Genomic DNA, 72,089 nt, shown 5'->3' with positions numbered 1-72,089 from the left:
ATGGAACATGAGGAGTAATTTCAGCCCACTAGAGCAACCAGCAGCAAGGAATCACATATCTGCAAGCTGGACTAAGACACAAATAAAGCAAAACGTGGAACAGGAAAATCAAAACTTAGCTTGTCCTGAAGATAACAGACGCAGGGAGCAGAGGTAAAAAGACACGCTGATTACAATGATAGCCGGCGAGGAAATGACAAAAAAGCCAGGTTAAATAGGAAACTCCCATAACCTGATGGAACAGGTGGACACCAGAGACCGCAGAGAACACAAGTCACCCAGTACCATCAGTAACCACCAGAGGGAGCCCAAAAACAGAACTCACAACAGTACCCCCCCCTTGAGGAGGGGTCACCGAACCCTCACGAGAACCACCAGGGCGACCAGGATGAGCCCTATGAAAAGCACGGACCAAATCGGCAGCATGAACATCAGAGGCAATCACCCAAGAATTATCCTCCTGACCATAACCCTTCCACTTGACCAAATACTGGAGTTTCCGTCTGGAAACACGAGAATCCAAGATCTTCTCCACAACATACTCCAATTCACCCTCCACCAGCACCGGAGCAGGAGGCTCAAGCGAAGGAACAACAGGTACCTCATACTTCCGCAACAACGACCGATGGAACACATTATGAATAGCAAACGATGCCGGGAGATCCAAACGAAACGACACAGGGTTAAGAATTTCCAAGATCCTATAGGGACCGATGAACCGAGGCTTGAACTTAGGAGAAGAGACCTTCATAGGAACAAAACGAGAAGACAACCACACCAAGTCCCCAACAAGAAGTCGAGGACCCACGCGGCGACGGCGATTAGCAAACTGCTCAGCCCTCTCCTGGGACAACTTCAAATTGTCCACCACATGACTCCAAATCTGATGCAACCTATCCACCACCATGTCCACTCCAGGACAATCAGAAGGCTCCACCTGACCAGAGGAAAAACGAGGATGAAACCCCGAATTACAAAAGAAAGGAGAAACCAAGGTAGCAGAACTAGCCCAATTATTAAGGGCAAACTCGGCAAGCGGCAAAAAGGAAACCCAGTCATCTTGATCAGCAGAAACAAAACACCTTAAATAAGTTTCTAAAGTCTGATTAGTTCGTTCCGTCTGGCCATTCGTCTGAGGATGGAATGCAGACGAAAAGGACAAATCAATGCCCATCTTAGCACAGAACGTCCGCAAAAATCTAGACACAAACTGGGATCCCCTGTCAGAAACGATGTTCTCCGGAATGCCATGCAAACGGACCACGTTTTGAAAAAATAGAGGGACCAACTCAGAGGAGGAAGGTAACTTAGGCAAAGGTACCAGATGAACCATCTTAGAAAAGCGGTCACACACAACCCATATGACGGACATTTTTTGAGAGACAGGGAGATCCGAAATAAAGTCCATGGAAATGTGCGTCCAAGGCCTCTTCGGGATAGGCAAAGGTGACAACAATCCACTGGCCCGAGAACAGCAAGGCTTAGCCCGAGCGCAAACTCCACAAGACTGCACGAAAGAACGCACATCCCTCGACAAGGAAGGCCACCAAAAAGACCTGGCCACCAAGTCTCTAGTACCAAATATTCCAGGATGACCTGCCAACACAGAAGAATGGACCTCGGAGATGACTCTACTGGTCCAATTATCCGGAACAAACAGTCTTTCCGGCGGACAACGATCAGGTTTATCCGCCTGAAACTCCTGCAAAGCACGTCGCAAGTCTGGGGAGACAGCCGACAAAATCACCCCATCCCTAAGGATACCAGTGGGCTCAGAATTTCCAGGGGACTCAGGCACAAAACTCCTAGAAAGAGCATCCGCCTTCACATTCTTTGAACCTGGCAGGTATGAAACCACAAAATTGAAACGGGAGAAAAACAGTGACCAACGAGCCTGTCTAGGATTCAGACGCTTGGCAGACTCAAGGTACATCAGATTTTTGTGATCAGTCAAGACCACCACACGATGTCTAGCACCCTCAAGCCAATGACGCCACTCCTCAAATGCCCACTTCATGGCCAAAAGCTCCCGATTACCAACATCATAATTCCGTTCAGTGGGCGAAAATTTTCTAGAAAAGAACGCACATGGCTTCATCACTGAGCCATCGGAGCTTCTCTGTGACAAAACCGCCCCCGCTCCGATCTCGGAAGCATCAACCTCAACCTGAAAAGGAAGCGACGTATCTGGCTGACGCAACACAGGAGCAGAAGAAAACCGGCGCTTAAGTTCCTGAAAGGCCTCCACAGCCGCAGGAGACCAATCAGTAACATCAGCACCCTTCTTAGTCAAATCCGTCAAAGGCTTAACAACACTAGAAAAATTAGTTATGAAGCGACGATAAAAATTAGCAAAGCCCAAGAACTTCTGCAGACTCTTAAGAGATGTAGGCTGCGTCCAGTCACAAATAGCCTGAACCTTGACGGGATCCATCTCAATAGTAGAAGGGGAAAAAATATACCCCAAAAAAGAAATCTTCTGGACTCCAAAGAGACATTTAGAACCCTTTACAAACAAAGAATTGGCCCGCAGGACCTGAAACACCTTCCTGACCTGCTGAACATGAGACTCCCAGTCATCAGAAAAAAACAAAACATCATCCAAATACATGATAATAAATTTATCCAGATATTCACGGAAAATATCGTGCATAAAAGACTGGAAGACAGAAGGAGCATTAGAAAGTCCAAAAGGCATCAGCAAATACTCGAAATGGCCCTCAGGCGTATTAAATGCGGTTTTCCACTCATCACCCTGCCTTATCCGCACAAGATTATACGCACCCCGAAGATCAATCTTAGTGAACCATTTAGCCCCCTTAATGCGAGCGAACAAATCAGTCAACAATGGCAAAGGATACTGATATTTGACTGTAATCTTATTCAAAAGACGATAATCTATGCAAGGCCTCAAGGAACCATCTTTTTTGGCCACGAAAAAAAAACCTGCTCCCAAAGGGGACGAAGATGGACGGATATGTCCCTTTTCCAAAGACTCCTTAACATAATTCCGCATAGCAGTATGCTATGGCACTGACAGATTGAACAAACGACCTTTAGGGAATTTACTGCCAGGAATCAAATCTATAGCACAATCGCAATCCCTGTGAGGAGGAAGCGAACTGAGCTTAGGCTCCTCAAAAACCTCCCGATAATCAGACAAAAATACCGGAACCTCAGAAGGAGTAGATGAAGCGATAGAAATCGGAGATGCATCATCATGAACCCCCTGACATCCCCAGCTTAACACAGACATTGTTTTCCAGTCCAGGACTGGGTTATGAGTTTGTAACCATGGCAGACCAAGCACTAAGACATCATGTAAATTATACAGTACCAGGAAGCGAATCACCTCCTGATGAACGGGAGTCATACGCATGGTCACTTGTGTCCAGTACTGAGGTTTATTCATAGCCAAAGGTGTAGAGTCAATTCCTTTCAAAGGAATAGGAACTTCCAGAGGTTCCAGACTAAACCCACAGCGATTGGCAAATGACCAATCCATAAGACTCAGGGCAGCGCCTGAATCCACATAGGCATCGACGGAAATGGATGATAATGAACAAATCAGAGTCACAGACAGAATGAACTTAGACTGTAAAGTACCAATGGCAACAGACTTATCAACCTTTTTTGTGCGTTTAGAGCATGCTGATATAACATGAGCTGAATCATCACAATAAAAACACAATCCATTTTTCCGCCTATAATTTTGCCGTTCACTTCTGGACTGAATTCTATTACATTGCATTATCTCAGGTGCCTGTTCAGAAGACACCGCCAAATGGTGCACAGGTTTGCGCTCCCGTAAACGCCGATCAATCTGAATAGCCATAGTCATGGACTCATTCAGACCTGTAGGCGCCGGGAACCCCACCATAACATCTTTAATGGCCTCAGAAAGGCCATCTCTGAATTTTGCAGCCAGAGCGCACTCATTCCACTGAGTAAGCACCGACCATTTCCGAAATTTCTGACAATATATTTCTGCTTCATCTTGCCCCTGAGAGAGAGCCAATAAAGCTTTTTCAGCCTGAATCTCTAGGTTAGGTTCCTCATAGAGCAAACCCAATGCCAGAAAAAACGCATCCACATTGAGCAACGCAGGATCCCCTGGTGCCAATGCAAATGCCCAATTCTGAGGGTCACCCCGCAGGAAAGATAACAATCTTGACCTGCTGAGCAGGGTCTCCAGAGGAGCGAGATTTCAAGGAAAGAAACGACTTGCAATTGTTCCTAAAATTCAGAAAACTAGATCTATCTCCAGAAAAAAACTCTGGGATAGGAATTCTAGGTTCAGACATAGGCGTATGTACAACAAAATCTTGTATATTTTGAACCTTAGCAGCAAGATTATTCAGGCTGGAAACCAAACTCTGGACGTCCATGATAAACAGCTGAGGTCAGAGCCATTCAAGGATTAAGAGGAGGAAAGAAGCAGCCAAGCTGCAATTAAGGCTAGGCAGCAAACACTGAGGAGGGGAAAAAAAAAAAAAAACTTCCTCAGACTACTTTTCCTCCTACTTCAGCCAAAACGATGACCAATTTTTTCAGGCCGGCTATACTGTCATGATCCCAATGGCAGGGGATCACAAAAGGACAAGCACAAAAACAAAACAAGCTCTAGGTTGATGGAACCTGAGCTGACTGCGATCCTGAACCTAAACACACAACTAGCAGTAGCCGGGGAACGTGCCTACGATGATTCCTAGACGTCTCGCGCCAGCCGAAGGATTAACTTCCCCTATTAGAAGAAACACAGACCTCACTTGCCTCCAGAGAAACACCCCACAGAAATAGCAGCCCCCCACATGTAATAACGGTGAAATGAGAGGAAAGCACATATGTAGTTATGAAAATAGAATCAGCAAAAATGAGGCCCGCTAAAGCTAGATAGCAGAGGATACAAAAGTGAACTGCGCGGTCAGCGAAAAACCCTTCAAAAAACCATCCTGAAATTACTTGAACTCATGTGCCAACTCATGGAACATGAGGAGTAATTTCAGCCCACTAGAGCAACCAGCAGCAAGGAATCACATATCTGCAAGCTGGACTAAGACAAAAATAAAGCAAAACGTGGAACAGGAAAATCAAAACTTAGCTTGTCCTGAAGATAACAGACGCAGGGAGCAGAGGTAAAAAGACACGCTGATTACATTGATAGCCGGCGAGGAAATGACAAAAAAGCCAGGTTAAATAGGAAACTCCCATAACCTGATGGAACAGGTGGACACCAGAGACCGCAGAGAACACAAGTCACCCAGTACCATCAGTAACCACCAGAGGGAGCCCAAAAACAGAACTCACAACAGTCCTCTTCTTGTCTTCACGCTGCGGCTCCGACGCAGGTGTACTTTGTCTGTCCTGTTGAGGGCAGAGCAAAGTGCTGCAGTGCGCAGGCGCTGGGCCTCTCTGACCTTTCCCGGCGCCTGCGCACTGCAGTACTTTGCTCTGCCCTCAACAGGGCAGACAAAGTACGCCTGCGCCAGAGCCACAGCGTGAAGACAAGAAGAGGACGTCATCGTAAGAAGATGGGACCGCGGCGCCCACCACAGTGGGACCGTCCCTGGGTGAGTATAATCTAACCTCTTTTTCTCATCTTTTAGGATACTGTAGATAAGCCCCTGATGCTGATGGGCTTAGCTCACCTTCTATTTTGGAGGAGACAGGTTCCCTTTAACTTTTATTAAGATGAAAAAGTCATGGCTCTCCAATGATTTTTGTACCCTAGTCGCAGACTGGGCAGACTAGGCAATGTAGATTTTAGTATGACTCCAAATATGAAAAGTATTCCAGCTCCAGCAGATGGAAAAAATATGTCTTTATTAGAAAATTACACGTAAAAATATCCTTACACCAGGTAGACCAGACAGGTGATAGTGTGAGTGAGACGGCTACGCGTTTCGACCACTAGAGGTCTTACTCATGCCAGTGAAGTCTCAGGACTGAATGCCCTACATATAGTGAAGTCAAAAAAGACACACCCCTATGGGTCACATGATACAATTGTAAGGTCCTGAAGCTACACAAATAAAAATTGACAAATCGTACAAAGCACATTAAAATCATACATAATGATATAGAATTTCATTCCTCTTATTCATGCCTTTCGGAAAGCGAGTATTTAAATTGTACATCCAGAACGCCTCTCTGGTGAGCAAGCGTCTTTTTATGTCACCTCCGCGATATGACAAATGAATCTTTTCAATGCCGTGCACTCTCAGAGCCGCAATATCTCCATTATGCTGTGTATGAAAATGTCTCGATACCATAGATACATTTCTATTAACTATGTTTAAACAGGTAGCATCTCTAATATGCTCTGTTATTCGAGTTTTTAACTTACGTGTAGTACATCCTATATAGTATATTTGGCATATTGTGCAGTCTATCTTATAGATTACATTTTTCGTGTGGCAATTTATAAAGCTATTGATTTTATATTCTTTAGTGTGTTCCGAATTATAGAACATATTGCCTGGCTGTATATGTTAGATTTAAACATTAAAAAAGAGTAATGTGGTTAACCTGTCCTCCCAGCCTTTGTCGCCTGATCAACTGAACGTATTGGCGCTTGGTCTGAATTTTGTGCCAGATTCGAACTTTAATTTATTTATTACCATTTTGGATGTTAATAAGTTCATAAGAAATTTGACTATAAAAAAACATTTTTTTAATGATGAAGGTGCTGTTTCTGATCCGGGCACTGCTCCTGAGTTAAATGAGTTTGAAAATCTAGATTTTGGTGAACAGGTGGCACTCAACTGTCTCATCAAACTATCAAAGGAGCAGTGTGAGGAGGATAAAAATAACCTCCTTAGAACATCTGAGAAATTCAAAATAAAAAACCCATTTTTTTATCCGTTACAAACAAGAGTTGAGTGTATGGAAAAATTTCAAGAAGTGATCGAAAGGGATTTGAAAACACTTCAAGAAACACAAGAAAATAGATCTCATGGAAACTTATCATCTAAGCAGCGGAAAGCTTTAAATGAATTAAAATCAATGAAAAATATTGTTATTAAGAAAAGCGACAAGGGTGGTCTCATAGTAAGGCTAGGGTCACATTGCGTTAGTGCAATCCGTTTAGCGCTAGCGCTAGCGGGTTGCGCTAACGCAATGTTTTTAATGGGGCCTCGTCCCGGGGTCGCGGTAACGTCCCCGCTCTCGCAGATCCCCGATCTGCGAGAGCGGGGAACGGACCGCGGGCGCGCCTCGGCGGCGCGCTAGGAAACACAGGCGCGTCGCTAGCGCGTGCCGAACATGGCACGCGCTAGTGCTGCGCGTTCCCATTGCCGTGAATGGGCGCGCTAACGGACGCGTTGCATTTAATTTCGCCGTGCAACGCTGTCCGTTAGCGCTTTCCCATTAACGCAATGGGAACCAAGCCTAATAATGAACGAATGTGATTACAGGGCAAAAATGACTGAACTTTTATCTGACACAGCCACATACGAGAAACTAAAAAGAAATCCAACTAAAGAAATTAATGCTAATGTTGCTCGGCTGATTAGTGAGGGGGACAGTCTAGCGATATTTGATAGAAAACAAGCAGATTATCTCTATGTGGAGCCCCCCAAATTACCGATTATGTACGGTCTCCCAAAAGTCCACAAAGGGGATGGGTTTCCAGCGATGCGTCCAATCATCTCAGGAATTGGCTCTATGCTAGAACACTTATGCGAGTGGATGGACTCTTTGTTACAGCCTTTAGGTGCAAAGTTGCCAGGATATATCAGAGACTCTAAAGCAGTTCTGAAATTACTCTCGAAATGGCGATGGAAAAGGGAATATAGCTGGCTAAGCTGTGATGTCGTATCTTTATATACGAGTATCCCTCATGATGTAACAATCAAAGCTGTGGACTACCACTTAAAAGACTGTGGTCAATTTTCAGAGGACTTGATTAATTTTGCCTTACAGGTTTTACGCTTTCTTATGCAGAACAACATTTTCTCCTTTGATAATACCATGTATATCCAGAGGTCGGGCGTCCCTATGGGTGCTAAATATTCACCATCTCTGGCCAACCTCACCATGGCATATTGGGAACAAAGATATTTGTATTCTGCTGATAACCCTTATGTTGAACACATCTCCTGGTATGGCAGATACATTGATGACACCCTGATTATTTGGAGGGGTGATGTGTCTGCCATACCGGGATTTGTGGAATACATAAATTGTAACGATTGTGGCATCAAATTCACATTTGTGCATAACGCATCCAGCATATCTTTTTTGGATTTGGAGTTGTCGGGCTGTACTGGAGAATTTATCGCAAGTAAAACATTTGTCAAACCAATTAGTGGTAACACTATACTACATGCGGATAGCAGTCATCCTGCCCATACTATCAAATCTATACCTGTAGGGGAGTTTTTTAGGCATAAGCGCAACTGTAGTGGAGAGCAGGATAGATTGGAGGAATTTGGAGAACTAAGAGGAAGATTGAAGAATCGCAAATATCCGAATTGGACTATTGATAGGGCTATTAATATAGTAAATAGGAAACATAGAGATGATATGCTGGCATCCCCTAGTGTTAATAAATCGAGGAGAGAAACATATAATAGAAAGCCATATGTATGTTTGCAGTTCTCGTCCCAATTTAATCAGATCAGAGGGATCATTAATAAGAGGCTGCCTATTTTATATGAGGATAACACTCTATGTGACCTATTAAAGGACGGAGTAAATGTGGTAGCCAGGAGGGCTCAAACCATTGGTGACCTGATTGCCCCTAGTTCTGTTCTGCCTGTAATTAAATCTAACACCTGGCTGGAGTGCAAAGGCTTTTTTAGATGCGGCACCGCTGCTTGCAGCCCATGTGCACATATACAGCCAGGCAATATGTTCTATAATTAGGAACACACTAAAGAATATAAAATCAATAGCTTTATAAATTGCCACACGAAAAATGTAATCTATAAGATAGACTGCACAATATGCCAAATATCCTATATAGGATGTACTACACGTAAGTTAAAAACTCGAATAACAGAGCATATTAGAGATGCTACCTGTTTAAACATAGTTAATAGAAATGTATCTATGGTATCGAGACATTTTCATACACAGCATAATGGAGATATTGCGGCTCTGAGAGTGCACAGCATTGAAAAGATTCATTTGTCATATCGCGGAGGTGACATAAAAAGACGCTTGCTCACCAGAGAGGCGTTCTGGATGTACAATTTAAATACTCGCTTTCCGAAAGGCATGAATAAGAGGAATGAAATTCTATATCATTATGTATGATTTTAATGTGCTTTGTACGATTTGTCAATTTTTATTTGTGTAGCTTCCGGACCTTACAATTGTATCATGTGACCCATAGGGGTGTGTCTTTTTTGACTTCACTATATGTAGGGCATTCAGTCCTGAGACTTCACTGGCATGAGTAAGACCTCTAGTGGTCGAAACGCGTAGCCGTCTCACTCACACTATCACCTGTCTGGTCTACCTGGTGTAAGGATATTTTTACGTGTAATTTTCTAATAAAGACATATTTTTTATCCATCTGCTGGAGCTGGAATACTTTTCATATTTGGAGTCGTATCGTTGGACGTCTTGGTCTGGACGGATTCCGTGCCCCGCATCAGATGGTCTGGTTGGTGAGCTGGCTCTGGCTTTTGTAGCCAATTTTTTGCTATTTAGATTTTAGTATGCTGCATTGAGCTTGTGTTATTGCAGTCTCTGACACCTTTGTCTTGTCTTGTGTGCTTTCTGTTGCTACTGCTGCTGCTATTACTAATAATTTTTTGAAATGTGGAGACTCTAAGCTGTGTCTCCATCTGGTGGGTTGCCTGTAGGGGATCTTGTGCCTGAACCCCATTATACTATTTCTACTCTGGGGAAATTGATGCCACTTTAGTGGTGTCTGCCCTTAATGTTTGGAAATGTTTGAACTTCAAGTTGGGTCTCCTTCATTTATGTTGCCTGAATTTGGCAGGTCTCTCAGAGCATCAGGCCTACACCTGTCACTCATCCACCTGTTACTGATAAATGTGTAAACTAGAAATGCTTGTCCAAACCCTTTTCCATGCATCCATGTTGCGCAATTATACTATTTGTTCTTTGGGTCAGTTGGGCGGTTGAAGAGTTGTGATACAAGGGGAAACAAGGGTAACTATGGTGCCACCTCTTAGGACTGTACTATGTGTTATGTTAAGGTGGAGGAAGAGGAGAAGAGGCCACTTGATGCAACGCTTGCCATCCACTCAAGCACATGCTCTTTATTGCTGTCATCTACAAGGCATGCCACTGTACAGCTGCCAAAGAAAGGTAGTCGAGTATCCCTTCCAGTAACAGAAGTTGTCAGTTGTATTTGGAAAGGATGAGCCCGTGTTGTTCCGCCAAGCTTTCAGTAACATTACCACCTACCCCATGTACACCTCAAACACCAAGCTTATTCCCTCTTCCACCACAATCTCGCTTTTTCTCCACTCTTATTGGATGTACCTTTCCCCTTTTTTAACCAGCTGTTAGGCCCACACCGGTCATTCACCTGTCAGTAAACTAACAATCTGTATTTATTTATCGAGATAGTGTGGCTGGACCACAGAATTAGCACAACAGATTTAGATGTTGAAATGTGGACTCTAGGATGGACAACACAATTAGCATAAAAAAGATTTAGATGCTGAAATGTTTACTACTGGCTGGACCACAATATTAGCACAAACAGTTTAGATTAGGAAATGTGGCCTCCTGACTGTACCACAGTATTAGCCCAAATGATTTTGATAAGGAAATGTGGCCTCATGCTTGCACCACAATATTAGCCCAAACGATTTTGAATAGGAGATGTGGCCTCTGGCCTGCACTACAGTATTAGCCCAAACTATTTTGATTAGGAAATCTGGCCTACTGACTACACCACAATATTAGCACTAACGATTTAGATTGGGAAATCTCTAAATATAAAATCTGACACATAAGACTCACCATGTAAAATCTTTTAATTTCACAATTAAATAAAAATATTATAACAATGTCTTTAAAGATAGTTCAGAAGTGGATCTTGGGACCTGAAATATAAAAGGGGAGTATGAAAAATGCAACAACGTAACTGTAAACAACAATATACAATAGCATTAGTGCAAGGTTTGGAGCTGAAGTGCTGCATCCCATAACAGTAGAAAACTCTTGCTACAAATTTGAAATTAGAAACCCATCTCCGAACTGGGGAAGATGCAATATACCAACACTTTATCTAAATGGTAAAGTGTTCCAAGGTATAACACAGTAATAGAGGTGGTGGTATGCTCCCTTCTGTGAGCCGTGTCTGTTGGCTATAACTTTCTTAATCTGATTTCTTCCTCTGGAAGAAGTACCCTTTGGTTACTTTGACCACCTCACCAATTTTGATGTCTGGTAATGTAAGATGTTCTCTACAGAAACGTCAGCCACAATATTTTGGTAATGTTTCCTTTGCAAAGCAATGAATGATATGAATTAGACAAGGAACAGCTCACTTTATAGAATTATAGAAGACCAATTCAACAAACGCTGAAAACAATGTGGCTTACACTTAATTTTTGGCATCACAGAAATATAGAGTTTGTGAATCTGATTTCCTTCTCAGACTCAGGATCCATTGATCCTGTTACAAGTAGTTTAAAAAGGATTTTCATAAAAGAATATTGGATACGACAGTCGCATGTTGTCACAAAGGGTGACAGCTGACGGTTCCATGATGTTAAAGTCGGTGAAGATGTGATTCTCAAGAGTATATAAACTTCTCTTGTTCTTGTCTGGGTTTGGTGAATTTCATGGCAACGTTACCTGCCTGACTGCATTGTGCCAAATGTAAAACTTGGTGGAGGAGGCATATTACTACATGGTTGTTTTTCATCGGTTGGCCTAGGCCCCTTAGTTTTAGTGATGGGAAATCTTAAAACTTCAGTATATCAAGACTTTTATGACAATTTTATACTTCAAGCTTTTTTTCTGTTCTCTCATGACTGTGACCCAGCTCTCAAAGCAAAATCCATAAAGGCATGGTTGAATGAGTTAGGATTATAAATTGACTGATTGTTATGCACGTGTTGTGGAACCACTGTGCAGTGGTCCGGGGAGAGACTTGGAGAGTCGTAACTAAATGAGCACTTGGTTCTTCACTAGAGCCCATGATGGTGTGGTTAGACTTGAACCCAAGTGGAAACCAGGTGTTAATCAAGGACAGACAGACGGAGCTGCGGCAGCTGACCCCAAAGGGGACAGGGAAGTAGGACTAGCCAGACACTGGTTAGCAGGATGTATGCGACAGGTAGACAGATGCTGAATCAGGCACAAGTAAGACTGGTAGAGGAATAATGGATGCCTCAGGCATATGTTCATTGGTGCAGGCATAGGTGTATCTAGGTTTTCTGGCATCTGGGGCAATAATTAAGTATGGCACACCGCCCCAAGCAGGTATGCCATTTGCACAATTAGTCACATGCCGATGAGCTGCTTTTCCTAATTCTCTCAATGTTCAGTGAAAAACTGAAGGAAGCAGGAAGAGAAGCTAGTTGTCACATGACTTTAAGATTGAAAATTGCATATGAGTGAAATGGCCATGTGAAGACTGCTGGAACTAGCAAGGATAGCTGAATTCTGACAGTGAGTATATTACGCACTGTTAGGATTGGCATGCTAACGGGCTTCATTTTATAATTAAGGGGCTTGTCCAGGTTTGAGATGAAAGTCTGCAGTCAATCTATGTGATTGCAGGCTTCTGAATTCTCACAGCTCATGCACTGCACACTTTTAGGATTCTCCCTTGCACAAGTATGTGATTTGTATACTTCTGGCCACATTCCGATTAGACGTGTCCGGCCTCGCTCCATTTATTTTTATTGAGTGAGGCCACACATGTCTAGTCGGCATGTGACTGCATGTATGCAGATCGCAGATATTAGAGAATCCTAACAGTGTGCAGTGTGCACTATGAGAATTCAGAAGTCTGCAGTCTCATCACAAAGTTGGACAACCCCTTTAATACTCCTAACACAAATATAAGTATGAGAACTAGTCAGTATCCCAAAAAAATTACATTCAGATACTTGATTGATGGAGTCGTTATCTTTTTTTTCTTCTTCATCTTGTCCAGATTCCATGATGACTTTTCCCATCCACAACTCATCTCTGCAGACTTCCATCTTCTCCGATCTTCTGCAGCACATCCCCACACGGAAACCCTTAAAGATAGCAGTGTCATTATAATGCTTCTGAATAAAAATATCTGCCCTATGCTGAGCCACTGAATAAATAATTGCCCCTCACTATATGACCCCCACACTGTCCCTCTTATGGTACATGCCCCCCACACTGCCCTCTCCTTTTCATACAGGGTCCTCTCTTCACACTGTCCTCTCATACTGTGTCCCCTATAGGACCCAGTCTTTATACTGTGCCCCCTCACCATACTCCCCCTGTTTAGCATACTGTCACTTCCTAGCTCCCTTACACAGTCCACCCATGCCACTCCCCATTACTCAGTCTCTATTCTTTCCCCACTCACACTTCTCTTCCTCATACTGTCTTCTCACATGTTTCACCAATCCTATCACCCTCACTCCCCATACTGTGTCCGCATACATTTTCCACTCGCTCCTCATATTCTGTCCACGCACACCCCCTCACTCTTCATACTTTATCCATGCCCATTCCCCCACTCACCATACTGTGTCCACACTCATCACCCACTTACCATACTGTGTCTGCACCAACCACTCACTCACCATATTATGTCCGCACCCCCTTCATTATAATGTGTCCGCACTGATGCTCCCACTCAGCATACTGTGATCACACCCACCCCACTCATCATACTTTGTCCGCACCCATCTCCCCACTCACCATACTGTGTCTGCACTCTGCACCCATCCCCATAGACTGTTTCCTCATACATACTCTCCATCTCCCCTTTGCTCCTCACATTGAGTTCAAATTTCTCCTACTCCTTTTTTGTGTCTGCACGTGTCCCTCCATTTCTCCCCAAATTTGTGTCCTCAAATATTCCCCATTACACTAAATCTCCCCCACCCACACAGTAAATCTCCTTCATCCATACAGAAAATCTCCCCCCCCCCACAAACAGTGAATCTCCTCCACCACAGTAAATTTCCCCCACCCTAAATTTCCCTCTGTTACATTTAATTTTTGATATCTTCAGCTCCACTAGTGTGGAGCACTTACCACCAATGTTTTTCGCACTCACCAGTGAGTGACATCAGCAGCATTGTCATGTAGGGGAGAAGACAGGGCTGTGGATGCTGACAGGGCACTGGGTCCGGAACTGCTGGGGCCAAGCCTACTGTTGCAGGGGGGAAGGTGATTGATTATGGATCAGACCCTTGACCTGTGTAGAGGGGGCGTGGGGAGCCAGAGGAATATAAAAGGGTTTGTGCAGGAAAGGAGAGGGGATTCCCGCCAGAGAGAGGAGTCAGTAAGGACTGGTGCTGAGCTGTGGGTAGTGACAGGCCGCACTTCAGTGATAAAGACCGAGTGCAGCAAGGTCTCTCAGACCTCGTCAGGCATGCGGAGAAGCGCACGCCGAATGGAGAATAGCCATGGACGACTCTTGGCTGCACAGTAGCACAACTGACTAGTGGCTCAGCGGGTTAGACTGGTGACTGCCCGCTGCCGCCAGAAGGAGATTGACTTGTAAGGCAGGGAAGCCAGAAGAACTCAACATCGGCCTCAGCCGGCAGCCACCCAACCCAGGAGAAGAGACAGACACCCGAATCACGCTAAGTGAAATTGAGATATATATATAAACTGCCACCTTGAGTTACCCTTTTCCCTTTGTATCCCTCGTCATTCACCTGATTTATTCCCTGTTACCCCCTGCGAGGAGGTCTATCCCTGTAATAATTAAACCAGTAATTGTTTACCCCTCTTAACCCTTGCTCTGTGCCTCTGTGTCACTGCATCCAATTACCTGTGTTACAATTGCATGTCTAACAAATAGGCAACTGTTGTGAATTCTGTTGTCAAACTCCCTCCTGTGGTCGTGAACGGTACTTCGGCGAGTTCTGTCTATGGGCTCCCTCTGGTGGCTATGGGTGGAGCCGCTGCTTCTGAGGTTCCTTACACAGGTGACGTGGTTTATCCTTTGGTTGGCTGCTCTATTTAACTCCTCTCAGATCGTTACTCCATGCCAGCTGTCAATGTTTTTGCATTGGTTCAGTTCGCTCCTGGATCTCTCTGGTGACCTGCCTTCTCCTGCAGAAGCTAAGTTCCTGATAGTCATTATTTGTTCACTGTTTTCTTGTCCAGCTGGTTATCATGATTTTGTCTTGCTAGCTGGAAGCTCTGGGATGCAGAGTGGCCCCTCCGCACCGTGAGTCGGTGCGGAGGTCTTTTTTGCACACTCTGCGTGGTCTTTTGTAGGTTTTTGTGCTGATCGCAAAGTTACCTTTCCTATCCTCTGTCTATTTAGTAAGTCTGGCCTCCCTTTGCTGAAACCTGTTTCATTTCTGCGTTTGTGACTTTCATCTTTACTCACAGTCATTATATGTGGGGGGCTGCCTATTCCTTTGGGGAATTTCTCTGAGGCAAGGTAGGCTTTATTTTCTATCTCTAGGGCTAGCTAGTCCTTAGGCTGTGACGAGGCGCCTAGGGAGCGTCAGGAGCGCTCCACGGCTATTTTTAGTGTGTGCGATAGGATTAGGACTTGCGGTCAGCAGAGCTCCCACATCCCAGAGCTTGTCCTGTATGAGTTTAACTATCAGGTCGGGTGCTCCTAACCACCAGGTCATAACAGTACAGCTGGCCCAAAGTATTAATGCATCTCAATAGAGGGATAAGAGAACTTCTGAGACCATTTTTTTTTTCTTAGCACTGTGTTTTGTCTTTCTTTTCCCCTAGACCTTTGGGTGGTTCAGGACACAGGTGTAGATATGGACATTCAAGGTCTGTCCTCTTGTGTGAATCATCTCACTGCAAGGGTACAAAACATTCAAGATTTTGTGGTTCAGAATCCTATGTTAGAGCCTGGAATTCCTATTCCTGATTTATTTTCTGGGGATAGATCTAGGTTCTCGAATTTCAAAAATAATTGTAAACTGTTTCTAGCTTTCAAACCCCGCTCCTCTGGTGACCCCGTTCAACAAGTAAAAATCATAATTTCTTTGTTGCGGGGTGACCCTCAAGACTGGGCATTTTCCCTTGTGCCAGGAGATCCTGCATTGCGTGATGTTGATGCGTCTTTTCTGGCACTTGGATTGCTTTATGATGAGCCAAATTCAGTGGATCAGGCAGAGAAAATCTTGCTGGCTTTGTGTCAGGGTCAAGATGAAGCGGAGGTGTACTGTCAGAAGTTTAGAAAGTGGTCTGTGCTTACTCAGTGGAATGAATGTGCCCTGGCGGCAATTTTCAGAAAGGGTCTTTCTGGGACCCTTAAGGATGTCATGGTGGGATTTCACACGCCTGCTGGTCTGAATGAGTCTATGTCCTTGGCCATTCAGATCGATCGGCGCATGCGTGAGCACAAAGCTGTGCACCATCTGGCGGTATTCTCTGAGTATAGGCCTGAGCCTATGAAGTGTGATAGGACTTTGACCAGAGCTGAACGGCAAGAACACAGACGTCGGAATGGGCTGTGTTTTTACTGTGGTGATTCCACTCATGCTATCTCCGAATGTCCTAAGCGCACTAAGCGGTTCGCTAGATCTGCCACCATTGGTACGGTACAGTCTAAATTTCTTTTGTCCGTTACTCTCATTTGCTCTCTGTCATCCTATTCTGTAATGGCATTTGTGGATTCAGGCGCTGCCCTGAATTTGATGGACTTGGAGTTTGCCAGGCGCTGTGGTTTTTTCTTGGAGCCCTTGCAGTATCCTATTCCATTGAGAGGAATTGATGCTACGCCTTTGGCCAAGAATAAGCCGCAGTACTGGACTCAATTGACCATGTGCATGGCTCCTGCACATCAGGAGGATATTCGCTTTTTGGTGTTGCATAATCTGCATGATGTGGTCGTTTTGGGGTTGCCATGGCTACAGGTCCATAATCCAGTATTGGATTGGAAATCTATGTCTGTGTCCAGCTGGGGTTGTCAGGGGGTACATGTTGATGTTCCAATGCTGTCAATTTCGCCTTCCACTCCTTCTGAAGTCCCTGAGTTTTTGTCAGATTACCGGGATGTATTTGAAGAGCCCAAATCCGGTGCCCTACCTCCTCATAGGGATTGCGATTGTGCTATTAATTTGATTCCTGGTAGTAAGTTTCCTAAGGGCCGTCTGTTTAATTTATCTGTGCCAGAGCACGCCGCTATGCGGAGTTATATAAAGGAATCCTTGGAGAAGGATCATATTCGTCCGTCGTCGTCACCATTGGGAGCAGAGTTCTTTTTTGTGGCCAAGAAGGATGGTTCTTTGAGACCTTGTATTGATTACCGCCTTCTTAATAAGATCACAGTCAAATTTCAGTATCCTTTGCCGCTGCTGTCTGATTTATTTGCTCGGATTAAGGGGGCTAGTTGGTTCACCAAGATAGATCTTCGTGGTGCGTATAATCTTGTGCGAATTAAACAGGGTGATGAATGGAAAACGGCATTTAATACGCCTGAGGGCCATTTTGAATACCTGGTTATGCCATTCGGGCTTTCTAATGCTCCATCTGTGTTTCAGTGCTTTATGCATGACATCTTCCGAGAGTACCTGGATAGATTCATGATTGTATATTTGGATGACATTTTGGTCTTTTCGGATGATTGGGAGTCTCATGTGAAGCAGGTCAGAATGGTGTTCCAGGTCCTTCGTGCGAATTCCTTGTTTGTGAAGGGGTCAAAGTGTCTCTTTGGAGTTCAGAAGGTTTAATTTTTGGGTTTCATTTTTTCCTCTTCTACTATCGAGATGGACCCTGTTAAAGTTTAGGCCATTTACGATTGAACTCAACTGACATCTGTGAAGAGCTTGCAGAAGTTCCTGGGCTTTGCTAATTTTTATCGTCGCTTCATCGCTAATTTTTCCAGTATTGCTAAACCGTTGACTGATTTGACCAAGAAAGGTGCTGATGTGGTCAATTGGTCCTCTGCGGCTGTAGTGGCTTTTCAGGAGTTGAAGCGTCGTTTTGCTTCTGCCCCTGTGTTGTGCCAGCCAGATGTTTCGCTCCCTTTTCAGGTTGAGGTTGATGCTTCTGAAATTGGGGCAGGGGCTGTTTTGTCGCAAAGAAGTTCTGATGGCTCGGTGATGAAACCCTGTGCATTCTTTTCTAGAAAATTCTCGCCTGCTGAGCGCAATTATGATGTGGGCAATCGGGAGTTGTTGGCCATGAAGTGGGCATTCGAGGAGTGGCGACATTGGCTTGAGGGAGCTAAACATCGCGTGGTGGTCTTGACGGATCACAAGAATTTGACTTATCTCGAGTCTGCCAAACGGTTGAATCCTAGACAGGCTCGATGGTCGCTCTTTTTCTCCCGTTTTGATTTTGTGGTTTCATACCTTCTGGGATCTAAGAATGTGAAGGCTGACTCCCTGTCAAGGAGTTTTGTGCCTGACTCTCCGGGTGTTCCGGAGCCGGCGGGTATTCTTAAAGAAGGGGTAATTTTGTCTGCCATTTCCCCTGATTTGCGGCGTGTGCTGCAAAAGTTTCAGGCTGATAGACCTGACCGTTGTCCTACGGAGAAACTGTTTGTCCCTGATAGATGGACTAGTAGAATTATCTCTGAGATTCATTGTTCAGTGTTGGCTGGTCATCCTGGAATCTTTGGTACCAGAGATTTGGTGGCTAGATCCTTTTGGTGGCCTTCTTTGTCACGGGATGTGCATTCTTTTATGCAGTCCTGTGGGACTTGTGCTCGGGCTAAGCCCTGCTGTTCTCGTGCCAGTGGGTTGCTTTTGCCCTTGCCGATCCCGAAGAGGCCCTGGACGCATATTTTCATGGATTTAATTTCTGATCTCCCTGTTTCTCAAAATATGTCGGTCATTTGGGTGGTTTGTGATCGCTTCTCTAAGATGGTCCATTTGGTACCCTTATCTAAATTGCCTTCCTCCTCTGATTTGGTGCCATTGTTATTCCAGCATGTGGTTCGTTTGCATGGCATTCCAGAGAACATCGTCTCGGACAGAGGTTCCCAGTTTGTTTCGAGGTTTTGGCGGTCCTTTTGCGCTAAGATGGGCATTGATTTGTCTTTTTCTTCGGCTTTCCATCCTCAGACTAATGGCCAAACCGAACGAACTAATCAGACTTTGGAGACATATCTGAGATGCTTTGTTTCTGCTGATCAGGATGATTGGGTGTCCTTCTTGCCTTTGGCTGAGTTCGCCCTTAATAATCGGGCCAGCTCGGCTACTTTAGTTTCTCCTTTTTTCTGTAATTCTGGTTTCCATCCTCGTTTCTCTTCAGGGCAGGTTGAGCCTTCGGACTGTCCTGGTGTGGATGCGGTGGTGGACAGGTTGCAGCAGATTTGGACTCATGTGGTGGACAATTTGACATTGTCCCAGGAGAAGGCTCAACGTTTCGCTAACCGCCGGCGTTGTGTTGGTCCCCGACTTCGTGTTGGGGATTTGGTTTGGTTGTCATCTCGTCACGTTCCTATGAAGGTTTCCTCTCCTAAGTTTAAGCCTCGTTTCATTGGGCCATATAAGATTTCTGAAGTTCTTAATCCTGTGTCATTTCGTTTGGACCTTCCAGCTTCTTTTGCCATCCATAATGTGTTCCATAGATCGTTGTTGCGGAGATACGTGGCGCCTATGGTTCCCTCCGTTGATCCTCCTGCCCCGGTGTTGGTCGAGGGGGAGTTGGAGTATGTGGTGGAGAAGATTTTGGATTCTTGTGTTTCGAGACGGAAACTCCAGTACCTGGTCAAGTGGAAGGGTTATGGTCAGGAAGATAATTCCTGGGTTTTTGCCTCTGATGTTCATGCTGCCGATCTTGTTCTTGCCTTTCATTTGGCTCATCCTGATCCGCCTGGGGGCTCTGGTGAGGGTTCGGTGACCCCTCCTCAAGGGGGGGGTACTGTTGTGAATTCTGTTGTCGAACTTCCTCCTGTGGTCGTGAACGGTACTTCGGCGAGTTCTGTCTATGGGCTCCCTCTGGTGGCTATGGGTGGAGCCTCTGCTTCTGAGGTTCCTTACACAGGTGACATGGTTTATCCTTTGGTTGGCTGCTCTATTTAACTCCTCTCAGATCGTTACTCCATGCCAGCTGTCAATGTTTTTGCATTGGTTCAGTTCGCTCCTGGATCTCTCTGGTGACCTGCCTTCTCCTGCAGAAGCTAAGTTCCTGATAGTGATTATTTGTTCACTGTTTTCTTGTCCAGCTGGTTATCATGATTTTGTCTTGCTAGCTGGAAGCTCTCGGATGCAGAGTGGCCCCTCCACACCGTGAGTCGGTGCGGAGGTCTTTTTTGCACACTCTGCGTGGTCTTTTGTAGGTTTTTGTGTTGATCGCAAAGTTACCTTTCCTATCCTCTGTCTATTTAGTAAGTCTGGCCTCCCTTTGCTGAAACCTGTTTCATTTCTGCGTTTGTGACTTTCATCTTTACTCACAGTCATTATATGTGGGGGGCTGCCTATTCCTTTGGGGAATTTCTCTGAGGCAAGGTAGGCTTTATTTTCTATCTCTAGGGCTAGCTAGTCCTTAGGCTGTGACGAGGCGCCTAGGGAGCGTCAGGAGCGCTCCACGGCTATTTTTAGTTTGTGCGATAGGATTAGGGCTTGCGGTCAGCAGAGCTCCCACATTCCAGAGCTTGTCCTGTATGAGTTTAACTATCAGGTCGGGTGCTCCTAACCACCAGGTCATAACAGGCAACCCTGCATATGTTGCGGTTGTTGAATATGGGTACATAGATTATATCAAAAGTCCTTAAGCTGAGGCCTCATTCAGGTGTGCGTGAATCACATGTGTGTTATACCAGTGTTTTTCACAGATAGATCACTTACCCAGTATAATCTATGAAGCAGTTCACATCTCTGTATTCTTTTGCTGACTGTTCTCTGCCCAAAAAATTACGAAGACAAGTCCATTTTTCATCCGAGTCAAGGATCAAAATCACCTACATCGGTCTATCGGTCTGTGAATAATCAATGACAGCAGACATCTGTGCGCTGTCCATTTTAACATCGCAACCATTTTTTTTGCGTATGAGAAAAATCACTGACATCCGAAAAAGGCTTTAGTGACAGATTCACCCCTGCTACATTTGTCAACACTATCCTTTACATTTTCGTCATTGAAAGTCCATGGGTGTCAGCTGTCATGTGGATGAGGATTCTGGGCTGCTGCCTTTATGAACATCACTGATTTGTAGTTACTTTGACCCAAAGAATTTCATATAACAGTTTCTTTTAGAAAACAATAGGAAGGAGAACAGTAGTCACTAGGTCCCTATGGGGCCCAACAAATAATTTCCAGGTCCCCCATCCTTATCTAGTCTCCAGGATCACTTATGGGAATGTGTGTCACTTTGCCTCGGGGTGCGCACAGTAATGATCAGCGCGTCTTCTATTTTAAGAACCTTTGTGTTATCTCATGGAGGAAAGCTTTATTTCTTTCCCTATTTTATGTTTTATTTTTTTTTAAGCTGTAGCAGAGAAGGGTAACGCACTGGCCTCAGCAGATCGGCCCTCTATTATTCCCAATCCCTTGGTTTCTTAAACCATGCGATCTCCCTGCATTAAGTCTCCTGAGAACGTTCCTGGTATCAGTGGTTGAATCATTCCTCATCAGGAAGGAACAATAAGACCTGACGATGACGGCATGGGATTGGGCACGCTGAGTATAGTATGTGCAATTGTAGCTTCGGGCTTGAGAAATCTCTGCCGCTGCTGTCAACAACCCCCCAAATCACACTATACCCCGTAGTGACAAACACAGCCTCCTTAACCAGCTTCTTATCAATAAGGATTTTCCACAAAGCCATAGTCGCACGTGTTTCGGCGGTGTGCTTTGTAATTTAGTCAGGCTGAATGAGGTATTCCAGATAATGTGGTAATTAAATAAAACCGGCACATTAAAGACATTCTTATTTCATACAGCTTAGTTCATTTCATTAGTGTCAATTATGCCACGACATATAAAATAAAGGAGCAAATACGCCAGCGGCTGATACAAATGTATGTTCTATTGCATACTATCTGTGAAGCGTGCCTGTGCCTCTGTCACGTCTGAGCAATATGTTACACGTTCTCTTTTTTTGGCAGGATTGATCCCATCAGGTGATAGAAGCCAAGGTCACTGGAGATCCAGTATGGTTTCTAGACAGCAGGATGGTAAATCACACATTATCTGCTCCGGACATGTCACATTTGGGGTTTCTGTAGATTTTAGTCCAGGTTTATGGTGTCGGTAACACATTCTGTTTTTATGTTACATGTCTAGCGACAAATTATCTTACATTTTTCAGGCTCCGCTCCCACAGTGAGCTTTTGCTGTAGCAAATTTTCTGCAGCATTTCTAAATCTATTAGCTAAAGCATGTTTCTTGTGTTTCTTTTATATTTTTTTTTACATTTGTTTTTATCTCATTTTTTACATTGCTTTTTTTTGCCTTTTTTAGTATGTTGTGTTTTAAATTACCGTAAGCTGCTTTGTTTTTGATACCTCCATGGACAAAACTTTATTGATACAGTCATCTCTAAATGCGTTTTTTTACCTGCAGATTTTCCGTATCTAATACAATTCTATGGGGAAAATCTGCACAAAAAACTTAGAGTACCTGCAAGAGAAATTAACATGTTGGGATTTAAAACATACACCTTAGGTCAATCATAAAAAAATGCACAGTGGGCATGAGATTTCTATAAATCCCATCCATTTTGCTGGAACTATAAAATGCTGCGTTTTTTTGTACAACAAAAATGCACAGTGTCAAAACTTATTGTGGGACCTTATCCTTATTAGGCTGCCGTCACACTAGCAGTATTTGGTCAGTATTTTACATCAGCATTTGTAGCCAAAACCAGGAGTGGGTGATAAATGCAGAAGTGGTGCATATGTTTCTATTATACTTTCCCTCTAATTGTTCCACTCCTGGTTTTGGCTACAAATACTGATGTAAAATACTGACCAAATACTGCTAGTGTGACGGCAGCCTTAGAGAAATGCTTCTTTCTCATCCTGGATTGATCTTTCACTCTCAATTCATGGGTAAAATTTGTAAAATGTGTATTCAATGAAGACAGATTTCCCCATTACTGAGATAGGAGGTGACAGTTGGTGCTTTAATATTCTATAAGGGAAGGAATTAGACTGATGCAGACATTCTATTAAAAATTCTCCTGAAATAACAGAAAGAGTTCACCATAAAATTTTATGAGCACCAACGGCCATCTTCTATCTCAGTAATGGGAAAATCTGTATTTACTAAAGACAGATTTTACCCATTAATTGAAAATAACTTATATAGTGCAGGAGGAGAAAAAAAAAGCTGATTTCTCTGAGTATATATATTACAAAGTTGCTTAGTTTCATATGCACTATTGATTTATGAAAACAAAAAAAGATGTAAAAGACATTAGTTCCTTCAGTAGTCTGAGATTCATGAGTTGATACCCTTGTATTTTTTTTGTTCTAGTGGGACGATTGATGGAATTTGGATTTGCAATTTCTGGTTACACACATCCATGAAACACAGACCGTTCTCGTATTGGAAGACCCTGCTCGGCTTTCCTGACCTGAGCTAATTGCTCTAGAAGGTCAAGCTGGGTCTTCTGATGGGAGAATGGTCTGTTTTTCATGCATGTGTGAAACCAACCTAGGGGCTAGCTCACACGTAGGCCGGTTTCACACATCCGTTTATTTCCAGTACCGTTTTTTCTGGTACCGGAGATATACGTGTCCATGTGTTGTGAATTTAATACTTGCGGCACACATGTGGCAACCGTGTGCTGCCCATGTGCCGCATTAGTACCACACGGACGGCGGCCGGGGGAGAAGCGCTACAGTAAGCGCTCACGGACGGCGGCCGGGGAAGAAGCGCTACAGTAAGCGCTGTTCCCTGGCGGTGGGTGCTGAAGACGGCTCTCATCATTCTCCCCTGCTCTGTCGGCGATTGGCGCGAGCAGAGGAGAATGATGAGAGTTATCTTACAGTCTGAATGATGGCAGCAGGTGGGGGCTTTTGGGACTCTTTCTCCCATCATCTGACACCTGCTGCCACTAATAACAGTGACAGCAGCAGCAGATGATCGGGGGATTCATCAGCCACCACCTGCGATCTAAATAAATAAATGAATGAATGAAAAATCCGGCGTGGGTTCCCCCTATTTTCTTGAGCCAACCAGGCAAAACTCACAGCTGGGGGCTGCAACCCTCAGCTTCAGCTTCAGAAAGGTTGGTTATCAAGAATAGAGGGGTCCCCATGCTGTTTTTTTAAATTATTTAAATAAATAATTTTAAAAAACGCGTGGGGTCCCCCTCATTTTTTACAACCAGCTTTGCTAAAGCTCACAGCTGGGGGCTGGTATTCTCAGGCTGGTAAGGAGCCATGTATATAGGTCCCCCCATCCTAAAAACAGGAGCCCACAGCTGCTCAGAAAAGGCACATCTTTTCTGGTGCTTTGCCCGGCTCTTCCCACTTGCCCTGTAGCGGTGGCAAGTGGGGTTAATATTTGTGGGATTGACGTCACCTCTGTAATGTTAGGTGACATCAAGCCCATAGCTTAGTAATGGAGAGGTGTCTATTAAACAGTTATCCATTATTAATCCTATAGTTATATTTTAAATAAAGACACAGCCAGAATAAAATCCTGTAATTGAAAAAAATTACACTTCTTTATTAATCTCAATTAAACCATACTTACTGCAACGCCTAATTCCACCAAAACCCTCGATCTCCTGTAATAAAAGTAAAATAAAAAAACAACAATATACCATACCTGTCCGATGTTCTGTCCCACGCTGTAATCAATGTCTGGGGGCAAAATAGTTTTCAACCTGGACGATGCCAAGATGCGACCGTCCAGGCTGAAAACCACTGGTGAATGAGATACTGAGAGCGCAGCATCATTCACCAGTGGTGACATCATCACTGGCATTTTCCCACGGTCCTGAGGTCATCATAGTTCAGCCTGGCCTCGATGATGTCGGACAAGTATGGGTATATTGTTGTTTTTTATTTTACTTTTATTACAGGAGATCGAGGGCTTCAGTGGAATTAGTCTGTGTCATTTTTTCAAATAAAGGATTTTATTCTGGCTGTGTCTCTATTTAAAAGCAGGGGAGAATGATGAGAGCCGTCTCTTCAGCACCTGCCACCGGGGAACAGCGCTTACTGTAACGCTTCTTCCCAGGTGCCGATGCGTGTCACATGGAGGACATCAATGTGTGTTCTCCATGTGCACATGTGTGGGATGTTTTGCCATCCATGCTGACGGTAAAAAACGGACATATATACGTTTGAATGGGTCTACGTGTGTTCCTACGTGTGTGGTGACAGTTTTCACATGTACCGGAGACACTGACGTGTGAAAGAGGCCTTACAATGTTAGGTTATATGAAAAATTATCACTGAGCTAGGGAATATAGGACTCGGTTAGGAACTGGATGTGTAGGCACTATTTTTGCCTTTTAACATGCCTGGTTCAATACATTAGTATTGGTATACAAGTGTTTGTAGTATAGTGTACCAGGAAATCAAAAACACAGAATCCTGCAGTTGAGCAGAGGTTATACTATGAAATCCCTATTTGCTCTGTCATTAGAGTGAAAGGGAAAGGAAAAGAAGAGTATTGATATTATTAAACTTACTTGTCTTGTCGGTGTTGGTGTAGTGTATCGTAGCAGAGACAATTTCTGCCTCAAGAAGGGGTGTCAGCACTGCTCAGGGCAGTAGTTTATAGTGGAGTCTTCAATACAGGATGGTGCAGGATGCGATTGGAGCCAGGGGAAGATGCGGAAGCATCCTCCCCTCAAGGTAAGCTGGCGGTTCTCTGTGACCAGCCAGGAGAATTATCTTGAGGGGAGGACGCTCCCGCATCATCCCCTTACTCCAATCGCGTCCTGCACCATCCAGTATTGGAGGCTCCGACGGCTTCTGGTGTGCCCCGGCCGGAAGCAATGCCGAGACTGTGGCGGGGTAAGAAGAGGACGTGGCAAAAATTGTGACGTCATGAGGCTAATGGATGGGTGCTTGAAGGGGCCAAAACAATCCAACGCATTTCGAAGGATGCGTTCCTTCTTTGTCATTATCTTGAGGGGAGGACGCTGCCCCTGACAAAGTCAGCATGCCGAAAAGTGCGCTGGGGAGGGCGCCATCCAGGAAACCAAGACTGCTTTACTATTGAAAGTATGGTCCTATTGTGGTCTTACTTTTTATATTAACTTTTACTATACCCTTATTCTCTCGGTCCTATAACCTATGCAAACCAATACTGACACTTTGTGGTGTCTTGAGCACTTGCACTTGATTTTGATTTATATATATATATATATTTTTTTTTTTTTTTTACTTTTCATGTATTCACTATTTTTATGATAATAATTTTATGATAATTTTTTTATGCACTTTTTTGTGATTCACACGAATTGTCATGGTAATACTCCTGGATCGCTTTGCCCTTGTTTTCTATTTTTTATTTTAACATCTGCATTGGTCGTTTCTCTGTTATGATTTATCTGATTTATAAATAAACGTTATGTCATTTATATTTATCAGAATGGTTTGTGATCAGTTTTTTTCTGTTTTTAATGTGACTCCAGCCTAGCTCAAAACAACACAAACACTACAATCTAGGATGAATTTGAGAAGTGTAAATATCAGGTCCATAATCTAATGTTATTATCTTTACTGCAGCATCATTGCAGGAACAACAGAGGATTATACACAATTTTATGATGGTTTATTGTCTGAACACCATTTACAGCTTATAGGCTGTCTACAGTGGTCTAGAAATTTCTGATTGATTTATATGACACTTACAGAGCTTTTCTTATTCCTACTACTGCCCTCACCTATGTTTGATTTACTACAGTTTTAAAAAGGCAACTATATATATATATATATATATATATAGGGACGCAGTAATATTTCACCACAAAGAACATTTAAAGGGAATCTGTCCCCACATTTGACCTATCTAAACTGTTAACCCCTTTCTGCCATCGGACGGAATAGTACGTCCGATGGCAGAACCTCCGCTTTGATGTGGGCTCCAGTGGTGAGCCCGCATCAAAGCCGGGACATGTCAGCTGTTTTGAACAGCTGACATGTGCTCGCAATAGGCGTGGGTGGAATTGCGATCCGCCCACACCTATTAACTAGTTAAATGCCGCTGTGAAACTCTGACAGCAGCATTTAAATCACGCTGCCGGCTATCGAGTCGGAACTACGTACACCGCTGACCCCCGTCGTGTCATCGGTTCGTCAGCATGACAACCAGAGGTCTCCTGCAGACCTCTATGGTTGTTGATGTCAGATTGCTGTGAGCGCCACCCTGTGATCATTTATATAAAGTGATAAAAGATGATTTCTCAACAACAAGGCATCTGAAATAAGGCACACAAGTAGGACTTTTTCAGTATTCTATAATTTGTATGCCCATATTAATAGGCTAGACAGGTCAAATGTCGTGATATATTCCCTTTAACCAAACATAAATAGTGGATCTGAACATTGCTTCTTTCAACGTGAAGGGACTGAACACCCCAGAAAAACGTGAGTAGATTCTCCATCATTTTCACCAGCACGAGCTACGCATTATCTGTTTTCAGGTAACCCGCCAACAATCAAACACAAACATTACACTACCCACTACCCCATTTCGCACTCTAGAGGGGTGACAATTGCTATTCAAAAATCCCTAACTCATGAAATTATTGACTGTACTATAGATACAGAGGTCAGGTTTATTGTTCTTTCCCTTTCCATATATGGTCAGTTATTTACAATCATTAATGTCTATGCTTCTAATCAAGGCCACGTTCTAATAAATGAGGAATATGGTGGTTCAGATTCCGCGCTGCCCAAGTTTCAACGTTACTATCACACACGAAGGTGAAGGATGAATGCAGTTTATCGTCAAAACGCATTTCAAGGTTTTCAAACCTCTTGATCAGGACCAAACCACAATGAACCAAGACCAAGCAAATTTCATCACCAAATTGGTTGATACTGCTCTCCCTCCTGTCAGAGGAACTGCTCTATTATGTGGGGATTTTAATGTTACACTTGACCCTGTGCTGGATAATTTAATAAAAGTCCCATTTCTCTTCTCATCAAGCATATTTCCCTTCTTTAATTAGAACTGTGCAACACCCGGAGAGTCCAAAACCCAGCAGATAGAGTCTACAGGCCCTACTATAACCCACATGGCTCATATAGCCAACTGGACTACATTCAATTCAACTACATTAATTCTAATTAAACATCATGCTCTACCCTGGTTCTCGTCAGTCACTGTTGGTAATATCCAGCACATTATCTCTCCTTACTGTCTTTCCTCTCTTCCTTCCTTAAGGTACCGTCACACTCAGCAACTTTGCAACGAGAACGACAACAATCTGTGATCTCATTGTGTTTGACACGCAGCAGCGATCTGGATCCCGCTGTTATATCGCTGGTCGGAGCTAGAAGTCCAGAACTTTATTTGGTCGATAGATCGGCGTGTATCGTCATGTTTGGCATCAAAGCAACGACGCCAGCAACGTTTTTATATGGAGCGAGAACGATAAGTGAGTCGCTGTTATGTCACTGGATCGCTCCTGCATCGTTCTGGAGTTGCTGTGTTTGACGTCTCTACAGCGACCTAAACAGCGACGCTCCAGCGATCTAGTTTAGGTCGGATCGTTGTCTATATCGCTGCAGCGTCGCTTAGTGTAACGGTACCTTTACCTTGGACAAGGTCCTCCCTATCACAGAACAACATTGCCATATCCTACAGTGCCAAACAAACGTTAAAAACTATTCACCTACCATCAGTGAAGAGTATTCTGGTTGACCCTTAGGGACTGTTACTACCCATAACTGATAACCAAGCATTTTCTCCAGGGATCTCATCACATTATTTTCTAGAAGGTTCCATGAGAATGCAAGGCCAGGGAAAATAAACTTTCTAAAACTTTTACATCGGAACAATGGGATAAATGTTTTTACCTATCCTATAAGTCGGTAATTGCATCTAAATCACAAGAGACAAGTTTTAAGGTTGTTTCTAGGTGGTTTCAAATTTTCTCTGCCTTGCGCAGATGGTACCGAGGAGTCTCCAATCTATGCTGGCGATGCAGGATAGAGAAAGGAACTATGACACACATTTGGAGGTCATGTCCGATCCTGAGAGCCTTCCGGAAGGGGGTTGTTAAAGTCATTAAAGAGGTAACAGAGGTGACAATTCCCCCTTCTAAAGAAGTGATACTATTATATATGTTATTGTTTACTATGTCCAAAGCAGGATACAAAAATGCCTACTATGACATCTTCAAGCTGCCAATACAATAATCCTTGTTGACAAACCCCCTTTTTTTGCAAGTCTGGTTTGCTGAAATAGCTATGAAGAATAGAATGTAAGCATTAATTGCTTGATATCATGATTAAGGGTGCTTTGCCACCTGAAACGCGTAGATAGATAGTGTTTTTATCCTTATTGTGCTGATGTTTTTATCCTCTGCTTCTATATGAAGTGAATAAAGTACCAAGTTTTTACTTTTCACTGTCTCGTTGAGCTGGATATTCTTTTTTTGCTTTTTGGATTCCCCACGCCTTGACACAGCGTTTCCGTGCTCCGAGTGGAACTGTTACTATGGTGAGCTGGATTTTCTTTTTCGTTACTAAGCATTAATTGCCCAGACTCAACTTGAAAATAATACCACTGCTTCTAAATGGTTCCATTGGGAGGCCTTCCTCTCTTCACCCCTCTACAGAAGTATTCTGAAATTGCGCATGCCATGTCCTTTGCTTTAGCCTTGTCTGTCTACCCTGTCTCATTGCTTGCTTTACTTATAATTATCTAAATGCTTGATCCATATCACTCATTCTCTAATTTCAGTTTGCTCCCCATGTTCAAACCTCCAATCAGAATTCTTCCCATTTCTCCCTCTCATTCTTTCTTGTCCATTACCCACCCTATGTCTGTTTTCAGTCATTCAGATGTATTCATGTATGCATTTTTTATTCAATAATTCCACTGTTGTCAAAATTTGGACATGTGAAGTTCTATACTGTAGTGTTTTGTTTACCCTTTAAAATGTAATAAAACTTTAATTAAAAAAAATAAATAAAGAAAAATTGCTGATTGGACCTGTATACTCAGCAACTGCTAAACCTTTAAGCTGTATTCCCACACAGAATAAAAGTAAGGGCCGAAATGGGCCTAGCTGGAGTGGCTGACTGGACATGACAGGGGTTTGGAAAGAGAAGGACAGGGAAGGGTTAATAGGAAGTTTTGTTAGGATATGGTTAAAAACTCATTTTGCTTGTCCATAAAATTAAAGTTAGGAGGTGTGGGGTTAGATTCCAGTTCACATGGGTTGGGATCAGTTTAGGATTGGGTAGGAAGTTTATGGGAAGTGGTGTGGAAAAGATGAAGGTACCTTTAAAAGAAGAGGAGCGTCCGTTAGATCATCGTTTTCCCTGCATATCCAATACCAGTGAATGTAGTTTGCACTCGTCCCCATTTTATTCAATGAAGCAGTGCACATGTCCAATTTGTTTAGTTGGACAATGTCTGTCGAAGGAAAAACAAATCGCTGCATGCCTAAGTTTGATATCTGATATTGAGAAATTCTGTGGTGGGTCTCACAGAATGGAGAAGATGGAGAACTTTTTTTCTCCATCTTCTTCTCATCCAAAGAGAATCGGAACACACTATGATGATACTCTGATCAAACTCTAATCAAAGTTTGATCAAAATGTAATTTACCTAATCGGCCCGATAAATCTACAGCCGTCTGCACCTGCCCTAAAGCTGTCATCATTTTTCCCACAAGGTGAACAGGATTAAAAACAACTTCAAAATAAAACAATTCATGAATGCTGATTATTTTATTTTCCTCCCCAAAATCTGAATAGAATGCAATAAAAATGTTACGTAACCCAAAATGGCAACAATAACAAAATTATTGTGCAAAAATCAAGCTCTCATTTGATCCTGATGGCAGAAAAAAAAAAAAAAAAACCTAGCTTTCAAAAGATGTTGATGCAAAAAACTTTTTCTTACTAAAAAAAGACGTTTATTAGCGTATGATAGTAGCAAAGCCTAAATAAGTTATATAAATCTGGTATCGCTCTAATCATACTAAGACGAAAAATAAAGCCGTCTAATCACTTCCACGGCACAGTGAACGGTGTAAAAAAAATGTTAAAATCAATTGTCCAATTGCTGTTGGTTTGTTCATTCTTCCTCCCAAAGATCAAAATAAGACTTACTTCACATTTATCCTGCGCTCTACGCTCAGCGCCTACACCGGGATTTCTGTGTAAATCTCCGAATTACATAATTCAAACGGAATCCCCGACTGGAGATAACTGGAGATAACTTATAATCATGTACAGCACCATGGACTTAATGGTGCTATATAAATAAATAATAATAATAATAAAGCAGATGGAGTCACTTTGAGCTCTGTTTGGCCTATGATCCGACTGTGTTGGTCTTTTCAGTGGTGCACAAATGCGCGGTTGGCCAAAGTTTTGTACCCAATGTCATACAATCCCCTGTGGGTTTAAAATGCTCACTACAGCCCTAGACAAGAGTTGTAGTTTACAAAATTGGGTTACTTGGGTGGGGTTTCTGCTGTTTTGTCATCCAGGAGATCTCCTAATTTGACATGGTGACATGGCATCCACAACCTATTCTAGCAAAAATTGTGATCCAAAAGTCAAATAGTGCTCCTTCCCTTCTGAGCTCTTCTGTTTGCCCAAACAGTAGTTTCTGGCCACATATGGGGTGTCGGCTTACTTAGGAGAAATTAGACAGCAAATTGTGTAGTCCATTTTATTCTTGTTATTATTGTAAAAATGAATAAAATTGAGGCTACAGCAATGTTGTAGTAAAAAAGTATACCGGTAATTGTTCATTTTCTCTTCGCCACAACAGCACCCACTGAGAGAGGGGATCCGCCCCTAGGAACAGGAAACCCTACGGAGAGATAAAAGGGGCGGTCCCCCTCGCTCCCACAGTTTGGTTTCCTGTTCCTACGGGAAGATCCACGGAGAAGAGGATTCCCAGCCTGGACGCCGCTTGCGCAGTTTACCTGTGAGGACGGCAAGGGCTCCAGGACTGGATGCAGCGTCGGGGGTGCTGATTCAGTTTTCCCCCCTCTGCTGGCAGACGTCGCGAGACCGGGTCGTGGGGGCCGGTTTGCGGCAGATGTCCGGCGGTCTGCGGGGCAAGCACCAGGTGGTAGCGTCGCGCCGTCCTCAGCGGACGCCTGTGCGGTGTGGAGCCCAGTGCATGCCCCCGGAAGTGCTGGTAAGCTTCCGGGGTGCGGAGGAGTGAGACGACGCCGGCGCTGAAGCCGGTAACAGCGCCGGAGTATCCAATATGGCCGCGACCCGGAAGTGGTTAGCACTTCCGGGTTCAACAGGAAGAACATGGCGGCCCCCATGTGAAAAGGACGCCGGCGCTGCATCCCGGCGTCCAGAATGGATTCTGCAAGAGAGCCTGCGGTACCTTCTCTAGAGGTTACCACCGTCACCCCTCGCAGCCATGCCAGCAGCAGCAACCGCTCTAGGCAGAGCGGATCGTCCAAAAGGAAGCCACCTGCATCTGTGTCTCCTCCTCAGCCGGTACCTGATCGGTCAGCTTCTGGGTGAGTGTGCATCTACCCCACTAGTCTGATTATTGTCCCTCTCCCTTTATAATAGGCAAAAAGGAAGGAAAAAGCGAAACACAAGCAGTGTGCATTATGTATCCAGCCCCTTCCGGATAGTTACACTAAAAGGCTATGTGATTCATGTATAAAATCAACGTTATGTGAGGAAGCCTCAGTTAAATCAGAGGATATAAGGGCCATGATTAGGGAAGAATTACGAGCCCTACAAAGCGTTGACAGAGAGCCACGTATTAAGGAGAAAAGAGGATACGTTTCACCTGTATCCGATCAGCCGTCTGAGTTAGAGGAAGCAAACTCAGATAGATCGCAGCAGGAGATATCCTCAGATGAGGATCAGGATACGTGCTTCCCCACAGATAGCATTGACAATCTGGTGAGATCAGTTTGCAATACCATGGGCATAGAAGATCTTAAAGTCCCTAAAACACAGCAAGACATTATGTTTGCTGGCCTATCCGAAAAGAAGAGACCCTCTTTTCCGGTAATAACGGCAGTAAAAAGTTTGATCAAAAAAGAGTGGGAAAGCCAGGGGCAGAGGGGGTTACCACCATCCTCAAAGAGACGCTACCCCTTTAATGATGAAGAATTCACAACATGGTCAAAAGCCCCAAAAGTAGACGCAGCTGTGGCGTCTACATCAAAGAAATCCTTACTGCCTGTAGAGGATTCAGGCTCGTTACAAGATCCTCTAGATCGCAAAGCCGATTCGCTCCTTAAAAGAGCATGGGAGACTTCTGCAGGGGCTTTTAAACCGGCAATCTCAGCCACATGCACCGCAAGATCCATGCTTGTTTGGCTGAGTGACTTGGAAGAAGGGCTGAAAGGAGGTCTCTCTCTCTCTCGAGAGAGAGAAATTATTGTCCTCTATACCCCTAATTAGAGGTGCCACAGCCTTTCTAGCGGACTCATCTGCCGACTCTATACGCCTGGCAGCCAAGTCGGCAGGATTAACCAATGCAGCACGTAGGGCCCTATGGCTTAAGGGCTGGAAAGGTGACCCTCAGACCAAGTCTAAGTTATGCAGCCTCCCATGTCAGGGTGAGTACCTGTTTGGTACCAAACTGGATGAGATCTTAACTAAAGCAGGGGAAAGGAAGAAAGGCTTTCCAAATAGTAATAATTGCGTTCCATTTTACAGGAGAGCGTTCCGAAAGCCCGCATTTAATAAAAGGAAGGAGTTTAAGAACCAGGATCGCTGGGCCACAAGAGACACAAAACAAAAGGGTGCGTTCTTTGGGAAGCGCCCTTTCAAGTTTGAAGAAAAACCCCGTTAGGACAGATCTACCTGTGGGAGGCAGATTGTCTTCCTTCGCTAATGAATGGCGGGCCATAACAGCAAATATTTGGGCAAATAACCTTATTGCCTCTGGGTTACAATTAAAATTTTCCCGAGTCCCTCCGGACTCATTTCTATTGACTTCATTAAAGTCTCAGTTACAACAAGAGGCATTGGAGCAGGAGGTAATAAATCTGCTAGCTAAGGGAGTCTTGGTGGAGGTTCCATTCCTACAGGAGGGAAAGGGATTCTATTCCCCGTTATTTTTTATTCCAAAACCAGATGGAACATTCAGAACTATTATTAATCTTAAAAAATTAAACATCTACCTAGAAAATCAAACCTTTAAGATGGAATCTATCCGGTCCACCATTAAACTCCTGTTTCCCTATTGCTTTATGACAGTTCTCGACCTTAAAGATGCGTATTACCATCTACCTATTTATGCAGAGCATCAACAATATCTACGGGTAGTGATTGTATTGAATAGGTGTGTCCGACACTTTCAGTATACTGCAATGCCTTTTGGGCTATCTATAGCCCCAAGAGTATTCACTAAACTAATGGCGGAGGTAATGTCATATCTAAGACTAGAAGACACTCTCGTAATTCCCTACTTAGATGACATCTTAGTAGTAGGAAATTCTCCTTCGCAATGTCAACAACGGTTGTGTGATATGATAGCATCTCTGCAAAGATTGGGTTGGATAATAAACTGGGAAAAATCTAGACTTATCCCAACAACTCGGCAAATTTTCCTGGGGATTATATTAGATTCTACAAGCCAGAAATGTTTCCTTCAGGAAAATAAACAGATAACGGTTAGGAATAAAGTTCAGTCGGTAATAGATAAACCCCTAATTTCTTTGAGAGAAGGCATGTCCCTTCTTGGCTCCTTCACGTCATGTATTCCAGCGGTTCCATGGGCCCAATTTCACTCGAGGCATTTACAGTATGCAATTTTACATGAAGAAGAAAAATCTCATGGTCATTTAAATATTAAAATTTCCCTTTCTAATAAAGTAATCCAATCTCTGATATGGTGGCTAGATCCAAAAAAACCTGGTCAGTGGAGTCCCCTGGGTAGTTAAACCCTCAAATATAATATATACTGATGCCAGTCCTACTGGCTGGGGCGCACATTTAAAAGACCATTTAGTCCAAGGATTATGGTCAGTCACGGAGTCAGACGACTCTTCTAATATAAGAGAGCTAAAAGCTATCTATCATGCTCTATGTGAATTCCTTCCGCAGCTACACGGGACACATACCAGAATTCTGTCCGACAACATGACATCAGTCGCCTATATCAATCATCAAGGAGGAACAAGATCAGGAACGCTCATGTCTATAACCGAAGACATTCTAACCATAGCCGAAGAACATCTTCTGTCCCTGTCAGCGCTACATGTCAGAGGAGTGGACAACTCAAGAGCAGACTTCCTCAGTCGTCATACCCTCCACCAAGGAGAGTGGGTCCTAAATCATCAAATTTTCAAAATGATAACTATGAATTGGGGTACACCCGAGATAGATCTCTTCGCCACAAGACAAAACCGACAACTAAAAAGATTCGCTTCAATGTTCCGGGCCGACAATCTCGACATTCTCAATGCCCTTCAGACTCCTTGGACATTTCAGAAAGCATACGCTTTTCCTCCTCTGATTCTTCTACCAACAGTAATCAGGAAGATAAGGGAGGACCGGGCAAATATAATCCTGATTGCCCCATTTTGGCCAAAAAGACCATGGTTTTCCCTGCTCAGAGCCATGTCCATCTCGGATCCGTGGATCCTCCCGGAGGATCAGGATCTTCTTTTCCAGGGGCCCTTCAACCACCCTCATGTGAAGGGACTAAGGTTGACAGCCTGGAATTTGAGAGGCAGCTGTTAAAACTAAGAGGCTTCTCCGATAGTGTAATTAATACCTTGTTAACAAGTAGAAAAAGATCCACTACTGACATATATGTGAGAGTGTGGAAGAAATTTCTAAATCTCTATCCATCGGCGTTATCTAGTGAAATTCCCGTCTCCACTATTCTAGAATTTCTTCAAAAAGGACGTGACCTAGGCCTTTCAGTTAATACTCTGAAAGTACAAGTTTCTGCTCAAGGGGCCTTGTATAGTCACAATGTTGCGGGTAATAGATGGATAGCTAGATTTATTTCAGCTTGCCAGAGATCAGAGCCAGTTCAGATTCCGCAGATGCCTCCTTGGGATATTAATTTGGTCCTGGAAGCCTTAACAGGTCATCCATTTGAGCCTCTAGACTTAGCTCACATTAAATATATTTCACTTAAGACCGTTCTTCTTGTCGCGTTAGTATCGGCAAGAAGAGTAGGTGACATACAGGCGCTATCAGTAGATCCTCCCTTTATGTCAATATTTCCTGATAGAATTGTCCTGAAAACAGACCCTTCCTACCTACCTAAAATGTGTACAAAATTCCATAGATCTCAAGAGATCCTTCTTCCTTCTTTCTATAATAATCCTACAGACCAGGAGGAAGAGAAGTACCATACTTTAGATGTGAGAAGGGCTATAATAACTTATCTGGATAGGACTAGCACCTGGAGGAAGAGCAGGGCTCTCATTGTTTCCTTCCAGGGTCAAAGGAAAGGATCTGGTGTTACAAAAGGCACACTATCCCGATGGATTCGGGAGGCGATATACCTGGCCTATTCATCTAAAGGGGAGAATCCACCTGAGACTGTGAAGGCACATTCCACCCGGGCGATAGCATCATCCTGGGCTGAACGAGCAGAGGTTCCTATAGAACTCATATGTAAGGCCGCAACCTGGTCTTCTCCTTCTACCTTCTATAGTCACTATAGATTAGATCTATCTGCCTCCACTGACTTGTGTTTCGGTAGATCAGTCCTTAATACGATAATCCCCCCCAAATAACTATCTCTGAAAGTCTCTCAGTGGGTGCTGTCGTGGCGAAGAGAAAACACCGGATTACGTACCGGTAATGCTCTTTTATAGAGCCACGACAGCACCCCTTCACTTCCCTCCCATTTACATATATTAGTGTACATATGAGCACTGTTAAGGGTGGTGGATTCTTGTACTTATACATAGTTAAATTATAATGAATGATGATAAAGAATTCTTTACTAAAACTGGTGGGCGGTTCCTCGCAATCTCTGTAACCCAAACTGTGGGAGCGAGGGGGACCGCCCCTTTTATCTCTCCATAGGGTTTCCTGTTCCTAGGGGCGGATCCCCTCTCTCAGTGCGTGCTGTCGTGGCTCTATAAAAGAGCATTACCGGTACGTAATCCGGTGTTTCTTCTAGATTGCTATAATTCCTTTGAAGCACCTAAAGGGTTAACAAACTTTCTGAATGCGGTTTTGAATATGTATAGGGGTGAACATTTTAAAACATGGTACTGTTTATGGGTGACTAGCCTCTCAAAGTCACTTGAACTAACCTTTTAACCCTTCTAACATCCTAACAAAAAAAATCATTTCAGGAATGATTCTGATGCAATGTAGACATATAGCAAATATTTTTCACTATTTTGTGTGTTATAACAACCTGTTTTAAGGGCATAAAATGAAAATTGTGAATTTTAATTTTTCCCCCCACATTTTAGATATTTTTATAAATAAATGAATATCGACCTACATTTACTACTAACATAAAGTTCAATGTGTTCTGAAAAAAAAACGAATGTGATCCTAAGAATCACTGGGATATGTTGAAGCATTTCAGATTTGAAAAATTTGGCTCAGTCAGGAAGGTTAAACATGGCTTTGGTGTTCTGTGTTTTTTTTTTCTTATTAGCTTCTATGAGGAGGCTGAAAAAAACGTGTAAAAACGCTACTTCAAAACTGCACCAAAAACATAACAATTTGTAGAGGAATTTAACAAATGCAAATTAGTGCAGAGTGCCATTGCTTATTTTTATGTAGACAATTGCGGAAATAAACACCACTGAAAAAAACAACATTTTCACATGGGAACTAAAACCATTTGTTTTGCTTTAACGATAGGTGTAGGTTCAATATGAAGTTGTATAATCACTGTGTGGGCTATTGATCCCATTGTTACAGTTGTGGAACCAGCCTGAAAAAAAATGTGTGCTCTGTGACATGATGAAGTATCGTAAATGGAGCTATTAGATGACTGTGGTCATTAATGGATGCACATGAACACAACAATACACCGGCAGGTTGTGACACTGAAAGAAGAACTGTCACCCGATCAAAAGTGTTTTATTATTATTTTATTCCTGCTGCTCCCCTGAGTATTCGGTTTATTTGGATGTTGTTTTTCTAAATCCACCATACAGTTGCAGAGATATGGGACTTTTTATTCTCTGCTCCTTATTATGATCTTTACAATTGGGTGGACTTACAGGGTGATGATGCAAAGACACTACTCAAAGACCTTAGTTTACTGAAGGTAAACAAATCAAATTTGTAGACAATGTAAGGCTAGGAGGGATAGCTAACAATAGAGAAGACAGAGAAAGGATTCAGAAGGTTCTAGATAGAATGGTATTTAACAGGGAGAAATGCAAGATTCTACACCAGGGCAAGAAAATTGAAAATTACATCTACAGAATGGGAGGAATAGAACTAAGCAACAGCACGTGTGATAAAGAGTTGCATATACTAATAGATCACAGACTGCACATGAATCAACAGTGTGCAGCAGCAGCAAAAAAGGCAAATACAATTCTAGGATGTATTAAGAGAATAGAGTATAGATCATTTGATGTAATTATCCCCCTCTACTCCTTCTTGGTAAGGCCTCATCTGGAATAGTGGGGCGCCCAGCGGTGTACCACATGCGGGGTAACAACGTGTAAGAGTACATCTCTATGTGTGTAGTAATGCAGCTTTAAATTTGGGCCATCTGATCTTGAAGCCATTGAGAACATAGCCGGATCATTCATCTGACCTTTATGTGTTACTGAACTCTGTCATGCATTGATCACACACCAGATGTTTAGAAATACATAAGCATATATTTACATATCCTTGAATTACCTACTTTTCCTACCCTTATACTATATATGATACAAACGCCTTTTTTTATCCGAGTACATGCTCTATTTGACTTTGTCTTGATACATGTTCATTATTGTATATATAAAGATATGCCTTGTTATATTCAATAAAGTTTATGAATTTTATTCGTGGACTATGCGCTCCATGTGTTTTTGGTAGTTATTCTCATTTGGAATACTGTGTTATGGACACCAAATTTAAAAAAAAATTGATAAACTTGAGAAAATTCAGAGAAGAGCTACCAGGATGGTGAGCGGACTGCAAAGTATGTCCTACGAGGAACGGTTAAAGGATCTGGAAATGTTTAACTTGTAAAAAAGAAGGCTAAGAAGAGACTTAATAGCTGTAAACAAATGTCTACAAATATCTAAAGGGATGTCACAGTGTAGAGACATCATCCTTATTCTCATTTGCACATGGAAACACGAGAAGCAATGGAATGAAACTGAAAGGGGGAAGATACAGATTAGATATTAGAAAAAACTTTTGACAGTGGGGGTGTTCAAAGAGTGGAACAGGAGGTGGTGAGTTCTCCATTAATGAGAGTCTTCAAACAGAGGCTAGACAGACATCCATCTGAGATGGTTTAGTGAATTCTGCATTCAGCAGGTGGTTGGACACGATGGCTCTGAAGGTTGATTCCAACTCTACCATTCTATGACTCCTGTAAGCAATACCCACTTGGTGAAAAAATAAAAATTTGAACTAAATAAAAAAGGTCCATACCTCTTGAAATTTTTGGTCTATTAAAGAAAGCAAAAAGTGGAATACTCAGTGTGACAGCGATAATGCAATAAGAGCGAAAATCTTTGATTTGGTGAAAGTTCCTCTTTCACTGTTGTTGATGTAGTAACAAAGGGTCCTATTGTGTGCTATGGGGGTGAATTTGTGCGCATTGCACCTTAAGCCTTTTAACATTGTACCAAAATGAAAGGATCATTTAAAAAATAATGCTGACGCATGGAAAATGTTATTTATTATTTTGGGGTTGTATAATTTTATGTTTTATTGGAATACAAATTAAAATAATAAAAATTGATAACTTGTGAATTATCATTTAATCAATTTTGATTAAATGATAATTATCTAATATATAATTGCCTAGAATACTACTTCCTGCAATTTGTGCCAACTTCCGTGGCTTTGTCCGGAGCTAATGTCCGGAGCTAATGTCCGGAGCTAATGTGCGGAGATAATGTCCGGAGCTAATGTCCGGAGCTAATGTCCGGAGCTAATGTCTGGAGCTAATGTCCGGAGATAAGTGACGTCAACAGTGTCCAGTGTCTGATTGGTTGCCGCCTGCTGCGAGCGACCAATCAGAAACGTGCCGTACTGTGACACACTCCGCCCGCCATTTTGGTGTGATGTTTGAATTTTTACCTCACAGCAAGTTTCTACTGCGTGGAGGCGGGCCCAGTGACGTTGCTCTTCAAGCTCCTGCCGAATTTCGTCAAAAAAATGATAATACCATTTACCAAAACTATATATATTTAGTTGTGAAGTGGTTCAGTGACATTTTCACACCAATTTTGAACTTTTGTTTGGTGTTTTCTCCATATACTGCCTATTATTTTTGTTCTTTCTTACTATTATTTATTAATTGTATTATTCTTACATTTGAATAAATAAAGTATATATGGATTCTAGACTCCCGATTCTTTAGAATCGGGTTGCCATCTAGTATACATATAATTTCATAAATAAATTAAAATCATAGACCTAAATTTACCACTAACATAAGTACAATGTGTCATGAATAAACACTTTCAAAATCATTGAGATATGTACAAGCATTACAACATTTTATCATATGAAGTAACACATGTAAGATTTGAAAAATCTGGTATGATCAGGAAGGGAAAAACTGGCTATGAGGACGACTGCAGATGAGCATATGAAAAGTCGGACCAGTAATCTCTGCAAATCGCAGACATGACTGGCTCTGAGTGCAGTTCCGTATGCTCTTCCGAATATTGGACGAATGCCGGAGCTGCCAGTCATTTACATGCACTATTCTGGTCCGGAAATACAGGTGCTTCTCACAAAATTAGAATATCATCAAAAAGATAATTTATTTCAGTTCTTCAATACAAAAAGTGAAACTCATATATTATATAGGGTCATTACAGAGTGATCTATTTCAAATGTTTATTTCTGTAATGTTGATAATTATGGCTTACAGCCAATGAAAAGCCAAAAGTCATTATCTCAGTAAATTAGAATACTTTATAACACAGGCTTGAAAAATTATTTTAACCCCTTCACCCCCAGAGCTTTTTTGGTTTTGCGTTTTCGTTTTTCGCTCCCCTCCTTCCCAGAGCCATAACTTTTTTATTTTTCCATCAAGACGGTCATGTGAGGGCTTTGATTTTGGTGTGATGAATTGTACTTTTGAACAACATCATTTATTTTACCATGTCATATACAAGAAAATGGGAAAAAAAATCCAAGTACTGTGAAATTGCAAAAAAAGGGCAATCGCACACTTGTTTTTTGTTTGGCTTTTTTGCTAGGTTCACTAAATGCTAAAACTGACCTGTCACTATGATTCTCCAGGTCATTACGAGTTCATAGACACCCAATATGTCTAGGTTCTTTTTTATCTAAGTGGTGACAAAAAAATTCCAAACTTTGCTTAAAAAAATTGCTAAATTTTCCGATACCCGTAGCGTCTCAATTTTTCATAATCTCTGGTTCAGTGATGGCTTATTTTTTGCATGCCGAGCTGATGTTTTTTAATGATACCATTTTGGTGCAGATACGTTCTTTTGATCACTTGTTATTGCATTTTAATGCAATGTCGCGGAGACCAAAAAAAGTAATTCTGGCATTTTGAATTTTTTAATTGCTACAGCGTTTAGCAATCAGGTTAATTCTTTATTTTTATTGATAGATCAGGTGATTCTGAACGCGGCGATGCCAAATATGTGTATGATTGATTTTTTTTATTGTTTTATTTTGAATGGGGTAAAAGGAGGGTGATTTGAACTTTTATATTTTTTTTGATATTTTTAAAAACATTTTTCTTTAACTTTTGGCATGATTCAATAGTCTTAATAGGAGACTAGAAGCTGCCATAGCCTGATCAGCTCTGCTACATAGAGGCGATGTTCAGATCTCCTCTATGTAGCAGATATACTGACTTTATATGAGCGCCGACCACTGGGTGGCGCTCATAGCAATCTGGCACTGACAATCATAGAGGTCTCAAGGAGACCTCTGGTTGTCATGTCGATGAACTGATGACTCACGATCATGTGACGGGGTCACCGGTGTACATATTTCCGACCCGATGGCCAGAAGCATGATTTAAATACCAGAGTTTGACAGCGCCATTTATCTAGTTAATAGCTGTGGGTAGATCGCGATTCCACCTGCGGCTATTGTGGGCACATGTCAGTTGTTCAAAACAGCTGCCATGTCCCGGAAAAGATGTGGGCTCCCTGCTGGGGCCCACTTCAAAGCAAGGGATACAAACATCGGCGTACTATTACGCCCGATGTTGGTGAGAGGTTAAAATCTGAAATGTTGGCCTACTGAAATGTATGTTCAGTAAATGCACTCAATACTTGGTCTGGGCTCCATTTGCATCAATTACTGCATCGTTGCGACGTGACATGGATGCGATCAGCCTGTGGCACTGCTGAGATGTTATGGAAGCCCAGGTTGCTTTGATAGCAGCCTTCAGCTCATCTCCATTGTTGGGTCTGGTGTCTCATCTTCCTCTTGACAATACCCCATAGATTCTCAATGGGAGAAAGGTCAGGCGAGTTTGCTGGCCAATCAAACGCAATGATACTGTTGTTTTTAAACGAGGCATTAGTACTTTTGGCAGTGTGGACAGGTGCCAAGTCCTGCTGGAGAATGAAATTTCCATCTCCAAAAAGCTTGTTGGCAGAGGGAAGTGCAGCGCCCCAGAGACCTGGTCGTTGCAGTATGACGCTCTGCCGCTAAGGGGAGTGATGGTACGTCTGATGGCACTAAAGGAATTCTGACCAGGTATCACAAACACACATGACACTTCACACTCCGGCCACCAGGGGGAGTGGTTCTATCTAGTAGGCCACTCTTCACACTCTGGTAAAACTGGGGGTTGGACAGGAAGTTAGACGGAGAGAGCCCGGGAGAGTTCGGGAGAGGACCTGTCAGGGGTGGGATCCTGACAGCAGTCTAGAAAGAGAACAGATCGTTATGGAGCCGCGCCTGCACTACCTTGCGGCGGTATTCTAAGAAAGGACACGAAGTGAAGTTGATTGTGGAGAAGTGAGAAGCGGGATCACAGTGTAAAGGAGATAGAGCCAGTAGGAGTCGTGCCGTGAGACCGAGGCAACATCCTTCTGAGGCGCATAGCAGTGTCCGGAGCACCGAGAAAGTAAGAGACTTTACGCATTACTTTAACACGGCAGGACAGTTAATTATAGGTTGGCTGTCTCACCTAAATGACCTAAGCAGACAAAGGAGGCAACTGTGGGAGAGGGGCGTCTCTAGGGTCCCAGAATAACTCCAGGCCACCCCGTCATACGGGTGCGTCCTAACCATATCATCTGGGGGACGAAGTGAGAGAGAAAGAACAACGAACACAGACACAGCAGTTGTGAGGACTATCCTGTGGTGCTCAGCAGGGAAGGACTACAACACACAGGCGCTAGTGGGTAGGCACTGATTCCCACCTGCAAAGGAAACTCTGGATGTGCCTTCGGACCGGCCGGTCTCAGCCAGCCCTGTTAGCAGTGCTCTGGATTGTGGATCCCAAAGCCTTCAGTAAAGAGGTAAAGAGACTGCAACCCTGTGTCCTTGTTATTCATCGTGCCTCGCACCACGTATCACACCATCACCTTTCATTGGGCGCCCCTTAGCAGGGTCACGGACCGGGTCTAGCCACCGTGACGACCCCAATACAGAGACTGAGGGGCCCGGTATCGAGAACTCGTGTCTGGGGGCGCTTCAGAAGCATGAAGTGCTCTAAAATATCCTGGTAGATGGCTGCGCTGACTTTGGTCTTGATCTAACACAGTGGACCTACACCAGCAGATGACATGGCTCCCCAAACCATCACTGATTGTGGAAACGCAAATTTATTTTTGTTTTACCACATGGCACCCAAATTCAGTATAGTTTATGGGCTTATGCACTGCAAAAAGACAAGTAAAAAAAGCAAATTAATGGCAAAATTTGGTTCCATTTGCAGTTCCTACGTGCCCATTCAAGTGAATTGGGCAACTACAGAAACCTCAGCCTTGTACAAGAAAATAGATGACTCGTGGATGGTAAAAATGAACAAAAGGATCAAAAATGGATAAAAATCTCATTTCGCACGCTGATGAAATTGGTCCACGTTTGCATTTGTGAAAAGAAAACTGGTGTGTGAATTTGTTTAAAATATTTGTATATGGTGTCATAACCTTGTATGTACAGTGGGGGAAATAAGTATTTGATCCCTTGCAGATTTTGTAAGTTTGCCCACTGACAAAGACATGAACAGTCTATAATTTTAAGGGTAGGTTAATTTTAACATTGAGAGATAGAATATCACAAATAAAATACGGAAAATCACATTGTATTTATATATTTGCATTTTGCAGTGAGAAATAAGTATTTGATCCCCTATCAACTATTAAGAGTTCTGGCTCCTACAGACCAGTTAGACGCTCCTAATCAACTCATTACCTGCTTTAAAGACAGCAGTCTTACATAGTCACCTTTCTAAAAGACTCCTGTCCACAGATTCAATTAATCAGTTACACTCTATCCTCAACAACATGGGCAAGACTAAAGAGCTTTATAAGGGTGTCAGGGACAAGATCATAGACCTGCACAATGCTGGTATGGGCTACAAAACCATAAGTAAGACGCTGGGTGCAGAGGGTTTTTGTTAAGGGGGAGCGAAACTTCTGAGTGGGCCCCTAACCAGGTAACCTTGATTACAACTCGGTGACGCATCCTAATACTGGAGAAGAACCTCAGCAGATGACCGTGCTGTTACTGAAGATCATCTCTATAAAAAGACCAATATTGATATTACCGCCATATGGTCAGTGGTAGATACCAGTCCTACAGAACATATAACAGATCACTGCACAGTTACAGATAATGTCTTACCGCTGACGTCCTTTCTGATGGAATCGTTCATTTTTCCCGTCTTTTCCATCTGGCCCAGACCGACATGACAACTTCTTCCAGCTACAATTCTTCTGCAGAGAATACAACAAATACACATTTCACTTCTCATATTCCAGCCCATCAGCATCTATTCCCAACCTGCACAAACTCCTCATCCTGTTGATACCCTAATACTGAGCCGCTGCTGCCGTATGTGTCCCTATTACTTCACCTGATACCCCGATACTGAGCCGCTACTGCCGTATGTGTCCCTATTATTGCTCCTGATACCCCAATACTGAGCCTCTGCTGCCGTATGTGTCCCTATTACTGCACCTGATACCCCAATACTGAGCCGCCGCTGCCGTATGTGTCCTTATTACTGCACCTGATACCCCAATACTGAGCCGCTGCTGCCATATGTGTCCCTATTACTGCACCTGATACCCCAATACTGAGCCACTGCTGCCGTATGTGACCCTATTACTGACCCTCATACCCCAATACTGAGCCGCTGCTGCCCTATGTGTCCCTATTACTGCACCTGATATCCCAATACTGAGCCGCTGCTGCCCTATGTGTCCCTATTACTGCACCTGATACCCCAATACTGAGCCACTGCTGCCCTATGTGTCCCTATTACTGCACCTGATATCCCAATACTGAGCCGTTGCTGCCGTATGTGACCCTATTACTGACCCTCATACCTCAATACTGAGCCGCTGCTGCCGTATGTGACCCTATTACTGCCCCTGATGCCCCAATACTGAGCCACTGCTGCCGTATGTGACCCTATTACTGACCCTCATACCCCAATACTGAGCCGCTGCTGCTGTATGTGTCCCTATTACTGCACCTACTGTGCGGTTCTCTGTGCCCTCTAAATTCTAAAGCCACTCTCTACAATATAGTAATGCCAGGTGCAAGTGCCCTAGAAAACAGTGCCCGGTGTGCTCCTTCGATAGCCACAGTAACCTGAGTTCCCCTATAACAATAAGTGCCCACTTTACATTTAATAACGTCCCGAGTCTCCCCCTGTACAGCTCACTTATACACAGCATGATGCTCTCTTATACACAGTATAATGCCCCCTCACTGTATAGTGCCACCCACATAGTATACTGACCCCTTAGTAGCCCCCAAACTGTTTGATGGCTCCAACAATGTATAATGACCCCCCACACTGTAATCTCCATACTGTATGATGGCCCCCTAGATAGCCTCCATATATAGTAGCATAATGCACCAAATAGTCCACAATATGGTATAATGCACTCCCATAGGCAGACTCTATGTTAGGGTTGGCGGAACGCACCGAATATATATTTATTAGAAGAAATTGGTGCGTTCGCAACCATGGATCCACCGTGCAGGAAAGCACCTGCAGCTAGATATGGTGGTACTATATAGTGGTATAAACAGACTCTGCTACTTCACAGAGCAAACGCCAGAAGCCTGACAAACAAGATGGAAGAACTAGAAGCAGAAATATCTACAGGTAACTTTGACATAGTGGGAATAACCGAGACATGGTTAGATGAAAGCTATGACTGGGCAGTTAACTTACAGGGTTACAGTCTGTTTAGAAAGGATCGTAAAAATCGGAGAGGAGGAGGGGTTTGTCTCTATGTAAAGTCTTGTCTAAAGTCCACTTTAAGGGAGGATATTAGCGAAGGGAACGAGGATGTCGAGTCCATATGGGTCGAAATTCATGGAGGGAAAAATGGTAACAAAATTCTCATTGGGGTCTGTTACAAACCCCCAAATATAACAGAAACCATGGAAAGTCTACTTCTAAAGCAGATAGATGAAGCTACAACCCATAATGAGGTCCTGGTTATGGGGGACTTTAACTACCCGGATATTAACTGGGAAACAGAAACCTGTGAAACCCATAAAGACAACAGGTTTCTGCTAATAACCAAGAAAAATTATCTTTCACAATTGGTGCAGAATCCAACCAGAAGAGCAGCACTTTTAGACCTAATACTATCTAATAGACCTGACAGAATAACAAATCTGCAGGTGGTCGGGCATCTAGGAAATAGCGACCACAATATTGTACAGTTTCACCTGTCTTTCACTAGGGGGACTTGTCAGGGAGTCACAAAAACACTGAACTTTAGGAAGGCAAAGTTTGACCAGCTTAGAAATGCCCTTAATCTGGTAGACTGGGACAATATCCTCAGAAATAAGAATACAGATAATAAATGGGAAATGTTTAAGAACATCCTAAATAGGCAGTGTAAGCGGTTTATACCTTGTGGGAATAAAAGGACTAGAAATAGGAAAAACCCAATGTGGCTAAACAAAGAAGTAAGACAAGCAATTAACAGTAAAAAGAAAGCATTTGCACTACTAAAGCAGGATGGCACCATTGAAGCTCTAAAAAACTATAGGGAGAAAAATACTTTATCTAAAAAACTAATTAAAGCTGCCAAAAAGGAAACAGAGAAGCACATTGCTAAGGAGAGTAAAACTAATCCCAAACTGTTCTTCAACTATATCAATAGTAAAATAATAAAAACTGAAAATGTAGGCCCCTTAAAAAATAGTGAGGAAAGAATGGTTGTAGATGACGAGGAAAAAGCTAACATATTAAACACCTTCTTCTCCACGGTATTCACGGTGGAAAATGAAATGCTAGGTGAAATCCCAAGAAACAATGAAAACCCTATATTAAGCGTCACCAATCTAACCCAAGAAGAGGTGCGAAACCGGCTAAATAAGATTAAAATAGATAAATCTCCGGGTCCGGATGGCATACACCCACGAGTACTAAGAGAACTAAGTAATGTAATAGATAAACCATTATTTCTTATTTTTAGGGACTCTATAGCGACAGGGTCTGTTCCGCAGGATTGGCGCATAGCAAATGTGGTGCCAATATTCAAAAAGGGCTCTAAAAGTGAACCTGGAAATTATAGGCCAGTAAGTCTAACCTCTATTGTTGGTAAAATATTTGAAGGGTTTCTGAGGGATGTTATTCTGGATTATCTCAATGAGAATAACTGTTTAACTCCATATCAGCATGGGTTTATGAGAAATCGCTCCTGTCAAACCAATCTAATCAGTTTTTATGAAGAGGTAAGCTATAGGCTGGACCACGGTGAGTCATTGGACGTGGTATATCTCGATTTTTCCAAAGCGTTTGATACCGTGCCGCACAAGAGGTTGGTACACAAAATGAGAATGCTTGGTCTGGGGGAAAATGTGTGTAAATGGGTTAGTAACTGGCTTAGTGATAGAAAGCAGAGGGTGGTTATAAATGGTATAGTCTCTAACTGGGTCGCTGTGACCAGTGGGGTACCGCAGGGGTCAGTATTGGGACCTGTTCTCTTCAACATATTCAGTAATGATCTGGTAGAAGGTTTACACAGTAAAATATCGATATTTGCAGATGATACAAAACTATGTAAAGCAGTTAATACAAGAGAAGATAGTATTCTGCTACAGATGGATCTGGATAAGTTGGAAACTTGGGCTGAAAGGTGGCAGATGAGGTTTAACAATGATAAATGTAAGGTTATACACATGGGAAGAAGGAATCAATATCACCATTACACACTGAATGGGAAACCACTGGGTAAATCTGACAGGGAGAAGGACTTGGGGATCCTAGTTAATGATAAACTTACCTGGAGCAGCCAGTGCCAGGCAGCAGCTGCCAAGGCAAACAGGATCATGGGGTGCATTAAAAGAGGTCTGGATACACATGATGAGAGCATTATACTGCCTCTGTACAAATCCCTAGTTAGACCGCACATGGAGTACTGTGTCCAGTTTTGGGCACCGGTGCTCAGGAAGGATATAATGGAACTAGAGAGAGTACAAAGGAGGGCAACAAAATTAATAAAGGGGATGGGAGAACTACAATACCCAGATAGATTAGCGAAATTAGGATTATTTAGTCTAGAAAAAAGACGACTGAGGGGCGATCTAATAACCATGTATAAGTATATAAGGGGACAATACAAATATCTCGCTGAGGATCTGTTTATACCAAGGATGGTGACGGGCACAAGGGGGCATTCTTTGCGTCTGGAGGAGAGAAGGTTTTTCCACCAACATAGAAGAGGATTCTTTACTGTTAGGGCAGTGAGAATCTGGAATTGCTTGCCTGAGGAGGTGGTGATGGCGAACTCAGTCGAGGGGTTCAAGAGAGGCCTGGATGTCTTCCTGGAGCAGAACAATATTGTATCATACAATTAGGTTCTGTAGAAGGACGTAGATCTGGGGATTTATTATGATGGAATATAGGCTGAACTGGATGGACAAATGTCTTTTTTTGGCCTTACTAACTATGTTACTATGTTACAGAGTCTGTTAGCAAAGATAACACTGTGCCCTGTTTGGCTCACAGAGGCACACAGCTACTTAGTAGAGCAGATGGTGGTCATGCAGTCAAATGCAAACATAAAACTCCTCGCCGGAGGTGCCAGCATTCTAGGGGCTTATTTCAGCCGGGTCCCTGACTGCATACAAAACATGACCACACTGGCGCTGAGCTCATACATAAATTGACACTAGCGCATGGCCGTGCGGTCATGAGAACCCTTTATAGCTGTAGCACCTACAGGACCTTCCATGAAGGACCAATGGAAGGCTACCACAGAACTTGATCAGGTACAGGGCCTTCCTGGAGGACCAATGGAAGTTACTGCAGTACCTGAGCATGTGACCCTTGATCTCCACTGAGAGATCTTGCCCTGGGCATGCTCAGTGTGTGCAAAGCAGGACTTAGTCCCAGAAAAGCCTGCTCTCCGCAGACCAGTGCAGGGTACAATAGTAAAGCCTGGGGAGGCAGCAATAACCCTTTGCACAGTATCAGATTCAGTGAGACGCCTGGACCGACGTCTCCGCTGAGCAGGCTCCACTGCAGCCGATGCAGAATGGGAGACCGCAGGAGACATGGTTCGAGATTCCCCCTGTGCAGCGGCGGGAACTCGACTCCTAACACTCTATAGCACATGGCAGCCCCCATAGGCAGACACTGTAATAAGGCAGCACCCCCATATAAGCAGACCCTGTAATAAGGCAGCACCCCCATAGTCAGACCCTGTAATAAGGCAGCACCACCATAGGCAGACTCTGTAGTATAAGGCAGCACCACCATAGGCAGACCCTGTAATAAGGCAGCACCCCCATAGTCAGACTCTGTAATAACGAGGCCGCAAAGTCAGACCCTGTAATAAGGCAGTACCCCTATAGGTAGACCCTGTAATAAGGCGGCAGACCCTGTAATAAGGCAGCCCCCATAGTAAGACCCTTTAATAAGGCAGCACCCCCATAGTCAGATCCTGTAATAAGGCAGCACCCCCATAGGCAGACCCTGTAATAAGGCAGCACCCCCATAGACAGACCCTGTAATAAGGCAGCACCCCCATAGTCAGACCCTGTAATAAGGCAGAACCCCTATAGGCAGACCCTGTAATAAGGCAGCACCCCCATAGTCAGACCCTGTAATAAAGCAGCCCCCATAGTCAGACCCTGTAATAAGGCAGCCCCCATAGTCAGACCCTGTAATAAGGCAGCATCACCATAGGCAAACCCTGTAATAAGGCAGCAGCACCCATCTCTTCTTCCTGGTTCCTGAGCTGCTCCCGCTGATCTCCTGACAGCGGGCTCCGGGCAGTGACATCGCATCCGCTGTCCGTGTCGGTGACGTCTGACGCCGACACTGACAGGTGGATGATGGGAGCGCTCCTTCTCCCATCAATGCGATCAGCTGTATTGGCTAAATGCCGGTACAGCTGATCTTCTGATGACGGCGGGGGGTGTTATGTAGGAAATCCAGTGACACAGTGTGCCAGCAATCAGAGCACATACAGTGATTAGATAATAACCCAAAAACAATAGAACGAGCTCTGAGACGTGGAATCTCTGTAGACCGCAATACCTGAACCTATCCTATACACAACTAAAGGCGGCTGTGGATTGCGCCTGTCACTACCTATGCAACTCGGCACAGCCTGAGGAGCTGACTAGCCTGAAGATAGAAAAACAAGCCTGACTTGCCTCAGAGAAATACCCCAAAGGAAAAGGCAGCCCCCCACATATAATGACTGTTAGCAAGATGAAAAGACAAACGTAGGGATGAAATAGATTCAGCAAAGTGAGGCCCGATATTCTAGATAGAGCGAGGATAGCAAAGAGAACTTTGCAGTCTACAAAAAACCCTAAATCAAAAAACCACGCAAAGGGGGCAAAAAGACCCACCGTGCCGAACTAACGGCACGGCGGTGCACCCTTTGCGTCTCAGAGCTTCCAGCAAAAACGAATAGACAAGCTGGACAGAAAAAGAAGCAACAAAAGCAAAGAAACACTTATCTAAGCAGAGCAGCAGGCCACAGGAAAGATCCAGGAGCTCAGGTCCCACACTGGAACATTGACAAGGAGCAAAGAAGACAGAATCAGGTGGAGTTAAATAACAAAGCAGCCAACGAGCTCACCAGAACACCTGAGGGAGGAAGCTCAGAAGCTGCAATACCACTTGTGACCACAGGAGTGAATTCAGCCACAGAATTCACAACAGTACCCCCCCCTTGAGGAGGGGTCACCGAACCCTCACCAGAGCCCCCAGGCCGACCAGGATGAGCCACATGAAAGGCACGAACAAGATCTGGAGCATGGACATCAGAGGCAAAAGCCCAGGAATTATCTTCCTGAGCATAACCCTTCCATTTAACCAGATACTGGAGTTTCCGTCTAGAAACACGAGAATCCAAAATTTTCTCCACAATATACTCCAATTCCCCCTCCACCAAAACCGGGGCAGGAGGTTCAACAGATGGAACCATAGGTGCCACGTATCTCCGCAACAACGACCTATGGAATACATTATGTATGGAAAAGGAGTCTGGGAGGGTCAGACGAAAAGACACAGGATTGAGAATCTCAGAAATCCTATACGGACCAATAAAACGAGGTTTAAATTTAGGAGAGGAAACCTTCATAGGAATATGACGAGAAGATAACCAAACCAGATCCCCAACACGAAGTCGGGGACCCACACGGCGTCTGCGATTAGCGAAAAGTTGAGCCTTCTCCTGGGACAAGGCCAAATTGTCCACTACCTGAGTCCAGATCTGCTGCAACCTGTCCACCACAGAATCCACACCAGGACAGTCCGAAGACTCAACCTGTCCTGAAGAGAAACGAGGATGGAACCCAGAATTGCAGAAAAATGGAGAGACCAAGGTAGCCGAGCTGGCCCGATTATTAAGGGCGAACTCAGCCAACGGCAAAAAGGACACCCAATCATCCTGGTCTGCAGAAACAAAACATCTCAGATATGTCTCCAAGGTCTGATTGGTTCGTTCGGTCTGGCCATTAGTCTGAGGATGGAAAGCCGAGGAAAAAGACAGGTCAATGCCCATCCTGCCACAAAAGGCTCGCCAAAACCTCGAAACAAACTGGGAACCTCTGTCAGAAACAATATTCTCAGGAATGCCATGCAAACGAACCACATGCTGGAAGAACAAAGGCACCAAATCAGAGGAGGAAGGCAATTTAACCAAGGGCACCAGATGGACCATTTTAGAAAAGCGATCACAGACCACCCAAATGACTGACATCTTTTGAGAAACGGGAAGGTCAGAAATGGAATCCATCGAAATATGTGTCCAAGGCCTCTTTGGGACCGGCAAGGGCAAAAGCAACCCACTGGCACGTGAACAGCAGGGCTTAGCCCTAGCACAAATCCCACAGGACTGCACAAAAGTACGTACATCCCGTGACAGAGATGGCCACCAGAAGGATCTAGCCACTAACTCTCTGGTACCAAATATTCCAGGATGACCAGCCAACACCGAACAATGAAGTTCAGAGATAACTTTAGTAGTCCACCTATCAGGGACGAACAGTTTCTCCGCCGGACAACGATCAGGTTTATTCGCCTGAAATTTTTGCAACACTCGCCGCAAATCAGGGGAGATGGCAGACACAATGACGCCTTCCTTGAGGATACTCGCCGGCTCAGATGAACCCGGAGAGTCGGGCACAAAACTCCTAGACAGAGCATCCGCCTTCACATTTTTAGAGCCCGGAAGGTACGAAATCACAAAATCGAAGCGGGCAAAAAATAACGACCAACGGGCCTGTCTAGGATTCAAGCGCTTGGCAGACTCGAGATAAGTAAGGTTCTTATGATCAGTCAATACCACCACGCGATGCTTAGCTCCTTCAAGCCAATGACGCCATTCCTCGAATGCCCACTTCATGGCCAGCAACTCTCGGTTGCCCACATCATAATTACGCTCAGCAGCAGAAAACTTCCTGGAAAACAAAGCACATGGTTTCAACACTGAGCAACCAGAACCTCTCTGTGACAAAACCGCCCCTGCTCCAATCTCAGAAGCATCAACCTCGACCTGGAACGGAAGAGAAACATCTGGTTGACACAACACAGGGGCAGAACAAAAACGACCCTTCAACTCCTGAAAAGCTTCCACGGCAGCAGAAGACCAATTAACCAAATCAGCACCCTTCTTGGTCAAATCGGTCAATGGTCTGGCAATGGTAGAAAAATTACAGATGAAGTGACGATAAAAATTAGCAAAGCCCAGGAACTTTTGCAGACTTTTCAGAGATGTCGGCTGAGTCCAATCCTGGATGGCTTGGACCTTAACCGGATCCATCTCGATAGTAGAAGGGGAAAAAATGAACCCCAAAAATGAAACCTTCGGCACACCGAAGAGACACTTTGATCCCTTCACGAACAAAGAATTAGCACGCAGTAACTGGAAAACCATCCTGACCTGCTTCACATGAGACTCCCAATCATCTGAGAAGATCAAAATGTCATCCAAGTAAACAATCAGGAATTTATCCAGATACTCACGGAAGATGTCATGCATAAAAGACTGAAAAACAGATGGAGCATTGGCAAGTCCGAACGGCATCACTAGATACTCAAAATGACCCTCGGGCGTATTAAATGCCGTTTTCCATTCATCTCCTTGCCTGATTCTCATCAGATTATACGCACCACGAAGATCTATCTTAGTGAACCAACTAGCCCCCTTAATCCGAGCAAACAAGTCAGATAACAATGGCAAGTGATACTGAAATTTAACAGTGATCTTATTAAGAAGGCGGTAATCAATACATGGTCTCAGCAAACCATCCTTCTTGGCTACAAAAAAGAACCCTGCTCCCAGTGGTGATGACGATGGGCGAATATGTCCCTTCTCCAGGGATTCCTTCACATAACTGCGCATAGCGGAGTGTTCAGGCACAGATAAATTAAATAATCGACCTTTAGGGAATTTACTACCAGGAATCAAATTGATAGCACAATCACAATCCCTATGCGGAGGTAGGGCATCGGACTTGGGCTCTTCAAATACATCCTGATAATCAGACAAGAACTCTGGGACCTCAGAAGGAGTGGATGACGAAATAGACAAAAATGGAACATCACCATGTACCCCCTGACAACCCCAGCTGGATACCGACATAGAGTTCCAATCCAATACTGGATTATGGGTTTGCAGCCATGGCAACCCCAACACAACCACATCATGCAGATTATGTAGCACCAGAAAGCGAATAACTTCCTTATGTGCAGGAGCCATGCACATGGTCAGCTGGGTCCAGTACTGAGGTTTATTCTTGGCCAAAGGTGTAGCATCAATTCCTCTTAACGGAATAGGACACCGCAAAGGCTCCAAGAAAAACCCACAACGTTTAGCATAATCCAAATCCATCAGATTCAGGGCAGCGCCCGAATCCACAAACGCCATGACAGAATACGATGACAAAGAGCATATCAAAGTAATGGACAGAAAGAATTTGGATTGTACAGTACCAATGACGGCAGACCTATCGAACCGCTTAGTGCGCTTAGGACAATCAGAAATAGCATGAGTGGAATCACCACAGTAGAAACACAGACCATTCAGACGTCTGTGTTCTTGCCGTTCAACTCTGGTCATAGTCCTATCGCACTGCATAGGCTCAGGTTTAATCTTAGACAATACCGCCAAATGGTGCACAGATTTACGCTCGCGCAAGCGTCGACCGATCTGAATGGCCAAAGACATAGACTCATTCAGACCAGCAGGCATAGGAAAACCCACCATGACATCTTTAAGAGCCTCAGAGAGACCCTTTCTGAACAAAGCTGCCAGCGCAGATTCATTCCACAGAGTGAGTACAGACCACTTCCTAAATTTCTGACAATATACTTCTATATCATCCTGACCCTGGCACAAAGCCAGCAAATTTTTCTCAGCCTGATCCACTGAATTAGGCTCATCGTAAAGCAATCCGAGCGCCAGGAAAAACGCATTTACATTACTCAATGCAGGGTCTCCTGGCGCAAGAGAAAATGCCCAGTCCTGAGGGTCGCCGCGCAAAAAAAGAAATAATAATCAAAACCTGTTGAATAGGATTACCAGAAGAATGAGGTTTCAAGGCCAGAAATAGCTTACAATTATTTTTGAAATTAAGAAACTTAGTTCTATCACCAAAAAACGAATCAGGAATAGGAATTCTTGGTTCTAACATAGATTTCTGATCAATTGTATCTTGAATCCTTTGTACATTTGTAACGAGATTATCCATTGAAGAGCACAGACCCTGAATATCCATGTCCACACCTGTGTCCTGAAACACCCAAATGTCTAGGGGAAAAAAAAGACTGAAGACAGAGCTGAGAAAAAAAAATGATGTCAGAACTTCTTTTTTCCCTCTATTGAGAATCATTAGGTTGGCTCCTTGTACTGTTATGTAGGAAATCCAGTGACACAGTGTGCCAGCAATCAGAGCACATACAGTGATTAGATAATAACCCAAAAACAATAGAACGAGCTCTGAGACGTGGAATCTCTGTAGACCGCAATACCTGAACCTATCCTATACACAACTAAAGGCGGCTGTGGATTGCGCCTGTCACTACCTATGCAACTCGGCACAGCCTGAGGAGCTGACTAGCCTGAAGATAGAAAAACAAGCCTGACTTGCCTCAGAGAAATACCCCAAAGGAAAAGGCAGCCCCCCACATATAATGACTGTTAGCAAGATGAAAAGACAAACGTAGGGATGAAATAGATTCAGCAAAGTGAGGCCCGATATTCTAGATAGAGCGAGGATAGCAAAGAGAACTTTGCAGTCTACAAAAAACCCTAAAGCAAAAAACCACGCAAAGGGGGCAAAAAGACCCACCGTGCCGAACTAACGGCACGGCGGTGCACCCTTTGCGTCTCAGAGCTTCCAGCAAAAACGAATAGACAAGCTGGACAGAAAAAAAAGCAACAAAAGCAAAGAAACACTTATCTAAGCAGAGCAGCAGACCACAGGAAAGATCCAGGAGCTCAGGTCCCACACTGGAACATTGACAAGGAGCAAGGAAGACAGAATCAGGTGGAGTTAAATAACAAAGCAGCCAACGAGCTCACCAGAACACCTGAGGGAGGAAGCTCAGAAGCTGCAATACCACTTGTGACCACAGGAGTGAATTCAGCCACAGAATTCACAACAGGGGGGGCCCACTGCTGGCACCGGGCCCCCCGCCTGCTCAGGGGCCCCATATCGGCTGGGTGGCAGAGCAGGGAGATCGATTCTCCCTGCTCTGCCGCAGAATGTAACTATCGGCAGGCGCAGAGCACCGGGCCCGCACCCTCTGCCCCCGGTAGCTACGCTACTGGCTGGGTGAGAAGGAGACAGATGTTTTTGCAATAGTAAGAAAATGAAAGAAATACAAAATGACTGTCAATGGACATCGATCTGAGGCACCATGTAAAATCTCACCTCGTGGGGCATCCTTGATCATGAGGAAGGTGAGAGATCTGCCTAAAACTACAACGGGGGGACTTATTAATGAAGTTAAGGCAGCTGGGACCACAGTCACCAAAAAAACCATTGGTAACACATTGCGCCGTAAAGTTTTGAAATCCTGCAGTTCCCCCAAGGTCCCCCTGTTCAAGAAGACACATATGCAGGCCAGTCTGAAGTTTGCCAATGAATACCTGAATGATTCTGTGAGTGATTGGGAGAAGGTGCTGGGGTGAGATGAAACAAAAAAAGTCTTTGCCATTAAGTCAACTCGCAGTGTTTGGAGGAAGAGAAATGCTGCCTATGACCCAAAGAACACCGTCCCCACTGTCAAGCATGGAGGTGGAAACATTATGTTTTGGGGTGTTTCTCTGCTAAGGGCACAGGACGCCTTCACGGCATCAATGGGAGAATGAATGGAGCCATATACCATAAAATCCTGAGTGACAACCTCCTTCCCTCCATCAGAACATTAGAAATGGGTCATGGCTGGGTCTTTCAGCAAGACAATGACCCAAAACATACAGCCAAGGAAACAAAAGAGTGGCTCAAAAAGAAGCACATTAAGGTCATGGAGCGGCATAGCAGGTCTCCAGACCTTAATCCCACAGAAAACTTATGGAGGGAGTTAAAGCTCTGAGTTGCCAAGCTACAGCCTCAAAATCTTAATTATTTAGAGATGATCTGCAAAGAGGAGTGTATCAAAATGCCTCCTGACATGTGCGCAAACCTCATCATCCACTAAAAAATCATCTGACTGCAGTGCTTGCCAACAAGGGTTTTTGCCACCAAGTATTAAGTCTTGTTTGCCAGTGGGATCAAATACTTATTTCTCACTGCTAAATGCAAATGCATTTATATAATTTATGCAATGTGATTTTCTTGTTTGCTTTTTTTATATTCTATCTCTCAATGTTAAAATTATAGACTGTTCATGTATTTGTCAGTGGGCAAACTTACAAAATCAGCAAGGGATGAAACACTGATTTTCCCCACTGTATACTACTGTAGGTTATATTTTATAAGAAGCATGGTGGCTCAGTGGTTAGCATTGCAGTGCTGGAGTCCTGGGTTCTAATCCCACCTTGGACAACATCAGCAAGGAGTTTGTATGTTCTCTCCGTGTTTGCGTGGGTTTCCTCTGGGTTCTCCGGTTTCCTCCCACATTCCAAAGACATACTGACACGGAATGTTGATTGTGAGTGCCATTGGAGACAGCAATGATGAGGTCTGTAAAACGCTGTGGAATTATTGGCCCTATATACCGTAAGTGAGTAATATAAATAAATATGTATTCCTCATACTGTGGCCACATTTGATCAGCCTGGCTATTATTTTGCCTTCAATGATTTTATTAGATTATAGTATATTAGTATCTTCCTTACACATAAGGTCTCGGGAGTCTTTATACATAATAGATTAATGAAATTTACCTTTTAGATTTCATGTTTCGAACATTTCCGAATTGAAGACAGTTAATAAGTAATAATGACCTTATCCTTATTCACACAGTGACTTTCCTTCTCTGATTTTTAATCTGGATCATATTCGTTTGGCAATAAGTGATAAAATAACCAATTTGTGCAGCGTAGCAATAATTGTCCATACGTTAAAGACCCCAGGGCATCAGCTTTGATATCTGCCCCACCTGGTGGGTCAATATGGTCAATTCAGCTGGTGTCACAGTAACAATAAACCTGGCTGGTGACATTTATTCAAGACTAAAGTCTAAATTTTTGTTCATATATTTGTGCAATAGTAAAAAAAAATCTTACAATAAAAAAAGTATAAAAAGGTATAAATGTACAGTATGCCATAGCTTACGCTTAAACTTGATGTTTGGGTCTCAGCTGCATGAGTCTTTTGATGCTGGCTTTATGATAATTATATCCCTAGTGTTTATCAGCTTTAGGTCTCGTGCAAATGAAAGACTTGTGTGCAAGAAGTCTATAAAGAAGCTCCTCCGTTTCCGTACAGGGAGCCATAGGCAGTCCATCTGCCTCTGTATGGTGTGTCTAAACAGCTTCGTATTAGGCCAGTCTCACACGTTCAGATAATTCCGGTACCGGAAAAATCGGTACCGGAATTATCCGTGTCCTTACTTTGAACATCAGTGTGGCACACGTGCGGCAGCCGTGTGCCGCCCGTGTGCCGACTGAGGACCACACGGACCGTGCAGGAGACAGCGCTAGAGTTAAGCGCTGTCCCCTGCGTGCGGTGCTGAAGCCGGTATTCATCCCTTCTTCCCAGCAGCGTTCGCTTTGGGAGGTGGAGCCGCATATTCATCACTGTAATGTGCGGCACCACGTGACCGCTCATACAGGACAAGCAGCGACGCTGAGAGGATGTAAGTGCCGAGGGAGCTGGGTAAGTATTTTAATGCCAGCGGGGGGGCGCACAGGGGGTGGGAGGGGGCAGATCACCGACAACTTTATTATAAAAACAAAAATAAATTAAAAAAAAAAGATTATTCATTCCTTCTTTCCAGCAAACGCTGCTGGACAGAAGAAATGAATGGGGCTTCAGCACCACACGTGGGGGGGACAGCGCTTACAGTAGCGCTGTCTCTTGCACGGCACACGGACTGACGGATCTACTTTAATGGGTCCGTGTGATCCGTGCGCTCCCACGAAACCTGACATGTCTCCGTGTTTTCCAAACGGACACACGGTCCGTGAAAAAACGCTGACATGTGCAGAGACACATTGATTTTAATGTGTCTACGTGAGTCAGTGTCTCCGGTACGTGAGGAAACTGTCACCTCACGTACCGGAGCCACTGACGTGTGAAACCGGCCTTACCAACATAGGGGACGAGCGTTCTTGATAGGAATTTTTTAATAAAATTTTCTTGTGGCTGTATTAGCCCCTATGAAGGGGTCGCATGATGTTTGATAAATTTAGCACATCTTTAAAGCTGTTTATTTCTACTCCCCTAATTGATCGAGAATTATGACTTCAGAAATCTTTCCATACACTTATAAAAAGTGTCAAGAACAGTGCAAAAAAAATGCCTTGGTACATTACAGTAATGAAGTAATTCTTCTAAGCAGGAATATGTCAACTTGAGTAAGTTCACACTGGGCATTTTTCAGCAGTTTTTTTCTGCAGCAAAACCTGATCTCGTGGCAGGAAAGCAACTGCAGAAAAAAAGCATGTTTTCCTTGACCTTTCTTGCGTATATTGCTGCAGTTTGGGCATGCTAGATTTGTCTCTTGTGCATGCTGATAAAGTTTAGTGTTGAACACAAAAGTCCTATTCCATTGATTCAGGTTTTGGCAGCAAAACATCATGATAGCTGCGTTTTTAGTGCGTTTTTTTCAGTGTTTTTCCCCCACCCATTCAAGTCAATGGGCGAAAAACGCTGAAAAAACACTGAAAGAAGTGACATGCTCTATGTCCAAAAAACATGCAAATCATAAAATACTGATGACACAAAAAACAAGCTGTGTGCATGAGATTTCTGAAATCTCATAGACTTTGCTGGTGCTGTAAAATGCAGCTGAAAATTTGCATTAAAAATCCCTGAAAAACGCCTAGTGGGAACTTAGCCTTAGGCCGGTTTCACACGTCCAGATAATTCCGGTACCGGAGAAATCGTAGCGGAGTTGTCCGTCTGTCCGTGTGCTCACGTGGCACATCAGTGTGGCACACGTGTGGCAGCCATGTGCCGCCCGTGTGCCGACTGAGGACTACACGGACCGTGCAGGAGACAGCGCTACAGTTAAGCGCTGTCCCCTGCTTTTGGTGCTGAAGCCGGCATTCATTCCTTCTCCCCAGCAGCGTTCACTGGAGAGAAGGAATGAAAAATCAAGGTTTTTTTTTTTGTTAAAAATAAAGTTTGGGGTCACCTCCCGCCTCCCATCCCCCGTGCGCCCACCCGCTTGCCGAGAAATACTCACCCAGCTCCTGCGATGTCTGTTCTGAGCGCCGGCAGCCTGTCTTGTGTGAGCGGTCACGAGGTACCGCTCATTACAGTGATGAATATGCGCACATTCATCACTGTAATGAGCAGTACCACGGGACCGCTCACACAGGACAGACTGCCGGCGCTGAGAGCAGACATCGCAGGAGCTGGGTGAGATTTCTCAGCAAGCGGGCGGGCACACGGGGGATGGGAGGTGGGAGGTGACCCCAAACTTTATTTTTAACAAAAAAAAAACAAAACTTGATTTTTCATTCATTCTCTCCAGTCAACGCTGCTGGGGAGAAGGAATGAATGTCGGCTTCAGCACCAAAAGCAGGGGACAGCGCTTACTGTAGTGCTGTCTCTCCTACCGCGGTACGTGCACACGGAGGAGAGTGCACACTGTTCTCCGTGTGCACTTGTGCGGGACACTTTGCGGACCGTGCTGCTGGAGAAAAGTGGACATGTCTCCGTGTTTTCAACACGGACACACGGTCCGTGAAAACATGGAGACATGTGCATAGACCCATTCAGTTGAATGGTCTACGTGTGTCAGTGTCTCCGGTATGTGAGAAAACTGTCAGTACACGTACCGGAGACACTGACGTGTGGAAGAGGCCTTACACGGTTTTATATGGAACATGGCACTTTTTCAGACTTTTCAGCTCTCTTGGAAGGCACGTGCCCATGATTCGGAGTTGCTGCGGGTTTGACGCTGCGTATTTATGCACAGATGTTACAGCATAGTGGATGGGATTTCAAAAAATCTACAGAAGCCTGCGGTTCACCCACGGAGACGAACATGCTGTGAGTTTTTGCAGATCGCAGAATGTCAATTACATCAATAGAAAGCATTGAACGCAGTAGATCCGCATGATTCAGTGAACACATGTGGATTTACCTGCTTTCAATAGGCAGCGCTTTGGACGCTTTGAATATGCGCTGTGTCCAAAGTGCTGCTAGTTCAGGCATGAAGGCTCCTGAAAATGGGAGACCTCACAGGTGAGTTGGCCAGTTTCCTTAAGCCCTTCCCGACATTTGCCGTACATGTATGGCGCTGTGATTGTGGGGGCTCATGCTGAGCGTGTGTCAGCTCTGTGTGATCACGGGCGTTTAACCCCTCTCATGCCACTATTAATAGTTACAGCGACGTCAAGGAAATCGCTCAGGGAGGGGGCTCCATGTGCTTCCATCAGCACAACGCGATGGTCTGATGGTCTCCATGGAGACTCCCGGCTGCAAGATGGCCACAAGGTTCATCAGGGAAGGTGACCTGGGAAAGCCTGCTAAGAGCAGGAATGGACATGTCTCTTTCTCTGCCAGTCAGATGCTGCTCTGATGCTCTGCAGTGCAGAAGCAATGCAGAGTATCAGCGCAGCGATCTGACACTATACACTATTCCAATAAATACATTTATTTATATACATAAAAAGCAAAACAATAAAAGTACACATACAGTTAGGTCCATATATATTTGGACAGAGACAACATTTTTCTAATTTTGGTTATAGACATTACCACAATGAATTTTAAACAAAACAATTGAGATGCAGTTGAAGTTCAGACTTTCAGCTTTCATTTGAGGGTATCCACATTAAAATTGGATAAAGCGTTTAGGAGTTTCAGCTCCTTAACATGTACCACCCTGTTTTTAAAGGGACCAAAAGTAATTGGACAGATTCAATAATTTTAAATAAAATGTTCATTTTTAGTACTTGGTTGAAAACCCTTTGTTGGCAATGACTGCCTGAAGTCTTGAACTCATGGACATCACCAGACGCTGTGTTTCCTCCTTTTTGATGCTCTGCCAGGCCTTTACTGCGGTGGTTTTCAGTTGCTGTTTGTTTGTGGGCCTTTCTGTCTGAAGTTTAGTCTTTAACAAGTGAAATGCATGCTCAATTGGGTTGAGATCAGGTGACTGACTTGGCCATTCAAGAATATTCCACTTCTTTGCTCTAATAAACTCTGGGGTTGCTTTGGCTTTATGTTTTGGGTCATTGTCAATCTTTAGTATGAAACGACGACAAATCAGTTTTGCTGCATTTGGCTGGATCTGAGCACGCAGTATGGCTCTGAATACCTCAGAATTCATTTGGCTACTTCTGTCCTGTGTCACATCATCAATAAACACTAGTGACCCACTGCCACTGGCAGCCATGCATGCCCAAGCCATCACACTGCCTCCGCCGTGTTTTACAGATGATGTGGTATGCTTTGGATCATGAGTAGTACCACGCCTTTGCCATACTTTTCTCTTTCCATCATTCTGGTAGAGCTTGATCTTGGTTTCATCTGTCCAAAAAAAGTTCTTCCAGAACTGTGCTGGCTTTTTTAGATGTTTTTTAGCAAAGTCCAGTCTAGCCTTTTTATTCTTGATGCTTATGAGTGGTTTGCACCTTGCAGTGAACCCTCTGTATTTACTTTCACGCAGTCTTCTCTTTATGGCAGATTTGGATATTGATACGCATACCTCCTGGAGAGTGTTGTTCACATGGTTGGCTGTTGAGAAGGGGTTTCTCTTCACCATGGAGATTATTATGATCATCCACCACTGTTGTCTTCCATGGGCGCCCAAGTCTTCTTGCATTGATGAGTTCACCAGTGCTTTCTTTCTTTCTCAGAATGTACCACACTGTAGATTTTGCCACTCCTAATGTTGTAGCAATTTCTCGGATGGGTTTTTTCTGTTTTCGAAGCTTAAGGATGGCTTGTTTCACCTGCATGGAGAGCTCCTTTGACTGCATGTTTACTTCACAGCAAAACCTTCCAAATGCAAGCACCACACCTCAAATCAACTCCAGGCCTTTTATCTGCTTAATCGAGAATGACATAACGAAGGGATTGCCCACACCTGTCCATGAAATAGCCTTGGAGTCAATTGTCCAATTACTTTTGGTCCCTTTAAAAACAGGGTGGCACATGTTAAGGAGCTGAAACTCCTAAACCCTTCATCCAATTTTAATGTGGATTCCCTCAAATGAAAGCTGAAAGTCTGAGCTTCAACTGCATCTGAATTGTTTTGTTTAAAATTCATTGTGGTAATCTCTTTAACCAAAATTAGAAAAATGTTGTCTTTGTCCAAATATATTTGGACCTAACTGTATTTGGCATCGACGTGTCCGGAACGACCCGCTCTATTAAAACTGTGCCACTATTTAACCCCTTCAGTGAACACTGTAAAAAAGGAAAAGACGAGGCAAAAAACAATCCTTTATCAAGGTACCGCCAAAATTAAAAGTGCAATAAAGCGCAATCAAAAAGACCAATGTAAATTAAAATGGCACCACTGAAAACGTCATCCTGTCCTGCAAAAAACAAGCTGTCACACAGCTCCATCAGCGGAAAAATAAAAAAACGTATAGCTTTCAGAGTAAAGCGATGCAAAAATAATTTTTTCTATAAAATAGTTTTTATTGTGTAAAAGCGGCAAAACATAAAAAAACTATATAAATGGAGTATGGCTATAATCGTACTGACCTGAAGAATAAAGCTTCCTTATCAATTTTACCACACGCGAAACGGTATAAAAAAAAACTCCAACTAACAATTGCTGAATTGCTGGTTTTTGTTCATTCTATCTCCCAAAAAATGGAATAGAAAGTGATAAAAAAAAACGTAATTTGCCCCCCAAAATAGTACCAATAAAAATGTTATCTCATCCAAAACAAGCCATCACATGACTCTGTTGGCTGAATTATATAAAAATTTTAACTGTCTAAATATGGGGATGCAAAAACTAGCTTCTGCAATAAACAGTGTGTTTTAGTGTGTGACAGCAGCCAATCATAAAAACCCGATATAAATCTAGTATCGCTGTAATCGTCTCAACCTGAAGAATAAAATCACTGTATCACTTATAGCACACGAAGAACGACGTAAAAAATAAATTAAACCAATTCTTCACCTGCTGTTGATTTTTTCATTCCGCCTCCCAAAGATCGCAGTAACGCTCAGCTCACATTTATCCTGGGCTCTGCGTTAAGGGCTTACACCGGGGTTTCCATATAAATCTTTGAAATTTGATTTTCAGACGGAACCCCCAGTGGGAGATTCCCTATAATGAGGCAGATGGAGGCACTGTGGATGCCATAGTGGAGTGCCCCCAAGGGCTAAGGGGTACTCGGAGCCGGGCCCTTCGGTTCTCAAGGGGGATGTCACGGTGGCTGACCCGGTCCGTGGCCCTAGGGGCGTCCGTTGATAAAAGGGGAAAGGTCTTTAAAGGGATAATGTTTGTGACGCCACCTGTGGTATTCGGTCAGGGTGACCGACGCTGCTTAGGGGTCCGCTGGGGTGATGTTATGGCAGCTAGATGGTATACCTTCCCACAGGTGAAGTATATCCCCAGGGCTTCCCGAAGTGTAGATGGTGGATGGTGTGAGGCGCAGTGATGAACGAGGACACAAGGGTGCAGTCTCTTTACCTTTTTACTGAAGGTTCAGCATCCACAGTCCAGAGAACTAGATCACAGGGCAGGCAGAGTCCTGCCGGTCCGAAGGCAAATCCAGAGTCCCCTTATCCAGGTGGAAATCAGTAGCCTTCCTCTAGCGCCTGAGTGTTATAGTACCTCCCTGCTGTGTGTCTCAGTAAAGTCAGTGATATTCTGTGGGAAACAAATGTTAGCAACGGGTTCCCAAGGGTCCTCCTCAGATCCTGGAATCAATGATTTCCTCCACCAAGAATTGCTCCTACCCATCTACCAGTACGGGTTGTGGAGGGGACACAACGCATCCTTGGAAGCTATTAGGAGAGACAGGCTTCAGTAGAGAGAAATTAAATACTGGGTGTACCTTCATAGTCCTCGGCAACTTTAGACGACAGGCTACAGAACTCACGATACCGCTGATCTTGAAAGGACCAATGAACTTCTGTCCCAATTTCTGTGAAGGAACGTTCAATCTTAGATTCTTAGTGGATAACCACACTGAGTCTCCTACCTTGAACATGGGTGCTGGCTTCCGGAATCTATCAGCTGATCTCTTGTAATGTTCCCGAGCTAAAGTTAATGATTCTTTAAGGACTTCTAGATTCTTTCTCAAAGCAGTCAATGGAACACCCGCCAGGGCCATGCCGTACTCAGGTACTGGGTCCGGTAATTAAAGGGATGTGTCATGGGGCACCTGTGCAAAAGGGGGGAAGGGTGAAGGACTTTAAAGGGATTGTTGATTAAAGTTTGTTCATGATGCCACCCATGGTATTCAGTTAGTACAGCTGATGATCTGCACCTCTGGGCCTCGGCGGGGTCGGTAAAGGGCCCACCATGGTGTTGTCTGGTGCAGGGGTTGCAGCAGGACTTGAGGTCGGGGTACCCTTGGCATACGGTGACATTTCACCGAGGTACTCAAAACCCTGGTCGGGTGTGTACAGTGGTGGGGGTGACTCAGGCCTAGCCGGGGTCACGGTTGCACCCCTTACCTTTTCTTCCGGAGTGCTGGATCTTCTTTCTCGCTCTGGGCCAGACAAGGTTGCTGGCGGTCGCCAGATAAGGTTTCCAAGGAAGGCATCTTTCCACCCAGCCACAGCATCCGTCTGCATCTGCATGAGCTGCGGGGTGAGTTCCTCCACTTCTTTCACATTAAAGTATTATACTGGTATTGTTTCCAACAGCTCTCACCTGGGGGAGTAAATGAAGGATTAAGTAGCAAAACTCAGTCCAGCAACATAGCTCAAAAACACAGTTCAGAAATAGAGTTCTTACCAGGAGGAGTGAACCAAGGGTTAAGTTCCAAAGTCAACAGACTAAAGATAACTTAGAGAGCTTACATACGCAGAGAATGTGCAGAACCACGGGTAGAAGCACAGTAGAAGAAGCAGCTGAGCTGAAGGGGAACAGAAGCAGAATACTCCAGCAAGGAAGCTGACACCTGAGCTGGGTCTTAATCAAATGAACAGGAAATAGGGCAGACAAAAACAGGAAACTCCATCTTAACAAAGGGCAAGATCATTCACAAGGTGACTTGGAAAACCCAGAATACTGACAGTTTTCGTCAATATAATCGTTCAAAGCTAGGAGCTCAGGAGCTGCCAACGGATATACATTACTACAAGGAATAGCTGCACCTGTAAGCAATTCAATAGGACAATCATAAGGGCTATGTGGGGGAAGCTGATCTGCCTTCTTTTTATCACAGATGTCGGAGAATTCCTTATACACAGAAGGTAAAGTGAATACCGATTCAGGATGTTCTGAATCAAGGGACTTCGGAACAGTTTCCATTAATGCTGAATCACTCCTTATTGGAAATGAAATTTCTTTGGTCTCCCAGTTGATAGTTGGATTCTGTGAATGCAGTCAAGGAATGCCTAGAATCACAGGAAAATGAAGAGAAGAGATTAATAAAAAAGAAGGCTGCTCCTGATGATCTTGCTCCAACATGATGGTAAGAGGTACGGTCTCGTGATCAAGAGGCAAAGAGATTAAAGGTGACCCATCCACCAGCTCCAGGGCAATTGGAGAGTCTCTTTGTAGAATCTCTATACCATATTACTTGGCAAACGCAATATCTATAAAATTACCCCCTGCCCCAGAGTCCAGAACATAAGATCTTAATAGGGATTGAACAGTGAGAGTTATTTTCCTTTTGATCCGTGGAAGGAGTAGTCATTTAGAGAATGGAATACAGCATTCAACGGTTGGCTAAATTCAGAGACGTCTGATTCATCATCACCGTTATTATATTCCCCTATCGCTGCTAACACCTTGTTAGACCGCTTGGGACAATTGATCAGGAAGTGGTCAGATTGGCCGCAATAGAAGCATAGACTTTCCTGGAGGTGGTGCTCTCACTGTTAATTACTCTCATGCCTCTGCACTGAGTCTATCTGCATAGGCACTACCTCTGTCTCCCGACTGGTTTTACCTGCAGATTCCTTGGGAGGAAGGGAAGAGTTAGATATACGATTAAATAACCGCCAATTTTTCCTATCTACGCTTAGTAAGGCAAATGTCAATGCGTACACAATGTTGAATAAACATTTCAAGCTCTTGTGGTGACTCAAAACGGGCTAGCTCATCCTTTATAATGCTAGACAGGCTTCTCCTAAAAATAGGCAATTGCGCATAACAATCCCAACTAGTATCCACAGCTAGCCTTCTAAAATCAATGGCATATTCAATAACTTAACGCTTACCCTGGCACAAAGACAGTAAGGCAGTCTCAGCCGAGGCTGCACCGACCGCAACAAAATGTAACATGTTGCGTTCGTCGCAGGTTGGCGCAGCGGGAAAACGACGCACGCGGAGGCATCCAGATACATCCGCAAGGCCTGCGTACCCAATGTTAAAGATAGGGTACGCAGGACGCATGCCAACATAGGCGGAGCTGAAGGAAGAGGCACGGCAGTGGACGGGGCTTAACGGAGGAACTCTGCAGTCCTCCACAAAACCCTCATCCGCAAATGTAAAACCAGCCATACTGAAGTAATTCATATGCAGCACTGCTGCAAGCAAAGTCTCTTGGGTGAGGTACACACTAGGGGAAGCTGTTCAGAAGACACAGTTCACAACAAGGCTGGCAGTTTCTGAATAAGAGTCCTGAAAACAGTGCAGGGCTGTGAGTCTCTTAGGAAGTCCAGAACAGTCACAAATACTGCCACTGCACACAAACTAGCTTAGCTGAAGCAGGCCGAGCTTACGTGTCCAAAGCAGTCAGGTGTAGACAGATGAGGATGTGAAGGAACACACATACAGTATGCTATTGAGAACTAGAGAGGTTTGCTGGAAGGGCTGAACCGGATCTTTTGGAGAGGAGCAGTCTTTTGCAGCACAGAGCCAGGGAATCAAAGCAGAATACACAAGCATGGACTGGAAAGCAAACTAGGGTTATAAAGGCAGGGAAGGTGGATCACAATAGCAGAAGCGAGGCAGCAGATGCCATCTTGAAAAAGGGCAATAAAGAAACTGCAGGTGAACAGAGAATCAGAGTCCTGAAAACACCCTGCGTTTACACCATCTGCAGTGGTGAGGCTAGCATCCTTGCCGGCCAGTGCACTAGCCAGGGTACAGTGAGGTGATAGCTAGGGACTAGGCACGCATAGGGCGTTAGGGGAGCTTAGGGATAGGCATAGGCTGTATTAGGATGAGCCCCATTCCTCACTCCCTATTGTTCGGGCCTTCCTTTCCCTTTTTCCATCCCCATTGTTGGTGTATGTTGTGCTGTCCTCTGGACCACTCTTTGTGGGTCGTGACAGAAAATCTTCTCTCCAGGAGGCAAATATCGCTCCGTCTTCACAGAGTTTCGCCATGTGGCTATGCAGTAGCTATATATGCCATGCGTCCCGAGCATGTGGATAGCGGTGACGGTGGGCGGTGGCGGATGGACAGCGGGCAAGGGTATGTTTCGGCCTATGGGCCGCTGTTTCAGCTCGTTGACTGTTTCGGTCAGCTGGCTGGACTGTAGCAGCCCATATTGCCGGATGTGGCTCTTGGGCTGCAGTTTGCTCACCTCTGGATTAAGCAGTTATTTACATTATATGACAAGTCAAACAATTCCATAGTATTCTGTGACTATCAAATGCTAACATTATAGATTGCGCTAATTTCATGGATTATACTACTAGACATGTATTCTACTAAAATATTTGAATCGAGATCCTCTGACAATTGTAATATTAAAAAATATAAAATAATACATATATTATTATAAAAAATTAAGTTATAGAAAGAAGGAAAGATACATTTTAAATGCTTAAGAGAATATGTAATAAATAGGTTAGAGAATGTATGCCCAAAAGTGATATTGCCTTGTAAAATTATCTGTCTTTTTGTTCATGTTTAAATTATATGTAGTAATTAGCATCCACCCTACTGCCCTGGTAGCTGTGATGGGCAGAGCTGCGATATGAGCCCATCTGTGCTTCTCCTGAGCATGATTAATTTACCCTCTTTAGTTTATCTTATTGATTCTGGCAACAAATTCCCACTTGGCTCATTCACATTAAGTTGCACAGCAGGTAATCCATGGATGGCATGTGACATCCATGGATTACGTAGATCTGGGGATTTATTATGATGGAATATAGGCTGAACTGGATGGACAAATGTCTTTTTTCGGCCTTACTAACTATGTTACTATGATACTATGTTACATCATCTCATCATCTTTCAGTTTAAGGGTATGTGCACACGTCAGGATTTCTTCTGGATTTTTCGCTTTTTTTAGCGTTTTTTCGCTATAAAAACGCTTAAAATCTGCATACATGTGCAACCTATCATTTAGAATGCATTCCGCAATTTTTGTACATATGTGGCGTTTTTTTCCACGAAAAAAGCACATCGCTGAAAAAAAACGCAGCATGTTCATTATTTTGTGAATTTTTTGCTGATTTCCCACTATACTATTGCATCCCAGAACCTCCGGAAAAATCCGCAAAAAAACGCGCAAAAAACGCGTGAAATACGCGAAAAAAACACGAAAAATCCGCATGCGGATTTCTTGCACAAAATGTCCGGTTTTGTTCAGGAAATTTCTGCAAGAAAGCCGGACGTGTGCACATACCCTAAAGTCACTAGCTACTTAGGGTCTATGAACAGTTACACGTAGGGCCTTCAAGAAACATATGCACCACTTCTGAATTTATCACCCACTCCTGGTTTTGGCTACAAATACTGATGTAAAATACTGACCAAATACTGCTAGTGAGACGACAGCCTAAAATTTTATATTGCTATTGGCAGTTTTTATGGAGGTTGAATTAGGCCGGCGTCACACTTGCGAGTTTTACGGACGTAAGAGCGCAGAAACTACGTCCGTAAAACACGGCACAATTATTCTCTATGCCCCTGCTCCTATCTGCCGTATTAAACTGATCCGTATTATACGGCTTTCTACGGCCGTAGAAAATCGCAGCATGCTGCGTTTGTCACTGTATTGCGCAAATAAAACGTCAATGAAAGTCTATGGAAGCCCCAAAAATACGGATTACACACGGACCAGCAGTGTGACTTGCGAGAAATACGCAGCGCTGTTAGAGAGAAAAGCCGGTAATTCAATTACCGGCTTTTGCTGTCTCCTTCCTAAACCCGACATGATATGAGACCTGGTTTACATACAGTAAACCATCTCATATCACCATTTTTTTTGCATATTCCACACTACTAATGTTAGTAGTGTGTATATGCAAAATTTGGCTGTTCTAGATAGTAAAATAAGGGGTAAAATGGCGGAAAAAATTGGCGTGGGCTCCCGCACAATTTTCTCCGCCAGAGTAGTAAAGCCAGTGACTGAGGGCAGATATTAATAGCCTGGAGAGGGTCCATGGTTATTGGCCCCCCCTGGCTAAAACTCCTGCCCCCAGCCACCCCAGAAAAGGCACATCTGGAAGATGCGCCTATTCTGGCACTTGGCCACTCTCTTCCCATTCCCGTGTAGCGGTGGGATATGGGGTAATGAAGGGTTAATGCCACCTTGCTATTGTAAGGTGACATTAAGCCTAATTAATAATGGAGAGGCGTCAATTATGACACCTATCCATTATTAATCCAATACTAGTAAAGGGTTAAAAAAACACACACACACACACACATTATTAAAAAATAATTTATTGAAAAAATCACAAAGGCTGTTGTATTAATTTATTCTACTCTCAATCCACTCACTGAAGACCCTCGATCTGTAAATTAAAAAAAAATAATAAACCAACAATATACATACCTTCCGAGGATCTGTAAGGTCCAACGATGTAGATCCATCTGAAGGGGTTAAAATATTTTGCAGACACGAGCTCCGCTAATGCAGGCTGCTCATGTCTGCAAAACCCCGGCGAATGAAGCTAAATATAGGTCAATGACCTATATTTAGCTTCATTTGCGGTGAGGCGCCCTCTGCTGGCTGTTCCTAGATCGTGGGAACTTTCCTAGAAAGCTCCCTTGCTCGAGATCATAAGAGGGCGCCCTCTGCTGGTTGTCCTCATATGAACTCGAGCAAGGGAGCTTTCTAGGAAAGTTCCCACGATCTAGGAACAGCCAGCAGAGGGCGCCTCACCGCAAATGAAGCTAAATATAGGTCATTGACCTATATTTAGCTTCATTCCCCGGGGTATTGTAGACATGAGCAGCCTGCATTAGCGGAGCTCGTGTCTGCAAAATATTTTAACCCCTTCAGATGGATCTACATCGTTGGACCTTACAGATCCTCGGAAGGTATGTATATTGTTGGTTTATTATTATTTTTTTTTAATTTACAGATCGAGGGTCTTCAGTGAGTGGATTGAGAGTAGAATAAATTAATACTACAGCCTTTGTGATTTTTTCAATAAATTATTTTTTAATAATGTGTGTGTGTTTTTTTTAACCCTTTACTAGTATTG

The sequence above is a fragment of the Ranitomeya imitator genome, chromosome 4 (assembly GCF_032444005.1).
Source record: "Ranitomeya imitator isolate aRanImi1 chromosome 4, aRanImi1.pri, whole genome shotgun sequence".
NCBI classification, from domain to species: domain Eukaryota; kingdom Metazoa; phylum Chordata; class Amphibia; order Anura; family Dendrobatidae; genus Ranitomeya; species Ranitomeya imitator.
This window is presented reverse-complemented; position numbering follows the sequence as displayed.